Source organism: Diadema antillarum, unplaced genomic scaffold (genome assembly GCF_040938485.1).
Source record: "Diadema antillarum isolate AM-2024a unplaced genomic scaffold, OU_Dant_1.0 seq00000089_RagTag, whole genome shotgun sequence".
NCBI classification, from domain to species: domain Eukaryota; kingdom Metazoa; phylum Echinodermata; class Echinoidea; order Diadematoida; family Diadematidae; genus Diadema; species Diadema antillarum.
Window position 1 is genome coordinate 1,994,109 of NW_027271179.1, and position 72,089 is coordinate 2,066,197.

The following is a 72,089-nucleotide window of genomic DNA, read 5'->3' on the forward strand; positions in this document are numbered from 1 at the left end:
ATAATCGGCTGCGGAGATATCGATGTTTAAAAGAGAGCATGTCGAGACATCTGGAAAATCACTGTTTCGAGAAAAGTACCCTAAAAGTCTTCCTTACGACGCAATCGCAATCAAGGGACACGCAAGTCAGTTTTTACCTCTGGACAATAGAAGGTAAGCCCTAGCAACCCCCGAAGAGTTCATTCAAGCACATCAGCGTCGGCGGTCTCCTCACCAACCAATCAGTGACCAGGATGTGAGAAGCGGCTGAGCATAGCGCACCCCGCCCGCACGCACCAGTCGACTGGGCAGTGTGTGAGCTTCACGCTTCGGTTAGCAGCAAGCAGCAAACTGACCAATGAGATCACTCTGGTCGTTGTTAGGGGCGGAACCTATCTGTGGCGCTCAATCCAAATTTTCGAACCAGTTTCTGCTTCGTTGAAACGCCAAAGAACATGGCTCAGAAAAACGCTATTTTTTGGTCTTTTCTTTGATTATTTTGCTTCAAAGTTTCGACAGATGTTAGAAGACATGTTAGACTCCAATAATATATCAAAATCAGAAAATCGTAAGTTTTGACCAATTTTAATGCTCTGACTTCAAACTCAATTTTCACGGCTTCGACCGTGCGCGACTTTAGGACCTTTTTGTTGTAGCGGGTCACATTTAGTAAACTTGCAGGTCAAACCAGTCAGTGTAGTTTAGCTGGTATTCTGCAATGCAACGAGCCAGTTCGGAGTTAGCTCATGGGCACATTGGTACTAATGACCATTCTTTTTCTCATTCGGTTAGGGGCACTTCACTTGTTTTAAGAACGACATAATAATGCATAAGCTTTACCTAACAATTTATGGGATCATCAATCCTGTTCAAACAAAGAATGAATTAACTTAGACAGACCAGATGACCAAAATGATCTGTCAATTACATAGTGACACTCGGGAAAGCATCCATTTCATTACTTCACTTTGAATGTATTAACAATCTCTGTCTATTGATATTGCCATATACCATGTTCGCTGTCGGGTGGATGCGCTGGCAAGCAGCATTTCTAAGGAATACATGAATAATCATTACCTTAATACAGATGCTTATCCCAGTGAATTTAAAACCAACATGCTAGTTGGTATGAATGTCCTTTTTCTGCTCATGCGCAAAGTGGAACTGCGAACTAGCTTATACAGAATTTGACAGCATCTTACAAAAATAGAAGACTTGAATAAAGACAAAATGTGCATTTCATACACAGTGATCATGAGGGCCTTCAAACGTTCTTTTGAGGATATTGATACTTCCAATAAATGGAGTTCACATGATCTGTGGCTTGGATGACTGCAGTCCCCTCAAAACACAAAGTTCTAAAATAAATGTACACAACTGTTTTCATTGATCAAATAGCATCAATAACATCACATTTAAATAATACATCAGCACAACCGAAGGCATGAACACAGGCCAAACTCAATTATACGGCCATCTCTCGTAGAGAGTTTTCTATCATTTGTACATGTTCATGGAGTGATGACAGAAAAAAAAAAGTTATTTCAAACTCAATCAAATCTCCTAAAAGACTCACAAGATTTACCTAATATTCCCCAAAGAAACATGTTATGAACTTTGCATTATAGGCCTAATGTGTCAATTTCCATTAAAAAAAACAACAACCAACAAACAAAAGAACAGATGATGACTTTAAGGCTAGCAGAGATTACACCACTGTTGCGGTGTCCGCCTCCTACTCAGCTACCACTGGGTCAGCACATGTTCATGTACATACAATTAAACACGGTTTCTTCCATATCAAGTCAAGTTATCTGCATGGGTGTCGATCCTGACATGGTCTGAAAGGAGATGTTGGACTGTACAAAAGAAGTATAAAAAAAAACCAAAAGTCACAATGATACACTGTACATGTACAACAAACCACTTTAAACTAACCTCAACATGGTGAGAAAACATGGTTTCATCCACTCTGTAGCATTCATTGCAGCTCATCAGTTACAACATGTAAAGAGCAAACTTACAAAGTACAAACTAGATTATAGAAACGTTATTCAGTAAACAATTACGAAGAAAGAACTTTTTCACTCCATAGTTCTGAAGAAAAGTTTGTGATATTTGTCCAATTAATTCTCCAAACACATCATTCAATTATCCTTAGTAAGGATCTTCAAAAAATACAAGATTAAATTTTTATCAAAACTGATGCAATGACATTTCTTGGCCAAAGCTCAAGAGTATTTTATTCATTTGTAAGTAAAAGCTTGTTTTTCTGTACTCTCACCTGCTATACTATATAACACAATGTTCATGAGACACTTTTATGAAATCAAATAATTTCATTGTCATAGCCAATATGAAAGATGTTGTTATTTGAAATTGTATGGAAATGTAAGTTTCAAACGAGAATCTTGAGGTTGTAAATCAATGTTCTCCTGACATAAAACTCCATTGTAATTGGTGTGCACTTTGTTGGAAAAGTATTCTTGAAGTCCATGGCTTCATTTTGAACATTTAATGCAAGTCATTATAAGAACCTGAAATTCTAGTATTGTGAAAAAGTTATTTGAGCCGATATAAAGGGATTGGCCCTGGCACTCGCACGCAGAGTGCACAACAGTGGTTTCAGTACAATGCAGCAGCAGTATTCAGTGGGTCCCAATATCGATCCCACTGTCAATCGATATCAATCAGACGAACTTATACATGAAGGGATGTTTTACATATATTTAGTTTTATTTTCATATGAACTTATGAGGTATGAAACATGACAATGCCATGCAGATCATCAGAATATTAGTGGATTGACATTGTGTATACCCCGAGCATAATTTGCTATAAAGTGCTGTATTTGATCATCTCTCTCTTATCTGGCAAAATTGATTATCCAGATGCCCGCTGGTCCAGATGTGGCCGGATAATTGAAGTGCTGCTGTACTCTTTTTGTGTAAGGCTTTATACAGGGAAACCTTGTTATAAGGAGGTTGCAGGGAATGCCAATTTTACCTTGTCAAAGTGGTACCTCCTTGTAAATGAGCTCTTCATAACAGAGTTTTCCTAGACAATGATGGTAAGTCACATTTGAAAATAAAAGAATAATACTGAACTGATTTGCTGTATTGTAGCTGAAGTATTATGCAGTACACGTGTTGTGACATTCAGCAGTGAGGCACAGGTGCAGAAAGCTGTGCCTCCTGCCAGGCGCAGAAAACTGCTACCTTGGGGTTATGCACTCAAGCGCTAAAGCAAGTGTGCCGTTACAATTGATTCTCGTAGTTTCCACAAACAGTTGATTTATTGATACGTGTGTACTATCTGTGCAGCATCCGCCTACCACTGCTTTACCTTGGCTTTACTACATCATTCCACCCAGTCTCCCCCCTGATTCCACCAAACCACTCATGTGCAGTGCACTCTGTATGCAGAACAGTCTGTGACAGGCCTTGAACATCGTTAGTAAAAAGCATGATAGTACATTGTATACTGCATTGTATCATCACCTGCTGCGCATGTCTAAAAAGAAAGCAAACCGTTGGTTATTCAAAAAAAACCTATGCCTAATTATGTATTCCAATCAGAATTACGCCAATTGTCATGGGTTTTTTTCCCCTAGAAATTGATTATTATGCAGGATAAGATACTTGGCTTACCGGTACTACAGGTGAAAAATCAGTAAAGTCTCAAGCTTTAAATTTTTTAACAAAATAAATATTGATTTGCTGTCTTCATCACCAAAATTTTCTCCATGCCCTTTACATTATGAGCATCGCATTGCATGATGGGTATTGTCATGATAATATTCATGATCGCAGAATCCAGTGCTTTTCAACAGGCGCAGAATTCTGTGCCTGTGCCTGACCGTTCAGGAAATGAGAAGCAAAACTCCTTGTGTGAAGAAGTAGGCATCTAATTGGCCAAAAATGTGGCATCACCCACTATGATGTTGTCCTTTATGTGAACATACACATTCAAATATAAGTCAAAATGTAAAATCAATACATGAAAAATACAAGATTGTAAATGTGCAAAACAAACACAAACATTGAACCCTCATAATCCACTAAACACTGCACACATACTCTCCGCTCTCGACACCGCCTGTTCTCTTTGTATAGGCTGCCATTTCCTTCGCTTTCGCTCTCTACACGTTAATTACGGTACCGTAATTGTAACTCAATCTAAATAACATTTTAGCATACCGGTATTTCTTAATTTTTTCAGTGCTTATGAGTATGTTTCATGTGATTTGGAGGGGTTTTCCGGCTGACTGGTGAAGATCTTGTCATCATTAGAAGTTTTTCTGTAAAGTTGGAGAGAGTTGGATAGGCAGTACCGTGTGGATGGGGGAGCCAAGGACAGGCGTGATCACCATTTGTTTGTGTGCAGTGTGCCACCTTGCCGTGTTAGAGATGCATTTTCTTGATTCCCCAACTTCTAACTCAGTGCTTGTGTAGTTAGAATCCAAAATCCAAGCATTTTCAACTGAGTTGCCATCAATGTTCTATTAAGTACTGAACATTTAACAACCACATGTAATCACTATTGATTTATTTACTTCTGCATTCCATGCACATTGCCATAAATCAAATAAGTGCTAACATTAAAATGAGCAAGTTAGTCCTTGTCCATACTGTGTGAGTAAGTGTTTTAACAAGGTGGGACTAAAAGCACAGGCCTACGGATACGGCGATGTGACACGCAGCAACCGCTAAAAAATGTTGTTCAGCGGCTTTCTGTTCCATGTTTCCTCGAATGTCATTTGCTTATACACGTCGAGTGAAACGAAAGGAGCATTGTAACAATTGTGTTAGGACCTAAATTTAATATAAATGGCAACATAACATAGTGTGTCAACTTATGAAAAGTCACGCACCTTTTCTATCCTCTCGTGAGCACACTTTTCATTCTACTAATGCAAAAAGTAGTGTTTTAAGCTCTGACTTTGATCCTTTCTCTCTTCAAGAGAAAAACTCTAACGAACTCATACTCTTGACCTAAGTCATAAAGGCATCAATATTAATCACCATAAAATTTTCTAAAAACTAAAAAATTGATATATATAACTTATTACAGATTTGCCAAAAGCTTGCAAATATTACATATTTTCTGCCACAAATTTGTGAAGATCAAGTTCAAAAGCCAGAAAATTGTATCTTTTGAAATCAATTTTCTGATACCTCCAGACATTTCATAAAAATGCATACAATATAAATATTCATATTTCAATATTCATTAGAATAGGGGTGGTAGGGAATTTCACTGGCTGTAGTAATCTTGACAGACACCAACCATGGAAGAATAAACTAGGAAATTGAAAGAACATGTCTATGCAAATTTTTTTTTTTTTTTTTTGGGGGGGGGGGGGGGGTGCGTACGCAACAAAATGGCCGCGCCCATAAAGAGCCCAGGTTAAAGTACATGTGCAGCAAGGGCCTTTGATAAAATTGAAATCTTATTATACATTGTACTGAGGTTGCATAGATGATAAAACAGAAAGGGGAGAAAGTAACATTTAAAAAAAAAAATCATTACAGAAATGATGGCTGAGAGATCTTCCTCCAAATACCCCAAAATTGATAACTTAGAGTTATGAATTTTCCTTTGTTTGACATGTGGGCTCCAGTTTAGGACTTATATACACGTAGGCATATTTGAAATGTAACCATCAAATTTATAGGGCCTTTAATTAGGGTAAAAAACAGGAAATTGTTGACCAAACATTCAGGATTACAGCCCTTCCGTTAATATGTAAAGTAAGAGTTGCACCTCAGTGTGCTATGACAGGGCTCCCCTGCACACAGTACTCCCATCTTTTGAAGAAGAGCTCCAAATACACGTACATCATGTGAAGTAGTGGGTGATGGCCATTATCCCAGCCATAATGGTACAGGTACTTTTCCATCCTGTTTGGTAAGCTGAATCAATATCTGTTGCTGCTGTGCAGTTGTCCCATTAACTTCTGAAGAAGATGATGGAATGAATATGGCAGGTAGAGAAAAGTAAAAGAACTATGATGTGACCATTGACTCTTAGGAGATATTGGATAGCTTGGTGAGAAGCACTCAATGTCATATTATCAAACACAAGTTTTCTACTAATAAGCAGGGAAAAAGGATAAAAGGTACAGTAGAGCAAGCATCCCATTGTATCAAGCACATAACCAGGGTTCGACAGAAATGGATGCTGGGCCAGCACAGAATATGTGTTGGGGGTCTGATCAAGCCACTAGGCTTCATTGTAGGGCCACCAAAAGAAAAAGTCAGAGCCAAGCCTTGACATAACATTACATACTGAGCAACCTTCAGTGCTACACCAACATTTCCATCTAGCAGCAATAATCATGTTTAATATTTGAAATTGTCAAAGACAGTACACGCATGTATTCATTTTGTAGATATGCTGAAGAATCTGAGCACAAATGTATAAGCCTCAAATGAATGAACGAAGTGAGAAATTTGTTAAATTGTATTTATCCAGAATTTCTGTGTATCTCACTTTTCTCTATCATGAAAAAAATAGAGCACTCAGCTAGGGGACCCATTCGAGCACATGTATCCCCCAAACTAGTCCCTCATACCCCATTTGGATGTCATTTTAGACCAAAATGTTGTACATCAACTGGGGACCATTTTACACTTCAGTCATTTTTCTCTTGTTTTCACAGAATTCACCTTGTGCCACTACAGATTATGAGTAGCAGTCTCCAAATACACTGGGTTGTGATCACTGTAGTAGACAAGAAATATGAAATGGCATCCTATAAAAGTCGGACCAATGAGGCCACTGTTAATGACCACTTTTGTTATCTTGAATAACCCTTATCAACTTTCATAGCAAGTTTGAATAAATTCTGACAGTGGAAATGTGACTGATAGAGCACATACAAGGAATGTGACATGGCATCCAAGTCAGAACACTCAGGACGCTGTCACCACAAACTGTTGTGTCCTACATGTATAGTGGCCACCAATACAGCTCCTTAGCAAGTCTGAGTTTGAGTAACAATCATGTTTACATATCAAATTTGAAAAAAAAAATGGTTGAGAAACACTGCCAGTATCGCACACACAAGCAGACCCTGTAAAATTTACCTTTGTGGGTATTAAGACAGAACAAGCAAGGGTGCCATGACTAAAAACGATAGACGTCTTGTTCTCACAGTAATGCACCTTCATGCCCAACTTGAAAATGATCCAAGAAGGACTGCAGCCTGTAGAGTGCCCACAAGAAAATCTCTGCAGTGAAGTGGCGGTGCGATGAGGCCAATTCCTGGTATTCTCCAAACTCTGTTCGGGGGATACAATGATTGGTGTATTATATCAGTGACTTGCGTAAATGTTGAAATTTCGAATTGATACTTTTAGTAACTAATTTGGTCCCACCCAAGCCCTGCTCCTCAAAGAAAAATACTGTTCAGGTGTGAGTTTCTTCAATTTGTCTCCCTCTACAAATTAAATTTTTTCTAACATGTTTAATCTACAGATCAGCAGTTGCGATCTTAACAAATTCAATTTGTAAGGGAGACAAATTGAAAGAACTCACACCCCTCTGAATAATACCTTTCTTTCATTTAAAATACTGTTGCTGTAAGTTGCAATAAGTACATAACATACAATTTAATGTTTATAGGTGATTGGTTATTGCATTGCTGTTGCCATGGTACCAGCAATTGACTCTGTTGTAAATTTCATCATCTGGGGGAAAGTACATATAATGTCCACTCAGATGATCAAATTTCATCTCAATTTCATTGAAATCAAGCTGTAGCCAAAGAGTTAAGGATGTTCCTCCATTAAAATCAAGTTCAAGTCATTTTCTTCAAACTTCCCATAGTGGAACTTTGACCCATCCGAAGCCCAAATATGCAAATAAAACCACAGGTTCATGTGCTTGTTTATCTTCTGTGGGACTTTGAAGAATATGACAATCTGCCGTCCAGTACAAAAATGATAGCATTATAGGATCAAGACCATGATAGGCAACAAAATATGCAATGGTGAATTTAAATCCCTATAAGTGTTTCAAAATCCACTTTATTTCCTCCAAATTTGCAAGATTTGCTGAAAATGGTACCCAAGATGAGGAAAAGGTTTTAAAGTTGGGGTTTACACTCTTTTTCTTGAGCAAGCAGTGGTCTCATGTGGCAGAAACCACCGAAATCTCTCAAATTCTTGTCAGGGGCGTTTTCTGTTACGGGTGGGCTAAAGGAGAAGGTTCATCAAACTTATGCTGTACCCGTACATTCAAAACCCGTGTCATTTTCATGAATCCTGACCACATTGTAGAAGGCTTACTAAATGCAGAAAAATTGTAAAAATGAGTGGTTTGTGTGCTCGTTTCTTTGCTAGCAGTGTCCCCCATGCAGCAGAAATCACTGTAAGACCCCATCCAGCTCATCACTGACCAATCTGCACACCTAGGATGCGCACAAACATAACCAAGGAACGCTCTTTAATTCCAATCGAGAGTTATTACCTTCATTTGCATATAGAGTGTATCAAAAACAAACCTTATGTATTGGATAAATAATTTTCATGTAAAACCACTTGAATTTAGTTTTTGACCTTGCTAGTTCCTTTATGGAGATGACTGACCCCTACAGCTATATATGATCTCACATGACTTGCAAGTGGTACGACAGGATTAGCTACTTCATTATGCAAATTATACATTTTCCCAATACAAAGTGACCTATAAGAATAGATTTGAGTATCTTTTTAAAATTTTTTTCTGAAGATTTCAAACATTGATCGATCATATCCTAAAAAGTTCCAATTCATTCATTTTAACTCCTGATTAACAATTACCTGTGTTAAGATTTAATTAGACTTTCATCTTTTGTATATGATAGAACTATTACTGAATGTGATTAACACCCAAACCTAAAACGGAGCAACTGGCAATGCATTTTTTAACATTAACAAAAGATGTGTTTTGCACATCTCAACACTATAGTTACAAGTAGCTCAATCCACAATACAGTCAACCTTGCCTATTTTACATAATCGGGATCGAGTAAAACATGTTCCAATTCATTCATTTTAACTCCTGATTAACAATTACCTGTGTTAAGATTTAATTAGTCTTTCATCTTTTGTATATGATAGAACTATTACTGAATGTGATTAACACCCCAACCTAAAACGGAGCAACTGGCAATGCATTTTTTAACATTAACAAAAGATGTGTTTTGCACATCTCAACACTATAGTTACAAGTAGCTCAATCCACAATACAGTCAACCTTGCCTATTTTACATAATCAGGATCAAGTAAAACATGTTGACTTGCGCAAAATGGCAATTCTGCGGTAACGGAATTACAAATCAGAGAATTTTGGCTCATATTCTTTCCCCATGTACACTGGATTGATTACTTAGCCTTCTCTTGATACATTTAAAAGATGCAGAGGTATGCACACTATCACCCCAAATACAAATTTGTTATTATAGTTCTCACTTGGTTGGTTGCAAAGGAGGTCTATGTGTGATGGTTACGGAATTACCAGAAAATTGAGTCACAACTTGAACTCTGACTTTGGGAGTAGTGTCTCTGAAATCTATAACACATACACTATAGGTTGTTGTCTGATTTCATCACTGATTGTGTCAACTTCAATTTAGTTGGACTGTTTTTCAAATATTTCATCACATTTTCTCAGCAGCAGGCTTTTCTTCCTTAAAGTCAGTGGTAACAGAATTACACAAATGGTAACGAAATTATGTCTTCTGAAATACACTGGAAAAAATACAACTTCTTGGTACTCATGTATTCTGAAATGTCTTGATAAAGATTGTTTATGCCTTCAACTACAATATAACCACTAAATAAGTACTCTCTAGCCTTTAACCAAAAGCTGATACAATTGTATTGGTGCCAAATGAGTTTCTATTGTCAAAAAAACAAAATTTTCATGCTATTAAACGACTGTGATTTGAAGTTGTAACTATGTCAATCCAGATCTCGTAACTTTTAAGTACCACATCCATCAAGATTTGTCTACTTTCAAGTTAAGAATTTCTCACTCTGCAGGTAAATGACATCCAAGACACATGGTAACGGAATTACGCTACAATAGCCCTACACAAATACAATTCTATAAATCCAGTTAACGATACTCTAGTTTTCTTTTATTTCTTTTGTTAATATCATGCAAGACACCTTTCTCTGTTTTCTTCTTCCTAAATATGCTAATTATTGATAATATGTGTGAATTACTAACAAGTAACAGTACTAACAAATATAATGTGCACACGCACAGAAAATAACAAAAAACTGTCAGGATTGACACTGAATTTAAATCTAAATCATGAAGTGCCAATTTTCAGTGCAAGAGCTCACTGTGCAGACCCATCATTGAACACAATGTTTGATATCAAGGATGAACACAAAGGATGCTTGAAACGTTTTATTTGTTAAGTGAAAAGATGCAGTTGTGGTTCAATAACAAATATAATTAATTACAATTCAATCATAAATTGAAAAGAAAGTTTTCTTAAATATGATTATTACTGCACCAGTGCTAAATCATTAGTATTATACTCTGTACATTGTGGCTCATATTAATCACTAAAACCTTGTGACATTTTACTAATAGCTGAAGTTGCCCCCTGGTATACAATGTACAATGTAGTGCATAATTTGATGATAACCTTACAATGTAAGTCCTACTTAAGCCTACAAAAATAAAATGAACTGAACTAAAACAAAATAAAATACAGTAAAATAACTTTAACAAACTACAACTTTTTGAACCATTAGAGTGACTCCACCAAATTATGTGAATTCATCTTTAAAGGTTAGAGGGCCTCTTTTATCCATCTGCAGCTCACTGTGTTAGAGCCAGAATATTCAACCTGTGAATACAAGGCAAGTGCCAAATTGTCTCGCCCATTCGCATACAAGAAATTAATATTTTTCTAACTCCAAAAAGTTAATTGACCCGTCTATGACCTTTGACCTTGTGGTGACCTTCAACTCCCAAGGGACATTTACCATCCAAGTTTGGTCACAAACGGATAAAGGGATCAAAAGTTATGAGCCATAATCGAAACGCGCCATAAAAACTTAATGGGCCCTAAAGATTTGTTGACCCCTTTCTGTGACCTTTGACCTTGTGATGACCTTTAATTCCCCAAGGGACATCTACCGTCCAAGTATGGTCACAAACGGACATAGGGATCAAAAGTTAGGAGCCACAATCGAAACATGCCCTACAAACTTAACATTGGGCCCTAAAAGTTTGTTGACGCCTGTCTGTGACCTTTGACCTTGTGATGACGTTCACCTCCCCAAGGGACATCTACCATCCAAGTTTGGTCATAAACAGACAGAGGGATCAAAAGTTATGAGCCATAATCAAAATGCGCCATAAAAACTTAACATTGGGCCCTAAAAGTTCGTTGACCCCAGTCTGTGACCTTTGACATTGTGGTAACCTTCAACTTCCAAAGGGACATCTACCATCTATTAAAGTTTGGTCACAAACAGACAGATACATCAAAAGTTATGAGCCATAAACAAAACGTGCCCTAAAAACTTAACATTGGGCCCTGAAGTTCATTGACCTCTGCCTGTGACCTTTGACCTTGAGGTGCCCTGGTAAAATGTGTAACTTTGTATAACCACTCTTCCCTCCAAGTTTGATTGAAATTGAAATCCTCAGTAGAGAGTTATTCAAGTTTTTGTAGCGTTATGGACAGACGACGGACGACGGACGGACAGACGCCGCAGGTGATCCCTTAGTCTCCCCACACCTCCGGTGGGCTCGACAAAAATTAGTATTTACTTCTGACCACACAAAATTTTCAAATGACCTCTTCAGAAATACGACAGTGATTTGATCATTGACTGTAATCATGACGTGGCCTATAAATTTCCTATAAGTTTCCTGTCTCTGTCTTTCGTCTTGACTTTGACAATTTTCTCACCCTGAGTGTTGCCATACATGTATATTCACTCACAAGAAGTGTGCATCTTCTCTCTGCAGTAAGTGGTATTTTGACTGCCTGAAAGCAAATGATAAAATACACTGTAGTGGCACTATTAAAGGAAACTGGATGGTATGGCAAGTGGTAACATGAAGAGTAAAGGTAGAAGCAGAAGCCCACTGACTTTATATAAAATCTTTTTAGGACGGGAAGTATAGGCCTAAATGTTACAATTTAGAGCTGTATCACAATAACTGACTGGGTAAATGTTCATTACAAATGGTATTTTTGTCTTTATTACTTTTAAAAAGAAAGGATTAAAGAACAAATTTCAAAGGGTAGTGTAACATCTGACCACGGAATCAATCACAAGAGACAATCACTAGTCAGCTCACAATCACAGATCCATTTCACGCAATGGTCACGCGACTGATTAACTCAGGTCGAGTCGGAGGAGTACAGTTTCGATAGACTTTACTTGTCTCCTTGAGTCTGCATAGTTACAGTGACGTGGCTTATAGCATGCAGTGAGCATATAGTGCGTATGTGTTGCTAGTCTCAATTCAAGACACTACAGGTAGCAGATGCTCTGTATCAAAGGGGCATGAAAATCAAAATATGTGTCTCTGTGGATGAAAGATCTAAGAAACAGATGAAAGAAGGTCATAGTCATACACCTACCATTAAAAATAAAGGACTTGAGGATGAAAACAGGACATGTTCAATGGTCTTAATAAAGTCTTTAGCATACGGAAAGATCAAAGGTGCCACATTCAGTGGGCACATTCAGTGGGCATCCCATGTCAAATAATAACTTCTATCACATTGTGTATGATTCTTCTCTAAAATTCTTGATCTTTCCTCACAAAAATTATCCTGTTTATTGCTGTTTGTAGCAGTGCTCTCTTTTCCTTTTAAAGAAATTTTGTGTCCTTCCTCTTCTTTCTAACCTTTGTCCAATTTATGCTGCATCACACCCAATCAATAGTCCCTCAGCACTACAGAATGTATACTTAGATTTTGTATGAAACCATGAGACCTTTTAGCAAGAAAATATACACTAATATCTCAGAATTCAGTAAGATTTTTAACATTTGAGAATGAGTATCCATATAGCAAACCTAAGTTATCAGCACAGTCTCCATGTAGTTCTTGTACATGAGAAAAGGTAAAAGAAGGGAGGAGACTTCTAGCAAAAGTAGTCTTGTCTGGCATGTAGGGCTCACTGTCAGAGGCATCCGGCTATGCTGAGTCATGTCAGTGCATCATACATATATTTCAACTTTCACTCCTTTACTGCCAATCACTAACACTGTTAAGCTCAAGGATAATGCCCTGAAGCGATTTCATGAACAGTTCACATACATATTGGCATGAAGGTAGGTTACGTCATTCTTTTCCATATTAAATGTGCGTGTAATTCCATTACCATGTAATTCCGTTACCACAATTACAGCAGAACTAAAGGAGATATTTCACAAAATGTTTTGTGAGTTTTCAGGGAGTCACATGTAGAGAAAACATTTATAAGGGGAGAAAAAAATCAGTGATTAGTTTGTTCAGGAGAAAACTTTTTTTCAATTTCATAGTAATGGAATTACGTCAATTTGTCAGTAGATTTTGAAACTTTCTCCAAAAAATATCATAATCAGAGTGACTGAATGCTTTATAAAATGTGATTGTTGAAGCGTAAGAAGAAAAATGTGGAAGTATGGATAAAGCAGAGAGATATTTAAGTTGTTTCATTTTAAATTTTCATTTGATATTGTAAAATTTTAGATAACTACAATAAATAGTCTACCAACTTTAAAAGTGTGTACAACAAAAATGAGGAAAGTTATTGAAAAAGAGTTTTTTGTTTCTGTAAATACATCAATCTGTCTGTATGGGGAAACTTAAATCTAGGAGCATTTACTTTACTTTGAATTTTGCTGTTTTTGCCCTTCCCATACGGAATTGCCCAAAAGTCAACTTACGCGGAGGAGGGGGATCTAGTGGGGGCATGCTGCCAGCTTGTACAAATATCTATTCCGACGCTCTACCTGCCAAGTTTGGGGAGAATTTTGACCATGTGTTTTTAAGAATATGAAAATGAGAAAATTGGCCCTCAATCTGATCCACATCCCCCATTCCACAAAGCCTAAATGTGGAGGAGCACCACTGGATCAGCCATGAACAAATTTGAAATTACACTCACCAATGTACTTAATACTCATAGCACACAGTTAGGCTCTATCACTCCTGGGCTCTGTTTTATGGAGAGTTAAAATTCATTACTGTATATAGTTGATTTCTATGGTAAGTCTATGGCAGACTGTGTGGTAAGGAAATTACTTATAAACGATTTGATCTTTTGATGACACAGGGTCCTGGTTCTGGAGAAGTAGGTATCTACACTGTATTACAATTACAGGGCTTTGGGGTACAGGTACTCTGACCCTAAGCCATCCATCCCCCCCCCCCCCCCCCCCCCCCCTCCAGGGGAGACACTGTTGCATGGTGAAAATCCGTCATGGGGTTTTAAAGACGAAGCTGAAAATGTAAAATGCTTATGCACAACGCACAGATGATGAACAACAAATGATGCACGATGGACGATAAATGATTGCAATAGCTCACACACAAACATACAAAACTGCATTGCATCCCACCATTTACCAAGACATACCAGGAGTGAATCAGCAAGATCCTCTGGATGTAGTGATTCAGCATTTCAACTGTTGCTTTCATCTGGGTCATGTTGGCTGAAAGAAAATATGAAACTGAAGACATGGGAATCAAACACTTTACAACAGCAAGCACATATTTTCACAGAGAATATCATTTCACACACAAATTTTGAGTTGTTGTGTCTATAATCATGTTACATGGGAGTCCCATTCACCGATCGAGGTCAGATACAACTATCTGCTGAAACAAACTAAATTGGTGGGTCCCTTCTATCAGAATTCAGTGTTTCTTTTACAGTGGAATCCCACATAGCACGATCATCGGTTCCAGATGATTTTTCTCGTTATATCCTGACTCTTGTTGTATCCGAACAAGTGGGAAAAATACACTGTAGAAATCTATGTAAACAAGCTGTTGTAAAATTAGGTTATATATGCATTGTATAATATGACAATGCCATGCTGATGAACAGAAAAACAGGAAATGCTACGGGAAAATACTAGTTGAGCATTCTCACGATAATTACAGTAATACAGGGGAAACTCGATATAATGAACACTGCTACAATAAGATATCGGGTATTACGAGGAAACTTTCTCAGACCCAACTTCCTTCCACACAAATCTATGTACAAGATGCTACTCTTATCACGAGATGGGCTATTATGAAATAACTGCTATAATAAGATAAATTTTGTAATTTCCAAACAAATAAAAACATAGTTTACCAAACCTGTTATAGCAAGGTAACACAAAATCTTTTGGGCAAAGCTAATACTTTGCCTGTATGATCATGTTCGAAGATTCTACAGCTTAGTGATGAGAGTACAGTGTATGCATCGCAAATTGTGTCTAGTACAATTTCTACAGTGCACTGCACCCAGCACAGCATATTTCATGTACAATGTACATGCACAGAGACTCCAACCCGAAGCACCTTCTGATCTGGAGATTCTCCCGCCTGAAACCCCTAGCAAACGGGAGACTCCAACTTGATGTGTGCGAAGCACGAAATTCCTAGGGTTATAGATGCTCTCTGGTGCTATTTAAGGCTTATTTTTGCAACATACGATAGCAATAAGTAAGAAATCCTTTCCAACGGGAGACATTGAGCCAGGGCGGGAGAAATTAAATCTCAAACGGGAGAAGGGGAGATTTTGCAAAAATGGGTTTTCGGCGGGAGATCTCCCGTCGAAAACGGGAGAGTTGAGGGCTTTTTACACTTGTGTTTCTTAACCCCGGACTTTCTCTGACCCAGGACTATCGTTAGTCCCGTACCAATTTTTTCAGCTTTTTACACTCGCCAATTAGTCCCGTACTATCTCTTGTCCGGGGCTAAGGAGAAAACTGACCTTTTTACACTCATATTTCTTAGCCCCGGACTTTCCAAACCACATGAATATTCATAATTACGCTGTGTACTGTACACGTACACGCACGCACCGGCAGCACTTGATTACCTCGTTTCTGATTGGTCAGTGAGGGTCGGACTTCGTCTCCGTCGCTTAGCCCAGGATTATGTTTTCGTTCTGTTTACACTCACTTGCTTGGCACCGCAATTGCGGTGCTAGCACCGCAATTGCGGTGCTAACCCCTGCTATTTTGCAGGGCCAGATAGTACCGTACTATCGGTGGGGCTAGCCCACTTTGGCAAAAACGAGTGTAAACAGAAAGTGGGCTGAGGATAGTCCCGTACCAACGATGGGGCTAAGGCCCCCCCTTAGCCCCACCGTTGGTCCGGGGCTAAGCAAAATTTTACAAGTGTAAAAAGCCCTTTGGAGTCTCTGCATGCACAGAGTGTGCTACAGAATGTACGGCCCTATGCATACATCTATCATCCTGACGTAGCAGATGCGAGGCAATCTGATGCTGATTGGTTGTCTACTAGGGAATTCCCAATCTTCACACAGACACACTGGCATAATATGCAAAATGTGTCACACACAGCATGCAATACTTATATGTACATGCAGAACATGTTCAACCCCACCCCCATGTTGCCAGAGTTGGCATATAATTATGCTTTCTGGCATAATTTTAGACGCTTTAGCATCTAGCATTATGCAAGGCATAATTTGCCTGTTTTTAGCATAATTCTAGCATAATTGCTACAGACAGGAAATCTGTAAGTGTTTTGTGGTCTGTGGTAGGCCCATACCACTTTTTCGTTTGTTTATGTTAGTTTGTCGGTTGATTTGTGGACTTGGATGAAATTGACAAGAAAAAGTGGTGAGGATTTGCTTTGTGTGTGTGTGTGTGTGTGTGTGTGTGTGTGTGTGTTTGCGATTGGTTGCCACAGTTCAGTTGGAAGCCACAGTTCAGTTGGAAGCATAGAATTGAGGATTTTTTTTCCCCTGCTTGTCAGCTGATTGGGCAGCATAATTTGTATGAAAGAAAATATGAGGCCTTTTTTAGGACAATTGGGCACCACAATGCGATTATTTAAAGCACCATAATGCAACTGGGCACCACAATTCAATTTAATTCTAATTGGTTTTTTTTTTTTTTTTTTGCTTGTCAGCTGATTGGGCACCATAATTCGTAGAAAAAAAATGTGAGGAGCTTTGTTTGATTTTTTGCTCATCAGCTGATGAGGCACAATTGGTTGACATAATGTGACATAATCTCATACCAATTCAATATAATTTTAGGCTGCTTCACGCACAATCCCATTTTTCACGGTGACCACACTGACCCTTCCACACATAACACACAATACAAGCTTACCAGAACCACAAACATCGTACCAGTCCAGAAACAATCATGACAGGATCGCACGCAAACCTTACATTAGTTACAAATTCGAACATTCATTAAGAAACACATTCTTGATATCGTATTACAGAGCTACCACAAGTCTCAAGCATTCTGCGTGAGACTCAAGCATTTAGGGGCCATCTCACGATCTCATGCATGGCACCCATTTTTCTCATGCATCGGGCGAAGTCTGCAACTTGGGCCTATAATAATCAGCATAGCTCAAAAGATTAAAGTGATAGCTGCACTTGAAGGTCCCTTTTGTCTTTCAAAATAAGTAAAAAATAGTCACTTAAGTCTGCACCGATCGCACCATTAAGAGCTAAAAATTGAAAATGCTCCCTACCATGGGAGGCCACAGGGGGGAAAAACCCCTCCCACACCCTCGCTCGCGCGCACATTCGCATGCCGAGATGCAGAGTCATGAAAATCTCACTCATAAAAAAATGTTTTGAATTTGGCATCCCTGGTATTACATTGGTGAAAATGTCTTTTTACACATAAAGGTGAGTAATTCTCTCATACACATTGCCAGGTTATCAGTGTCACTTGAAGCATGATCCGTGGCACCACATGTACAAATTATAGTGTCTTTATGATGTTTGTCATCCCAACTGATATAACGAGATATCGGCCATTAACAAGGACAATAGCTCAGTCCCGACCTCATTATATCAAGTTTCTCCTGTAACAAAGAAATATATATTCTTGATGCTTGTTGTCGATTGTTTTAGATTTGGCAATCTACTTGTATTGTAATAGCATAAGGCGATGCAGTCTGTATTATCCGAGTTCTGAGTGGATAAGAGTATTGTGGACCTGTCTATTGCTTGGAAGATGTCATTGTAAAGTACATGTATGATAGACTTGCAACAGCCCTTGCATGGCACTGTTATTTGAGGGATAAGAAGCATTAAGGATCAAGCAGTAGCATCCTATTCTAAGCCATAGAAACATGTTTCTGTATAACATAACACATTAGGTGATTTCAAGTTCTGTGCTAGTACTATCTCAGCACTAGCATCGGCGACAAAACCGAACCTGAAATCAGTCAGTGTTGGGAGGTTGACTTCAAAATTATGACATATTTCCAGTACTTTGTGCTGGGCTCAGTGTTGAATGTCGTCTGCTGAACCGAGCTCGACCATTTGTGTTAGCAATATATGCTTTTTTCCCATTGGCTAACATGAGCCCCTAGGGATTATCATCTTTGCCATTTCAAGTTCAGCGGTGATGTCAGCATTGCCATGCGAGACCCATATTCACTTTCAAAATAGATGTACGTTTTACGTGCAAAGTCTATGCTAACGCAAAAGTCGCCCACTCAATGTACACGAACACTTCAGACATGGCTACACAAATCTGAGCCTGGGAGCAAAATTAGCCCGCTCCCAACAGGAATCTGGTTACATGTGTATTTAGTTTATGGGGATTTAAGAATTCAGTATGAACGGGTTAAGATTGTTGTATTTCATAAAAGGGATGAAATTTGTGGCATTTCAATCTGTCTTCCTTATTATATGCCTAAAACTATAAGCAGTCATGGCTGCATCTGCTAAAGTGAAAACATAGTTCTGGTAAGAGTTTGAGAACCCGTCTGGCACTATTTCATATTTGCTTACAATATATCAAAAGAGTCCACCAAGAAACTTACCTGGCTGACATGATTTGCTATGATGATCGAGTTGTTTTGGAGTATTTTGAGATCAAAAGTGTAGAATAATGAAAGTTGGTATACCAATTTTTATTCCAGAAGGATCCAGGCTAACTCGGTCTAAGGGACAACTTGGCCCTATTTCAGACAACTTACATGCAGTTTGTGATCGCCATATTTTATACATAGGCACACGTTCATTTTGTATGCGTGCCAAAGAGGTTTTTTGATGCGCGCATTGTATCAACTCGGCCCATAACTACAACCAGCCAAACGCGAAGCACTCCCATAGTACAACACTGTACAATCCAGAGGGACAACTCCGCCCCGCCATCAAAGCGAGGCCGAGTTGTCACCGAGTCTGAGTTAGCCTGACCCCAATCGCATAAGTTCTGTGACTGCAACTTCAGCTAACCTTTTTGGTTAACATTTCGCTTATGTCGTTACCCAACAAATATCTTGTTATAACAGCGTTATTCCACACATTTCTTAGGCATATAACTATACGTGTACATTTTGGAGTGAAATTTGATAGTTTTGCAAGGCGTACTAGAACTACATTTTACCTTTCAATATTTGATTGTAATCACACGCAGTCACTTTTTTCATCGCGCAAAGTCCCGCGGATTTGGCTGTGCTGTGATTCCAACATCTAGCGCTGGGGATCGATAATTGTGATCGAATATCGTTGCATTAATCTGAACGTCAGTGTTGGAGCTCGATTTAAGGCAGTTGAATGGGAGACAGCACTAGCACTAGCACCAAACTTGAGATCACCTATTGAGTGTTATGTTAAACAGATATGGACTGCTTTGAGGGGTATTTTCAGGTGATACTCAATCGTATCACCTACTGTATCTCTACAGAATCTTTCTTTTTTATTATTCCCATTTCGTTCTGCCTGATTTTGTGAATGCAATATCTAAACAATGAATTGATCAATTAACTTGAAATATTCCATCATCTAATCTCATACCAATATCTAGCGACATAAAGAAAATATTTCATGAAGTTAAATTATCTGTGACATCAGTTTGGTGCTATTTGGGGCCCAGGATGATGTCAAATGATAAATCATATCTTCAAAACTAAAAATCATATCTTATCATTTTCAGTGGGCATAGAGTTAAGAATCACCTCATCTTCTTGGACAGTGCTTATCAGTCAGGCTATTACAACGAGTGCGCATGTGTTCGTCAAAATCTTAGAATGCTCAAAAGCACTTCCCAATAAATTTTCTACATGTTTCAGACAATTCTAAGTGTTTAAAAATGTCTGTGCATGCCTGTCCATCTGCGCTTCCTTGTGTGCACAGCAAGTAGGCAACATGAAAACACACTTTTCTCTTGATTTGGATTCCTCATACAACCTGTAGCAATTTCCATTGATTTCCGATCAATCTTGTGGAAACTCCACTCATGTGTCTATGCAAAAATATGCATTGCAGTAATAACACTGTATCCTACATGATGAACTTTCAAATCACAAAATAAGCTCGTAAATTTTGTTTGAAAAAGTATGAATCTGCATGGTGAATATGCTAATGAGCAAGTCTTGGCGAAGAGTCAGACGTCACCGAGGCACAACTCTTCCCGGCCGTGTTCTGCTCATTATCCGTACGCTCCCTAGTTACCCGGATGCATGAAGAAGGCGATGGCTACTAGTATTTGACATTGTTGTGTGTGTGTGTGTGTATATTGTGTATTGTATTGTGTATTGTATATGTTTCATCACTTATAGTTGTTCCTCAATGGATATTTCCTGAATTGGATAAGATGATTTTTGAATTTTTGTGGAATGGTAAAGACCGGGTAAAAAAGAATATTATGTATCAAGATTATGTTAATGGGGGACTGCGAATGATAAATTTTAAGCTGTTCGTCAAAACGCAACGTATTATGTGGTTGAAACGTTTATTGTATGGTGAGAAGAAATCTGGGTGGAAAATGTATTTTGATTTTAGTTTTCGATCAGTAGGAGGAAGGTTTTTATTTTTATGTGATTATGAATGGTCTAGATTGACATTGACAAATCCAGTTCCACCTTTTTATTTAGAAATGGGTAAGGTATGGCAGGAAATGGATAAATGTAGGAATTTTGAAGATGAACTGATGAATCCAGTTATATTTAATAATAGAAAAATATGTATAAAAGGGAAGAGTATTTTCGATTGTGATTTATATGAAAAGGGTATTTATAATGTACATCATATTTTACAAGGAGGTTTTATTAAACCCGTTGGGTATTTTCGAAATTTAGGTATCATGGGAAATGGTATATTTAAGATAAATGATATTTATAATGTTTTTCCAGAAAAGTTGAAAGAGTCCACAGGGAGTGTAAGGTTTCAGCAAATTGATGTATCAAATTATGATATACAGGTGAAGATTTTTGGTAAAATATTAGAATTTCAAAATATTAAGTCAAAAATAGTGTATGAGTATTTTGTTACAGCTTTACAAGAATTGTATACCCTGGAAATAAGATATGGTGAAGTGAAGTATGATTTCAGTGATAAGGAAATTAGAAATTTATTTATTAGACCTAGAAGCACGACTTTACTTAGTAAACATAGGGAATTTCAGTTTAAGTTGTTACACGGGGTGATATATACAAGGGAACATTTGTTTAAGTTTGGTTTTGTGAATGATAATCTTTGTTCTTTTTGTCAATTGGAAAGGGAAACTTATTCACATATATTTTTTGATTGTGTGAAAGTAAAGCCGATATGGCAGTTTCTTATTGAGTTTTATGATTTAGTTGAGTTAGAAGAATTAGAATGGAGAGATATCTTCTTGGGTTTACGAGGTAGTTCAAATCGAATCAAATGCGTGAATGCCTTGATAATTTTGATGAAAATGGTAATATTTCGGTCAAGAGAACAAAATAAGTTACCCAAGAGGGAAAAGATAAAGAAATTTGTTTTGGATTTTATAGAGGAGGAAAAGAACGTTGCGGTTAAAGCAGGTAAGCTTGGTTTTCATTTGCAAAAATGGGAGCAGTTGAAACTTCCATAGAGTCAGATGTATGGTCAGTTTATATAGGTTTTTGCCGTATTGATGTTTAGGAATCGGTATATGTATAAGCATTATGGTGGTCACTTTTTTTCTTCCCCCATGTAAAATGATTAGTTAGCTTCGGTTTTAATTTGGTGTGTGTCTAACTGTCAAAGAAACAGGTAACCAAGATACCACAAGTATGTAGTGTGATTTGGCGTGCAAATGTTGGTGTTTGTGAGTGCGCACTGGTGGGTATGTTGTTGTTGTTTTGGTTGATTTGTAGTGCATATATGGGTGTGTGTGTTGAGGGAAGGCTACGGGGGGGGGGGGGGTATGTTAGTGGGGAAATAGGTGGGGATGGTTAGGGTTATAGGTACAAAAGATGTAGTTAGGTAAGAGTAGAGTAATGGTTAGTGGGGAAATAGGTGGGGACGGTTAGGGTTAGGTAGATGTAGTTAGGCAATAGTAGAATAATGGTTAAGGGGTTAGGCAGGAATAGGCTTTGTTTTGATGATATACACATATGGTTGATAGCTTAGATAGAAAAAAATGATGAGTTTTGTTCGGTTAAGTAAAGAATGCTTTTTTTATGATATGTTTCAGGAAATGCTGTATTCGCATAAAGAGAGTGTAAGAGAATTTATGTAATGAAGTGGATATTGAGCAATCTGATCAAGTTGATCAAGAATTTTTTTTCCCCTTTTAAGAGTTATACCTTATCTGATATATTTATGTATATAGCGTGTGCTCTGCCAAAAAAAAAAAAAAAAAGAAGAGAAGGAAGTTAAGTAAAAAAGTGATTGAGTAGCACACATTTTTTATTCGGTGTGTGAGTGATAAGGCACATTCGGATTGGCTTGATTAGGCTGATCAAAATAGCTTTTTCTGAGAATTATGCAGATTTTTATGTCATTTCTTTTATAAAAACAAGGTATGATTTGGTAAAATTGCAGCGCAATGCAGTTCGCTGTTTATGTTTTCGTAAATAGGCCTACTGTACGTAGAAACGGTTCTACACATTACACTAGAGGGGCGACCGCATTCGGCATCGTCTGGTCGGGCTATGTTTCATCATACCGATGTGTCAAGCAGTATTTTACTCGAATCGTAGAGAAAATTGCCCAGGAGATTCCTTTTTTTCCATCCCAGACCCACGAAAGGATTGTGAAAGGTGCGCTGTAGGGCTGAAAAATCTCGGTACAACGAAGCCGAACATAAACTAAAGCATTCTCGATATCGTGTTGTAGGGCTATGGCTATGAGAGGACCATTTGAGAAACATGTTTTGATGTGGACAGGCAGGCTGTGGCCCTCGGTTATATACCGAGAAAAATCCTGAAGCCAGATGCAATCCCGACCATATATTTGCTTGTATGAGTTATAAAACAGAAACACCTCGAGCATCGACTTCGAAGAGAACCGAGGAAAGGAAGCGTAGAGAGGTAAGGAAAGTAGCTAGCTATGTTTCATTTACGGTACGCGGTGGGGCTGCAGCCGGGGTTGGACTGCAGCACAGTGCCACTGAGCTAGCTGCTGCCAGTGCCGACTGGACGTGCACGGCAAAGTGGAGCGAAATCATATTCCTGCGGCCCCCTGATTTTACCCTGCCCGGTAGAAGTCATATTCGTTTGATATCTGAGTACTTACAGAAATATCGAGATACAAACAATATTTTCTTTGAAGAATTCGACTCTCTAATGCACAGGTAATCTTCAGTTTGAACGCCAAACTCAGCTAGACGGAGTACTGTGTACATAGTATGGTAAGAATTCGCGCGCGAGAGTGGTTTGTACGCAAAGTAGTATGCAACATGGACAGAAGCTAGAAAAGAACCGTGCCTATTTGATATCAAGTACATAGTAGGCCTATATTTGATTTCAAAATATACATAAATTTATGTTTACTATATTAATTTACATGAATTATATATAACTAAGCTTGAAACATTTTGTTTAAAATAATAACATCACATACTTTCACATTTTATGATAAAATTACAACTGATTACTTGAACACTTAAATTGGTTTTTAGAGGCAGTGCTGTCAACTTGGTGATTAGGGCATCAATGACGTAGCATCTTTTTGCAGGTTCTTACACGATCGCTTGCAGGAATTATTTATCAAAAATCGCCTACGGAGACAGTTCTCAATTTAAACGCGTATAAACTGGTGAAAGGTTATATTTTTTACTCTTCTTAATTATCAGTACAGTGAAAATCTCAGGACTGCCTCCCTTTAAAAGGTGTCAATCAGGGGCAACCAATATCTGATCACCCCCTCCCTGCATATTACACGTACTTAACTCATCCTCGAGTGATTCATTTCACGTCTCATTTATATTTTTTGTTACGTTGAGGTGAGCTCCTTGGGGACAATAACATCAACAAAACCTTACATCAAAGTAGTTTGAATCTCTTATTGAATAAAACGAAATGAAGTTTTTCTTGGTAGATTGCCATCGTACTAGCCAGTTTACACATCAGGCGCTGTCAAAGACATTTAACCCGTTCTATTTAAGAAATAGACTTTGTACATTAGTCTAAAAAATTAGACTGATTTTGCTATGAATAGGTGCTCAAGAAATGGGAAAATCAGTCTACAAATAATCAAAATTTTAAATCCCAATCTGAAATCGTGGTGCAAGGTTCAGCATAAACAAAATGGAATCAACAAATTTATCCTTCATTTCTTTCAGAATTGCATCAGTCATAGCTGGATATGTCAATGTTGGTCTTCTGCCAAACCTGCTGAGCTGCCAAGGTTCGGCTTTTGACGGCTTTAGACGAACCTGCCAAGCTGCCCAGGTTCGGCTTTTGACGAACCTGCCGAGCTGCCCAGGTTTGGCTTTTGACGAACCTGCCAAGCTGCCCAGGTTCGGCTTTTGACGAACCTGCCGGGCTGCCAAGGTTCGTTTTTGACGAACCTGCCGAGCTGCCCAGGTTTGGCTTTTGACGAATCTGCTGAGCTGCCAAGGTTGGGCTTTTGACGAACCTGCCGAGCTGCCCAGGTTTGGCTTTTGACGAACCTGCCGAGCTGGCAAGGTTCAGCTTTTTACGAACCTTCCGAGCTGGCAAGGTTCGGCTTTTGACGAACCTGCCGAGCTGCCCAGGTTCGGCTTTTGATGATCCTGCCGAGCTGCCAAGGTTCGGCTTTTGACGAACCTGCCGAGCTGGCAAGGTTCGGCTCTTGACGAACCTGCCAAAGCTGGCAAGGTTCGGCTTTTGACGGCTTTAGACGAACCTGCCGAGCTGCCCAGGTTCAGCTTTTGATGAACCTGCCGAGCTGCCCAGGTTCGGCTTTTGACGAACCTGCCAAGCTGCCCAGGTTCGGCTTTTGACGAACCTGCCGAACAGGTCAATGGGGACCGAGTGCTTTCAAAATAAACCAGTGGGTCATACAGTAGTGCAAGGACATTATAGGAGGGCAGTGAGGAGTGGGGAGAAGTACACAATTTGGGGTCTATCATCTTCCTGCAAATGATTGTCTTTAGAATAACTAGTATCTCAGAATGATAAGTGGAAAAAAGTAGATGAAATGGCAGTTTCAAAGAAAAATACTGAGCTGACGTGATGAATATACCTACTGGCTGGTTATCTACTGGGGATAAGACAGTGGTCAAGGCCAATCACCTTTCTGTGTTTTAAGTGGTCTTTGTCCTTGTAGCAGAACAAGGAGGTAATATATCTCTTTGAGTTGAAGAAGCCTTCAATCATCTTTCTTAATAGTTTATCTACCTACTAACCTTCTAAGAAGCAGTTTGTGCAATAAAAGGATACAGTGCTTTGTGTCAGTGGGTGATTGCATGCTTTCAAAGTATGCACTTTTATAATATGGTGTGTAGGATTAGGGTTTGATAGGAGATCAGTTGGAAGTTTGGAGATAGAAGGGGAGAAAAGATGAAGATTAGATGAAAGAAAGCAAGGAATAACATGACAGGGAGAGGAAAAGTGGGAAAATATAAAAAGATAGAATTCAAAATAATGAGAGACAGAGCGACATATATAAAAGGATGAAAATCAATGATAGTACAGCATACTATGCATAGAGATCTTATGCATTATCTTGCCTGGCTCTACAAGATGAAAATATAGAATAAAATCTTCTCAATTAGATGGAGGACTACTTGTCTAGTATTTTGAATAATTCTGCTAAAAATGGTATCATTGAGGACTATTCACTATTCTGAAAAGAACTAGTGCCATTGAGCTGAAATCAGAATCAGAATCAGATAAGAATGAGAAAGTAACTTGAAAGGAGACATTATAAATTCTTGAGTACAAGAATACAAATAAGAAAAGCAGAATTGTAAAAGAAGAAAAAAGTTAGGAAAAATGGAAATCAATGATGGAACATCAACAAATTAACAAAGAAGGGGCCATACTAAACAAATAGCCCTCAAATTGGCAATTCCTCGAATAAAAGATCTTGTGAAAAGGTTATGGCAACATTGTCAAATGTGTATTGATGACAATCCACATGAAGCAGATAAAAGATATTAATTACAAGCTATATGTGACCCCTACTGTGGACAAATCTGTAATGCTCATAACGCTTGTAATGTAATGTCTATAAAACCACAATTATGGCTCTAGAAGGCATGTTTCATCTGTTTCACTAAATCTTAGAACTGTACATGAGCTGACAAGCTGTACACGTTTAATAATTTTATTCATCATGAAAGAAGCCTATGTGCCTTCTCTTATCTTGAATTCTTCTTTCATGGGAGTTTTATTGTACATTTGAAAGTCGCATGTGATACATTCACCGTGTACACATGTCAAGATAAAATTATTATTGAATTCTACATGTTTCACCATGAAGCTTTCTCCTTCTAAATGTAGTACAGAGATGTTTTTGATTTTCTTAAAGTTAAATAATACTGCCTTTGATCAATGACATCAGAATTGTAAACCTTCAGTTTGTGTTGTTGTTTTTTTATCAAAGGCATAATGATATGTAAGTGATCTGTTGCCTCATTAAAAAGGTATAAAATAAAAGCTATGGTAAATTTGTGCCCTGTCATTTGTAGGATGGAAAGAAAGCTGTACTATAGGAAGCGTAATGATGCAAAGAGGAACCAGAAAAAAAAGTTCCTGAGTCGAATCGTAGACGGCATGGATCAGTCCAAAACCAATCTACCTAAATTTGTGGGAGATAAAGCTATAAAGGTAAGTGTGAATCATTGCTGCGTTGTTTCTATGATTTATACAGTCTTCCAGTGCTTAACATAAAGAGTGTGGAATTGTACCTCCTTTGATAAACCAGGGAGGTGGATCTTCCACCTCCCTGGATAAACAGAAAAAGGAAAAGTAGAAATTACGCGGTGCGGAATATATGTCCCCGCCGGAAGTAGCATTTAGTAGCAAAATGTACAATATAGGCGCGATAGCGGCAACATCTTTTGCGAACGATCGCTGATACTAGTATTCCACTTATATTTCGCGCATTGTTCGTATTTTTCCCCGTTTCTCATATTTTAAAGGGATGAATTGTACTGTACAAATGCTTGTGAGGATTGTATCGAGTTTACATTTTTCATGTCATTGTGACTATGTGCACGTGTGTGCAGTGTCGGAAGGTCGGTGCCAGTGCAGTGGCCGTGCCGGCCGCGTATATTATGCGTGTCTGTAGCTAGCTGCCAGGGTCCCCATCCCCCTGGTCTATCAGCTGTCTGCACGCATGCAAGAACACATTCGAATGTGTAGAGGCTCAAACACTGCTCTGTTAACGTTGCATCTGACGGCGATGTATTGTTCTATTTTGAAGAGAAAATGAATGCGCTTTTCCAGCAAATGTAGAATTATTAAATGGGTGTATCTACAAAATAAATAACTTTTCCACGGATTCTGGTTTGTCTCGTATTTCTGCGGGATACTTTTCTTTACGATGTAAATTCACGGACACGGCCGTGAGTCGTATCACCTGTAGTGTGATACAATCAATTCATCATCCAAATGATGAGTGATTATCAAATGTCTTTTTGGAATATGAAGAAACATCTTTAAATGTTTAATGCTATAATGCCATATCAGTATCATTTTGACATCCATCTGCAATTGTACCAGCCAGTTTCCAGTTGAATGTGCTACAATTGTACTGTGAAGAGATGCAGATACAATATACCAGCTGTGTGGACACAAAAAGTCACAAACACAATGATAAAGCAGTGTTTTGAATATCATGGAATTTATTTAAGTCGTACATTTGTTGATAGAATGTTTTATACCTGTTTCAATTAATAGCACAATACATCAGAATTGCAAGTACACTGGTATCAGAAATGCCATTACAACACTAAATACCAGTATTAAGATGGTCATTTTCCCTTGACATCTGTAGTGGAAAGAAAAAGCAAATGTATTTCTGCATTCATGAAGTTTCATTTCAAGTATGGTATACATAGCGACGATACATGTATATCTATTTGGTTGAAAATGCACAGAGTGCAGGCAAGACATACACTTGGGACCTGGTCTCTCAAAGCACAGCTACCAGAGTGATATTTCATTTCATAAATTGGATATAGAAAATAGTAAAGCCCTCTCTCGTTACCTTTCTCAGAATTACCGGACGAGAAACACATATTACTTTCATTTTGACAATCCTCGAAAAAATAGTAAGATATCAAATAGTAAGGACCTCCCTCATCGCCTTGCTCAAAAAACCCGGACGAGAAACTACTTTCTTTTTTTACTTGGCCTAAAAAGATCAAGGTCAAAGGTCAAAGAAGTCAAAGGTGAAAATTCTGTGTAGAAGTTTTGAAGCCCTCACCTAGTGCCATCACATAAAGCAAACGGAATCGAAATCGGGTTAGAAATGGCGAAGGAGTAGCATTTGGTAGCAAAATGTACAATACAGGTCAAAAATCAAGGTCAAAGGTCAAAGAAGTCAAAGGTCAAAATTCTGTGTAGAAGTTTTGAAGCCCCCACCTAGTGCCATCACATAAAGCAAACGGAATCAAAATCGGGTAAGAAATGGCGAAGGAGTAGCATTTTGTAGCCAATGTACAATATAGGTCAAAAATCAAGGTCAAAGGTCAAAATTCTGTGTAGAAGTTTTGAAGCCCTCACCTAGTACCATCACATAAAGCAAACGGAATCAAAATCGGGTTAGAAATGGCGAAGGAGTAGCATTTTGAAGCAAAATGTACAATATAGGTCAAAGGTCAAGGTCAAAGGTCAAAACTGAAATTCTGTGTAGAAGTTTCAAAGCTCCCATGTAGTGCTATCATATAAAGCAAACAGAATCAAAATCGGGTTAGAAATGGCGAAGGAGTAGCAAAGTGAACATTTTGATCACACACGGACGCACAGACAGACGGACGGACGGACGGACACACAGACACACACATGTACGGAGCCCGTTTCATAGTCCCCTGCTCGAACTCATTCGGCGGGGACAAACAAAAGGTATTCAGAAAGAGCCATCATCTACAGTCTGATTTTCCAAGAAGTTATAAGAGAAGACTCTATCTGGAAGGGGTCCATTTTACTTTGTGAGGCAGAAAGTGCACTAAACAGCATTAAGGAGTACTGTAATCAGAGGTCTTAGAATTAAAACACCAATCAGCCAGCTCCTTTACTTTTAAAGGGACTGTACATACAGTACTGGTTGAGGTGGGGATTCATGTTTTGAACATTCCTAAGTGAGATAATGAGAAACCTCTTAAGAAATATGAAAGAGTAAATAATTTTAAGAAGGATTCAACGTTTATTTGATGAAAATCGGTTTTCAAATGGGTGAGATATCCAAAAAAGTGATAATAATAAAAGGTGACAGGCCACGCTTTTTATTAGGGTATCTTTGTTCTGCTTGTTTTTTGGATATCTCAGCCATTTCAAAACCTATTTTCATCAAATAAACTTTTGATACCCCTTAGAATTGCATGCTCTTTGACATCTCTTAGAGTGGTTTCTGAATATCTCGCAAAACGTTAAAAGCTAAATCCTCACCTCAACCAGAACTGTACACACCCTTCAACAGCACAATTTGTCAATTTGTAATCCCGAAGTAAAAAGCTCCCTAACCTGTATCATGGGGGAGCAAATTCCCGCCTATCGGCCCTTCCTCACCCCTCCTGCTGCAGTTCCACCTTTGTAGGAGAACTCACTCAGAGCCATGCAGTTGAGAAACACTGGCATCTTTGCATGCAGTTGATATATAGTGTATTGGAAGACCATAGTGGGGATATCATGAATGTATGATTGTGGTCAGGGAGCCAGTGAGTTCACAGCCCTGTGATGGTTATGTTGTTTGTTTGCTTGCCTCCCTGTGCCACCTTCCATTGACCACCAGTGAAGGGCACTTGTCCAGGAGAGCATTTTCCACCTCCCTGATCAGTGTGTAAACAGGATGCAGCATGAGACTCCAACCACTGCATTTTCTGGGAAGCTAGTGGCCAGAAGAGTTGGTATCACACCAGATAAGCAGCTTGCAGGTTCCATGCTATTATTTTTGTACAACAACCACAGAACAATAAATCGTAGCTGTTTGGAATGCTACAAATGCTTTGTAGAGAGTCATATGTAATGCTTGTACAAAGTATCGACCCCACATTTATGGAAGAAATTGTTACATTCTTGGAACATGTCACGGGAATCAATCACACAGACATCTGATTATTTCTATTGTTGTCTTCTTCACACCAGGAAATCAAAACCCGCAGACTCCTCTCTTCATGGTGTCAAATCCCAGTCTTCCTCAAAGTGTCTACTTAATATGGTCTTTACAAACACTAATCTTTCTTCACACAATCTTCCAGTGGTCCTGAGCTGCCCTCCATAAAGAGGATCCAAGGTTAATACAATGTTAACAGGGAATTACACATGGAAAGGCTAGGCTACAACAATGGGACATATAATGTAAGAACAGCTGAAGAGGTGACATCACCTTCCTAAACTGCCAGGAAAGGATAAACGAATCTGAATTAAGCAAAAGGCACAATAAAGGTGACAATTATTGCTGTTTCATTGACCAACGTTCAAATTAGGCCTTAAATCAATAAACATCATTGTGTCTTTGATCTTAAAAGACAAGTCTACCTTAATTACATGTGGATTGAGTGATTGCAACAATATTAGTAGAACACATTAAGTGAAAGTTTGGGGAATATCCAACACTCCGTTCAAAAATAATGAACTTTTAAAGTATCTGTGCAATCACTGCTGGATGACAAGACTACTATAGTGTATAATGTCACATGTGTAGGATGATTATAAGCAAAGTGAAAAGAGAATTTCACAAAACTTTACTTTTTGAGTAAAGTGCACATTCTTTGACTTGTCACAGATATGAGGGTAATATCATTCCCCCCTGCCTTCTGAAAGAGAAAATAGTCAAGTGTTCTTTTGTTATGCATGAAAAGTAAAAATATGTTGAATTTTCTTTATACTTTCTTTACATCGTTGTACACATGTGACATCACAAGCTAAAGTAGTCTTTTCATCCAGCTATGACTAAGCAGTAACTTCAAAAATTGATAACTTTTGAACGGATTGTTGGATTTTCCTCAAACTCTCATTGAATTGTTCAACTTCTACTAATATTGCTGCAATCACTCAACCTACATGTCTATGAAGGTGATCCGAACTTGTCCTTTAACAGGTTTAGGCTTTTATACTTCTCAGTGTATATTAGACTGCTTCCAATAGCCAGTTGTTGATAGCAGGACACTGAACTTGACTATCAGCTAGCTAGAGCTGGACAAGTCATTGTTCTATATAACGATGTTATTGATAAAGGTACTTTAATGTGAAAAATTTCATCCAGACTTAAAACAAGTTTTGAAAGTTCATACAGCTGAATATAAATTGTGACTGCGTGACACACATTTAGGACGGAAAGACACCCATTTATGCTGATAAAAGTGGGCGGACAACGCTTATGTAACTAAAATCTGCAAGCTGATCACCCAACAGATATATGATTATAGGATAAAATGCCCTAAAAAACAGCACTCAGCAGTCACATGAAGATTTAAAATACATGCAGCTACAAGAAGCATTTTGAGAAAGTCTGTCACCAGCCTTGTCAACAAACTCTAGACTTTCGCTTCATACAAACTTTTGACTCATACAAACTTTTGAAACCAGGTTCATTTCTTGATATTCATGACATGCATGCTTGCTATAAGTGTCAAACAACTTTATTACAATAATTAGTTAACCAAATTTGCTGACATATACATGGTATATCAAGAATTAGTTCACAAATTGAGAAAACATAATGTTTCTTGCATGAAAAAAGAAATGAATATTTTCCCTTCTATGTGTCTTTTTTTTTAAAACAGGGTATCAATGAGACAGAACTCCTCAAAACACATGTCTCTGGTGTTATCCTTCATGAACAACAAGAGAATTTGACTTTTAGATATTGGGCAACACAGCTATGATTCAAATCTTACCATCAATATCCTGCTGAAAGTACTTACCCAAGTGTTAAAGGTAAGTTTTTCATTTGCATCAAAGCAAAAAGTATTATAGGCATTAGTAAAGTAATTTCTGCTATTCCGCATGATGCATACCGGTCTTAAGACGTCTTGGACTCGGACAGTTCCATTCTTTGTAGTTTTTAGTAGTAATTACATTCAGCAAGTACTTTCAACTATTTCTAAAAAGAATTTTATGTTGAAAGGAAACGCATTTAACCCCTGTCTCCATACGATGACTGATTGCCTACATCACAATGTATAGATTCCTTTTAACAACAGATAACCAATTACTGTCATGGTTATGATATCTCGCATTAAAGGACAAGTTCACCTTCATAGACATGTGGGTTGAGTGAATGCAGCAATATTAGTAGAGCACATCATTGAGAGTTTGAGGAAAATCGGACAATCCATTCAAAAGTTATGAATTTTTGAAGTTTCTGCTCACTCAAGGCTGGATGAGAAGACTACTATAGCTTGTGATGTCAATGATATGAGTACAATGATATAAAGAAAGAATGAAGAAATTTCAACACATTTTCACTTTTCTCACATAACAAAAGAACACTTGACTTCTCTCTTTCAGAAGGCAGGGGGAATAATATTACCCTTAACATATGTCAGTAACAAGTCGAAGAAATGTGCACTTTATTCAAAAAGTTCAGTTTTGTGAAATTCTCTTTTTATTTTCTTTATATAATTGTACGCATATGACATCATACACTGTAGTAATCTTCTCATCTAGCAGTGACTACACAGATACTTTAAAAACTTTTGAACGGATAGTCCAATTTTCCCCAAACTTTCACTGATGTGTTCTACTAATATTGCTGCATTTACTTAATCCACATATGAAGGTGGACTTGTCCTTTAAAAACACAAAGCAATTTCAATTACATTACAATACTGTTCAATTTTGGAAGGAATAATAATCAGTCAGCTCATTTGACATCTCTTTGTCATATGTAAACCTTTATGTACGTGCACTGCCTGCCTCCCATTCTAAAAATGTGATGCAATTCTATTCTGTTGAGATCAAAGGAACCAAAATTGTTGTCGAGCAAAATTTAGGCAGACAATGACACTATTGATACTGCAAAATATGTGTATTATTTCTTCCAAAATGTAACAATGTTAAATTCAATAAGGCAATAAGAAAGAACAATGGACTGGTGTGTGAAAATGAAATATCCCAATTCAATGTCATACAGTATAAAGTAAAAAGATAAACACAGTTGTAGGTACATTAAAACTTACACAACATTTAAAGAAAACTAGAAATGTCGCTATGGTGACTGATGCCTCCGCCATAATGCATGATTCTCCTAATAGGTGTATAGTACAATGTCTTCACAATGTGTGATGACAGTTTCACATAACTGGCAAAATATTGATATGACAGGTTTGTCAGAAATGTCTTGATCTGTTCACTTTCCTCAAACTAGGTTTGCTATAATTGTCTAAGAGTGCAGGTACACATATTTGGGGAATTGAGGATTTTTACTTGACTTCTGACCGACCCTGTTATAAGTTTATGCATTGAGTAATTTTCAAGGTATGAAGAAAGAGTGTAATTACAGTACAAAGTAGATGTTTTTTCATTTAAGCCTGACCTTTGACCCTTAACCTTTGACCTTTGACCTTCTGGCTGGAAATTTCCTGGAGAATCTCCATTAGGTAATACATGTATATATTAAGTTTTAAAACTAATAATGCAAGCACTGCATTATATAATAGTATATGAGGGAAACAGTAAAATTTTGAGGAGTTGACCTTGACCTTTGACCCCTGACTATTGACCCATGACCCCTTAATTCCCTAGATAATCCGTGCCAGTCAGTACATACATATGTACCAAGTTCCATGAAGATACATTGAACCATTTGCGAGAAAAGTGAAATTGCAACATTTTCACCTAACCTTTGACCTTTTGACCTTTGACCTTATGACATGAAACTCTCTGGAGAATCTTTACGCAGTAGTACATGTCTACACTAAGTTTCAATAAAATACCTTTGGGCAGTGCATAGATATGGGGGAAATAGCAACATTTTTAGCATTTGACCATCACCTTTTGACCTTTGACCTCTTGCCAATGTCACTAAAATCTATCAACTAATTGCCCCATCATACATCATCCTTGGACCAAGTTTGGTGAAAGCTGCTTCATCCAGTTTTGAGTGATCATGAATACAGATAAATTTTAGGATTTGACCTTGATCTTTGACCTTTGACCTCTGTCCGATTTCACTAAAAAACTAATCATGTAATTGTCCCATCATACATCATCCTCAGACAAAGTTTGGTGAAATTTGCTCGATCCAGTCTTGAGTTATCGCGTAAACGGATACAATTTCATGATTTGACCTTGACCTTTGCCCTTTGGCCGATTTCACCCAAAATCTAATAAAGTGATTGCCCCATCATACTTTATACTTGGACCAAGTTTGGTAAAATTTCAGTTAATATTTCTCAGTTATCGCGTAAACGAATGCGGAGGGACGGGCGGACGTACGGACGGATGGTCAACCCGAAAACATAATGCCACCGGCACCACTTCGTGGCGGAGGCATAAAAATGTAGTAGAAGACTTGACGGGTCTTTAAATGTACTTTGAAGGGTAACGTTTACAGATAGGCCCTGATCATCATGTAGTAATCACACTGCAGTTTAGAGATAGAAAAGGATACATGTCCTAGTACAATGCACATTGGTGAAGATTCCAGAAAGAAGGTAAAATTTGAAGAGGCCTCATATGAGCAACAAAGAAGATAACTCAAGAGAGGAAGAGAAAGATGAAGGTGTTGAAGTATGTGAAAATCTATCTTTATATCCTTGAAAATGAGAGTACAGATTTATTATGGAAATTTGTCTGAATAGTTCGTACAATGTACATGCTAGGGATGACAGGAATGGTTCATCCTCAATTATTTGAAAATATACTTGGCATTTTATACTATCATAGCTAGCTCAAGTACACTATCGACAATACAATCGGATGAAATAAGTGCTATACTACATGACCGTAATAATGAGCCTTTTACAATCCAGTGTGAGGTCAGACAGTTCACACTACTGGTGTGCTTCCTATGCAATCACAGCAGATCCACTCCCCATATAATAGTCAAGAGGCATTTGATCCTAATTCTGCATAAACTTGGCCCTCTAAAGAGGTGTGGACAATGTAGGCAGTTTAAGAAGTACATGTGTGATCACCAAACTGGAGATTTGAAAAGTCAAACAAAGCTTAAGAAAACAAACACCTCTGTGTGGCTGCTAAACAGGAAACACCTTACTATCTGTGTGTTTTACTTTCCCAAGAGTTTGTGTTTAAGTTTTTAAATCATATTTTTTGTTTATATTCTTCCTTATAGGGTCATGTCACCAGACAGAAGCAACAACAGCATTAAGACTTTGACAGCACTCTGCAGGATTCAGAATGGCATTCATCTCCCTGAAATTCAACATAAATAGGCATATATGCATACAATTACAATTAGTAATGTACTCCTGTGTGCACTGGATGAGATTGCTTCTGCTATTGCCATAGAAGAATGTGCTTGCCTGTACAGCTAGCAAATGGTGCTCTAAATACATTTGAACCAAATGTAATCAATAATATTTGTTTTGTTTTGTTTTGCTTTGTTTTGTTTTGTTTTTTGTTTTGTTTTGTGTGTGTGGTTTTTTTTTTTTTTTTTTGGGGGGGGGGGGGGCAGCCCAAAATTAATATTGCAATGTTTTGTGTATTTTGTTTGTGTGTGTGTGTGTGTTTGTGTGTAACAGGTGTCTAAGATGATTTAGCCTGAAATTTTGGTGGCCAAAAAAGGAAATGAGTACTGGCCCAAAATAAGACCAACAAAACAATCTGTTTTCTATGATAGAGCTTGCCTGCTTTGGGAACAGAACTTTTTTCTTTTAAATTGATGGTCCACAATTAATCAACCTAAAACCAGGCTACTGGGCCACAGTTAATTTTTGACCCTGCATACTGCATATCGACCTGGAAGCAAGAGTATATTATCCTAACTTGGTTAAAAACTTTTGAGTGCCTTTTTCTATTTCAGTGTTGAGTAATGTTATCCACAGAGAATAACTTCACCACTCAAAACTCAAAGCGAAAAAATACAGTCCAAGGCTCTTCTTTTCTTAACAATCATGCACTCAATTTTTTCAGTACTCTTTTTGTACTGGAAATCAATTAAAGTGTGCCTATCGCTTGACACAGTAAATTGGCAGAGTCTATCTATTCAGTGTATGTTGCTCCACATATTAGAAGCTTCAGTTACACTGCATGCTTAATACAGCCATGTAGACTGTGTCTGTGTGTGTGTGAAAGACAATATTATGAGCCCTTTTGTCTCCATCAATAACATTTTTTTTTCAGCAATTAATTAAGACCATTTCTGAAAGACATTGAAGAGCATAGAGCATGTAGTTGGCCTATTCCTTGCTGAATTGAGTAGTCTTTTAATACAATTGATCATACAAATTTGATTCATAAATGAAGTGGGTATAGTATATGTATCACAGGCACGGCTCTTCTCTGATTTGAAAACTATTGAATTACTTGCAATTTCAGGTCTGGAATTCGTTTCAAACAATTAAAAGTGCAGCATATCCCACGTGAAAATGTCTGGACACCCATTACTATTTTTTATGCAAACTACATTACAATTCTTCGCAATAATTTTTGTTTCATTTCCTTTGCTGATGACACTTCTCACACAAAGCTGGGAAGGTTCAGCAAAAGCCAAACCTGTGCAACTAGGCAAGTTTGTCAAAAGCCGAACCTTGGAAGCTCGGCAGGTTCGTCAAAAGCCGAACCTCGGCAGCTCGGCAAGTTCATCAAAAGCCGAACCGCGTCACCTCGGCAGGTTCATCAAAAGCCGAACCTTGCCAGCTCGGCAGGTTTGTCGAAAGCCGAACCTTGCCAGCTCGGCAGGTTCGTTTTCGTTGAAAGCCGAACCTTGGCAGCTCGGCAGGTTTGTCAAAAGCCGAACCTTCGCAGCTCAGTAGGTTCGTCAAAAGCCGAACCTTGCCAGTTCGGCAGGTTCGTCAAAAGCCGAACCATGGCAGCTCGGCAGGTTTGTCGAAAGCCGAACCTTGCCAGCTCGGCAGGTTCATCAAAAGCCGAACCTTGCCAGCTCGGCAGGTTGGTTGAAAGCCGCACCTTGGCAGCTCGGCAGGTTCGTCAAAAGCCGAACCTTCGCAGCTCAGCAGGTTCGTCAAAAGCCGAACCTTGCAAGCTCGGCAGGTTTGTCGAAAACCGAACCTTGCCAGCTCGGCAGGTTCGTTGAAAGCCGAACCTTGCCAGCTCGGCAGGTTCGTCAAAAGCCGAACCTTGCCAGCTCAGTAGGTTCGTCAAAAGCCGAACTTTGTGCAGCTTGGCAGGTTCGTAAAAAGCCGAACCTGGGCAGCTCGGCAGGTTCGTTTTCGTTGAAAGCCAAACCTCGGCAGCTCGGCAGGTTCGTCAAAAGCCGAACCTTGGCAGCTCGGCAGGTTTCGTCAAAAGCCGAACCTGTGCAGCTCGGCATGTTCGTCAAAAGCTGAACCTGTGCAGCTCGGCAGGTTCGTCAAAAGCCGAACCCTGGCAGCTCGGCAGGTTTGTCAAAAGCCGAACCTTGGCAGCTCAGCAGGTTCGTCAAAAGCCGAACCTTGCCAGCTCGGCAGGTTCGTCAAAAGCCGAACCTTGGCAGCTCAGCAGGTTTGGCAGAAGACCAACATACACATATCCAGCTATGACTGATGCAATTTTGAAAAAAATGGAGGATGAATTTGTTGATTCCATTTTGTTTATGCTGAACCCTGCAACACAATTTCAGATTAAGATTTAAAATTTCGATCATTTGTAGACTGATATTCCCATTTTTTGAGCACTTATTTTTAGCAAAATCAGTCTAATTTTTCAGACTAATGTAGAAAGTCTATTTCTTAAATAGAATGGGTTATTTGCATTATGAATGTACCAGACAAGAGTAACCTCTTGTGCTATGCAAGCCAAGTGTTCACAGTATACATGCAAATTAAGTGCAAATGTATCAAAAGAGAGCAGATTACTACAATGGGGCAGTTTAGTACCATGGATCAAATTGGGTACTATGGAGCTGACGGCATTGTTAAGTTATAGGCCCCGATTTCAACCAATCACAATCAAGGATTCATCAAATGAGGTACATAACTGATTACGGTGAGAACTTAACTATGTGATCAGTACATGACATAATAAATCCATATGAATAGTCACATATAGAAAAATTATAAATTTGTTATACCAACCTGCAAAGTGATTCACGCTGTTGTTGATGCCATTCATCAGAGGGTCTAATTAGCAAAATCGCACACATAATCTTGGTACACATCAAACTACTGCTTTAAGAACATAGGCATCTCTCTTTCAAAAGTCATTGCCGAGTTGTGTGGTGCCATTTCCGGGGCTGAAACTTGTGTGATCAGCTGCAACATTGTTCAAAGACACAAGGTACAGAAACATCAAACTATGACATTCACTGCTACAGCTGTATTTTGAACCACTGTGAGGCTCAGTAGATGTGGTGCTGAACAGATCTGTGAGGTTGTTCTTGACCTTGCTGTCCTTGGGGAGGCGGAGGTGGGGTTGGAGTTGGGTTAAGGTGCTGTAGTGGTTGGATAGTCGACATGAAGGGGCTTGCCTGCAGGTGTTGCCCTCCTTGGTTTGATGGTGCGAGGTACTGCCGGGGCTGTGGCAGGGAATGAGTTGCCTGGTGTACCGGCGCCAAGTGTTGGCTAGAGCCTGTGAGGCCATAAGGAGTTTGCAAATGTTGCCCGAGTGGCTGTGGTGGCATCACCCGATGACCAAGCTGAGATGCAAGATAGGAGGCAGCCATGCCTGTCTGTGGAGTGGGCACTGACCCTGTTAGTGTGAGGGCTTGGGAGGTCTGTGTGGATATAAGTGAGTGCTCTATCCCAGACAGAGGTTGTGAAAGTTGAAAGGGTGAGGCAGTGGGCCTTGGCATTAGTTGTGTCACAATGGTCCCAGAGGGTGTCATGCTAGGTTGCCTTGGGATGTACTCTCTCTCCTGCTGATTGGGCTGAGGTGTTGTAGAAGAAACTGTGAGTGTGGGTGGCATACTGGATATCAGCTGTGATGACAAGGAGACCAGGTCAGTCATGTTTGGAGCTGGTACATGGGGAAATACATGATGCTGAGGCCTTTGTTGCAGGGGTGAGGACAGGGGAAGCAGGGCTTCCTGTTGCATGTGGGTGGGTTCCGAAGCACTTACTCCAGCAGAAGTGAATGTAGCTGGTTGCATTGGCTGTATAAGACTTGCGCCAGAATTAATGAGCTGTGGTGGTGATGGCAAGCCAGACTGTGATGGCCCAATGGCTGCAACTCCTCCACTGGACAGAGGCATTGGTGTGCTGCTGCTAGTAGGTATCATGTACACAAGGGTGTTGGTGGATGCCGATGACACAGATGTCACTGATGTAATGACATAGGGGAGAGGATCAGTAACACAAGAGCTGTGTGCATTGACAGGTAATGTCTTGGTGAGCTGATGGTTTACTCCTTGATCAGCATCTACACTTTCTTGCTCAGCATTATTTGCTTGTACAGAGCCATGCTTGGCATGTGACCCCTTCTGTGAAGCAACTCCTCGAAGTTTCATTTGGAGCAGCGGGAGTTGGTTTGTGGCTTTTCGCTTTGGGCGCCGCCTCATATGTTGTACATGTATGTTGAGGGCGTCAGAAGGCATTTGGGATTTGCATTTCATCACGATGCTCGATAGTTCTTTCAGAATGTAGGGTAAGAGATCAGGTTGCACCTTGTCATTCTCGAGAAGAAAAAGTAATTGGTCATTAACATTGTATATCTTCCTCAAGTTAACACCAGATGTTTCATCATCTTCTAGTGGAACTGGGTCTGCATTGAACAAAATCCCAGGATCCCTGATCTCACCATCATTGACACCATCATTTCCAACATTTTCACCACCATCTAGAAGATTGTCAACGTCGTCATCATCATCATCAAAGCCATTGTGTTGGTTGATCTCCACAGTGCCTTGCTTTGGAGATAAGATCTGCTGTGCAGGTGGATGTCTTGGACTTCTCCTCAATCTCGGGGCTGTAAGCAAAGGAGGAGAATGGAGTAGAGGAGGGTGGGCATTTGAATCTGTCTCAACCAACTGCTGTCTGACCCTTTGCAAGAAAGGAATTTGCATTTCCCTGTGAACCCTGTGAATGTGACTGCACAGCCTTGATTCTTCACCGCATGTACAGGTGTACAGGTGTGGACACAACTCAGCACACTGCATATCCAAGCAGTTGGCACCGCACAACGACTCCCTGCAAACTTTTTTCACACGTTTGACATTCACCACAGCTGAGTTGAATTTGACCGTGTACACTTTTGACATCACTTTGATCACTCCATCTTCAGGAATATGCAAGGATTGTTCATGCTTTGAGCAGAGACTGGAGGACTGACATAGCAGAAGAGACTCTCGGCTGGTAGTCTCTTTTTCATCAACAGTTAAGAGAAAATTGACCAGGTCATAAATTTCATTTTCAAGATTCTTGTTTGAAAGGAATGCTCTCAGTGGCTTGTGGAATGTTTCATCATACAGTGATGTGTTGATCTGATCTGAAGAGTAGTTTCCATAGCAACTAGCCCAGACTGGGCATCTGTCTAGGTAAGAATCTTTGAAGTACTTGATGAAGGCTTTGGCTTTTAGGCGATACCTATTCACAAACTTGCTAGTCATGCTGGTAAACTGAGAGATCACAGGCTCTTCCATTAGCAGCACCAACGACACATAGAGTTCACGGCGGAGCTCCTTGTCCATTACAGTAGCATGGATTTGCTGGATCCAATCATTGTGGACATGCCACTTGCAGAGTATATGAGTCAAATCACTACCAAAGACAGCAGATATGATGTTGATGCAGCTGGCCGACTCATCTGTCATTATACCTGTCAAGGAAGATTTGTGGCATACTTCATTGATTGCTTGAAAGAAGTACAACAAAGCATTCTGATCATCTGGGCTACAGATAAGATGTGCCACTGGACAACCTCTGCCATGGTCATCTTGTGTGCAGACATTGACAAGAAGGTAATCTTCATATTGCACCGAATCAACACATAAAAACTTCATTTTTAATGCTTCTAAGATATGAAGTTGTTGCTTTGTCTGCAGGGCAATAACCATGGGACTATCATCGACAGTAAGATCATCACCTGTGAGATTACTGATAATGTACTGCCCACCATCTGGTTTATACATCATAACAGGGTTATGTCCATCAGTTCTATGCTTCTCAAGGAGTATGGCAAGGTTAGAAATACTGTCTAGACCTTCAGGATTCTTCTCTGCCCTCTTGAACATGTTCCTTCTCATCTGCTGTATGTGGTGCTTGGAGATGCTCTGCTGCCTCTTGAAAACTGTCAGATTCTCAATGTTGCTATGGTTCGGACGAGCAAGATCCTTTTGAATATCTTCCACTGTCACCCCGAATGCCAGTTTCAGCTTCAAATCATCACGTAATTTCTGTGGAAGGGGATGGAACTTGATGTCACTTGATAACAGTGGGTGTGAGTGGGATCTGTAATATGTGACCTTAACGTGTCCAGTTTTCAAGCACTTGGCTGTGATGATTCTTGCAGGGCATATCATGTCTGTCTTCACACAACCTTTCGACATCTTACGAGATGTCTTTCTTGCTGGACTTCCTTTGGCCTTGTGACTTCGGGAGCTTCCATTCCTCTGGCAAGCATATGTCTGATGAATGCAAAGGGAAGACTTGATTGCTCCCCTTTCTTTGGAAAAGTAGGCATAGTTTTGACTCTCCTCTCGCTCTTTCCAGGCAAAAAATTTGTCTTCACTTTCAAAGGACAACTCTGACTTCTGGGTGGACATACCATGTTCTTCTTCAAGGTGTTGTATCAATTTTGTTTTGTGGTAGAACTCTTGGTGACATCCAGGATGAATGCAGCATGTTCTGGCATTGCTGGTAGTCTCTACCTTGTGTATTTTGCGTAGGTGCCTCTGGAGGTTGGTCTTTTGTGTGAACAGGTGTTCACACTTATTGCAACAGTACTTGCCATCTTTCTGCAAATGCAACAAGCATACAAATGAAGCATTAAGTGCAGTCTTAATGTAATATTAGCTACCCCCTGCTTGTCCATGGAATACTGGAAATATCTACAGTTTGATGCCATATTCCATGAGGACAAAAGCCAACTTAATGGGTATGGCACCAGACTGCAGATACTTCCTTTACTTTGTATCAACATATAGAGGGCAACCATTATATCTCTCAGTGTAATCTCATTGGTAAATTTTCAATAAATTCATTTTTTCAATCCATTCATATGACAGAAACTTTGGTCTACCCATCACTTGTGCTTTCTTGTCTTTCTTTCAGTTTCATATAAAGTAACTGCTGCTTGCAGTGCTGCTAGCTAGTAGTTAATTGCAACGGTTCAAGTGCGTGCAGATATAATGGGCAAAAATGAACAACATCAATGGATGCAAAACATAAAATACAACAGGAGCAATGCCTCATTCACAAAATATAGGAAATATTCTGTGGGTGATTGACAAATAAGGTTACAGAATTTAAAAGATAAAGAGATTTGAATTACTTTGTGCTCATTTCGTAAATGCCTGCTGTGATTGTGAGGTTGAAAGGTCAATAAGAATTTATAATTTTCTAGTAATAAAACATCTGTTTCTCACCAGAAACTTCCCCAAATCCCTGAGGTAGGTCTACTTGCGTTCATTGATTCTGAAGCTAAATTGAGTCAAAATCTTCATGTATTACGATTCTGGGCTTGTTGCAGCTTTCTCTGTCCAATACATTGTCATGCTCGTGGCCAGTTACAGATGGGCAGCAGGGCAACACGCATCACTGCTTGTGTTGCAGCTGTGCTCTCCTACTGTAGCTGGATTGGCTACATGTAGCTAGAAGATGCTGAGCTTAATCTCATCTCTGTGCTGCAACAGTCATCAATCACTTTCATTGAGTCAGTCACATGACATTGTCTAAGAAAACTTCATCTAGTTCCTGATAATATATGAGAAACTAATTGTTTTTCCAGAGGATATACATGTACCATTTACAGAAGGCACTTTATAAACAAAGTGAAAAATCATAACATGTAAAAGACATGTCATGTAGACACTCTTTCAGCAGGTCTGTAAATGATGTAAGAAAAGAAGTCCATGGGGCAGCCTACTTGACCCAGATTTAAATATTACAAGTTAGTCATATTCAAAAAGAGAGTTATTGGTTATTCTTTTGGAAATTGTTCTCTATTTTGGTTATCCTCTTGTAACTGTGCAAAAGAGTGAATTTACCATATTGAAGTGTAGCCTGCTGGATGACAGAGAAGCCTCATCTGGGTCCATGGCTTGTGGTGTTCTCGTCATACGGTGCATGGCCTTTACAGAATATACACAAAAATATGACAAGATAATCAGTGCAATGACATGAAAATAAACACAGATGTCTCACCACCAGACTTTGTTGCAGAAAACTAAAATCACAAATTGATTCTAGGTACAGAATCACAAGATATTCAAAGTAAACTGGGCACTGCTGCATGTAAGTTGAAATCAAATGTAAGTCTCTGAATACTCAACTCTGATCCACTGTTACCAACTTCTATCAGATTTTCTGGCTTATGTATGATTAAATCCTTTTACGCAACTATGGACACACAATTTTTTTTTCTAACATACTCAAATGATTTCAGTAAGTCTACCATACATGTACCTTTTTAATATCATTTTGTTCTTTCTTTCTTTGCGCCTTTTCCCATTGCAGACCATATTTCCCCCGATTGATTCCTTCCTCTTGTCAGAGAGTCTCTTTTATACAGCCTTTTCCATCTACACATACACACACTTGTTAGGTGATACATGTACGCTGTCAGCGTATCACCTATTGTGATTGTCAAAGTCTGTCTTTTTAGGTGATACGCTATCAGCATATCACCTATTGTGATTGTCAAAATCTGTCTTTTTAGGTGATACGCTATCAGCGTATCACCTATTGTGATTGTCAAAATCTCTCTTTATTTCTTTTTATTAGGTGATACGCTTTTAGCGTATCACCTATTGTGTTTGTCAAAATGTTCCTTTCTTTCTTTTTATTCTTCTTTCTTTCTGGCACATTTTGTGTCGTGAATATCTCAACATTGACATGACGGAATAACATGACATTTTCAGTCAACATGTCTCATGACAATATCTAGCCACAATAAGGTTTTCATGACAGTAACATATCTATGACGTCATCTAGGCGCCATTTTGTGATTTTCGGACCATGTTACATGATCGATAATAACTTCATAACTAAAGGTCATTTCTGTATCATTTTCGTTGGACATAAAGTTCAGGTCACGCTCTATCTTACTTTTTAATGCTAATTACTTAGGACATCATTACGCGCGCATTAGCGCGCGTCAAAGTTTTTAAATGCTTAAAACGACTTCCCAATGGGAAATCTCGAAGTTTCAGACAATTTCGCGCTTTCGCGTCCGTCCGCGCATTTCCGCGCGCCGTGCGCATAAGCAACATGAAAATGCACATTTTTTGACAGATTTGGATTCCTGATACATTAAGTAACAATATCCATTGATTTCCGATCAATTTCGACCTATAACAAAGGAATGCGCTGGCGTCAAAGTTGAAATTTCGTGTGCGCGTCTATGTGGAAATATAGCGAAAAACATGTCTTTGTTTATTTCGCCATAGCTCTTTAAAACGTCAGGTGACCCTATGTTTTTATTGCATATTACAAAAGCATATGAATTGAAAATAACGTTTCAAGTATCAATATTTCCCTAAATACATTATGACGTCATCATATCATCATCTGAAATCAAAAAAGTGGAATTAATTTTTTTGAGGTACTGTTTCTTACATTCATTTGCTCGTATCTCTGTTGTTTAAGCTCAATATTATCCCAAATTCAGATATGTTGTACTTTGAACATTTGCCTTTTAAGTCCAAGTCATGGTTTTGACATTTGATGACGTCATCATACCTTAAATTGTGATTAAAGGCAAAGATGCAAAATCGGACAAGTTTACGTGTTATGTCTATGGGAGGTGATTTTTTTTAAAACCATGCATTGACTTGACAACGTTTAAGCACCTTTATCTCAGCTGATTTTGCTTCATTTCCTCTGAAACTTAAGTATGTTGTAGCTGAGACAATAAGCTTCAGTAATCATGCATTTTATTTTTTCAAATCTCATCGTCAGGTTGACAATTTCGCAGTTTAAAACTGAAAATGAGAATGGAATGTGGACAAAACGATTCCCGATTCATCTTTCACATACATAAGTTTACATTCCTCATATTTTCTCGCCGAGACGTATGGCCGAGTGGTTAAAGGCGACGTCTCAGAGACGTGAGGTTGCGGGTTCGAACCCCACAAGATCACGAAACAAAATACTCAGCTATTTTACTTTTTTTCTTCAATTTTGTATTACATATTCGTCCATGTAGAAATCACGTTCGTATATAAACGCACCTATACACACACACAGACACACAGACACACCGTATCCCTCTTTTTTGTGTTGGAGACCACATTGCTTCGACTGCTGCAAAATTTTGCAGGCTGACTTTGTCAAACCGATCATAGTATGTAATGACGACGACGGAGGTGTTGTACTTTGAACAATTGTCTTTCAAGACGATGTCATTGTTTTGTACTTTGATGACGTCATCACACTGAAAATTGTCATTAAAGGCAAGGTATCAAAACCAGCCGATTATAGGCTTTATGTCTACGGCGCGTATTTTTCCCAAGTTGCCAGATATGGCATAGCGACATCAGTCGTTACAAGGCCGCATTTCCGTCTAGCAATGCAATACATGTTCACGCGGCCACGATTGTTGAGTGGGCATTGACTTTTTCCCCCTGTAATATCTATACATTTCTTTTTTGCCTTACCATTTCCGGGGATGTCCCGTGGCCGAGTGGTTAGAGAAACGGTTTTGCATGCACGCTCAATATAACTTCAAGGTGCCTATATCACATTCTTTTCTTTGTCGATCACAGATGACCGACATCTGATGACCCCAAGCGTATCACCTAACTCGTCAGCGTGACGAGTTTCATATCTCGTTCTTCTTTCTTTCTGGACAATTTTGTGTCGTCAATATCTCAAGAATGACATTACGGAATAACATGACATTTTCAGGGAACATGTCTCATGACAATATCTAGCCACAATAAGGTTTTCATGACAGTAACATATCTATGACGTCATCTAGGCGCCATTTTGTGATTTTCGGACCATGTTACATGATCGATCATTAACTTCAGAACTAAAGGTCATTTCTGTATCATTTTCGGTGGACATAAAGTTCAGGTCACGCTCTATCTTACTTTGTAATGCTAATTACCTAGCACATCATTACGCGCGCGTACGCGCGCGTCAAACTTTTAAAAGGCTCAAAACAACTTTCCAATGGGAAATCTCGAAGTTTCAGACAATTTTAAGCGTTCCGCGCGTTCGCGTCCGTCCGCACATTTTCGCGCGTAGTGCACATAAGCAAAATGAAAATGCACATTTGTTGACAGATTTGGATTCCTGATACATTCAGTAACACTATCCATTGATTTCCGATCAATTTTGACCGGAGGAATGCGCTGGCGTCAAAGGAACGCTTAACAAAGGAATGCGCTGGCGTCAAAGTTGAAATTTCGTGTGCGCGTCTATGTGGAAATAAAGCGAAAAACATATCTTTGTTTATTTCGCCATAGCTCTTTAAAACGTCTGGTGACCCTATGTTTTTATTGCATATTACAAAAACATATGAATTGGAAATAACGTTTCAAGTATCAATATCTCCATAAATACATTATGACGTCATCATATCATCATCTGAAATCAAAAAAGTGGAATTAATTTTTTTAAGGTACTGTTTCTGACATTCATTTGCTCGTATCTCTGTTGATTAAGCTCAATATTATCCCAAATTCAGATATGTTGTACTTTGAACATTTGCCTGTTAAGTCCATGTCATAGTTTTGAAATTTGATGACATCATCATACTTTAAATTGTGATTAAAAGTAAAGACACAAAATCGGACATGTTTACGTGTTATGTCTATGGGAGGTGATTTTTTTTAGACCATGCATTGACTTGACAACGTTTAAGCACCTTTATCTCAGCTGATTTTGCTCCATTTCCTCTGAAACTTAAGTATGTTGTAGCTCAGACAATAAGCTGCAGTCATCATGCATTTTATATTTTCAAATCTCCTCATCAGGTCGACAATTTTGTAGTTAAAAACTGAAAATGAGAATGCAATCTGTACGGAACGATTGCCGATTGTTCTTTGCAACTGTATATTGGTCGAATCCACGCGGCCACTTGTGGGAAGTTGAATAGCGCCATCTCAGTCAACACTGTCACGACAGTATTATTATACATTTAAGTTTCGCATACGATCTCCAGGACAGCCATGTGGCGAAATCGCTTAGTGCGCTGGGTGTTCATAATGCCATACCGGAAGGCTAGAAGTTCGACTCCCGCAGGACTTTTCTCTTTCTTTCTTTTCTTTTCTTTTTTTTCGGCAGTTCACCTTTACTCCGATGTCATTTATCGTATCATTTTATCAAGTATACATAACCCATGAACACGGCTGCTCTATTTCCCTTGTTTTGTATTGGAGTTTGGAGATTGGGTTTGCTTCATTAATTTTGTCACACTTAATGTTGTAAATTGCCCCTTGTTACAGTGTCCCGCTTGCCACCTTCGTTTGCTCTTTCCTTTTCTCTTCATTGGTTCTTGTTATATTGTAACAGGATAGGTAGGAACATGTACGTTTAGATAACTGGCAGGAATGGGAGCTGAATTGATTAATTCTAGTCCAGGTGTATGGCGTCTCGCTCATCTCTTTGAAATTCCAGGTTGTTATTGTTTGACCCAATAACGCAGTTGTAGACAGGTTTTATGTTGCTATAGAGGTATCTTGTGCCACATGAATGGAAGGCATCACTGTTTAGAAGTAGTAATGAACTTTTTCATGTCCCTCCATGTCAATTATAGTGTGTTTAAAGGGGTTGTGTGTCTATCTGCCAAAGAAAAGGAAAAACTTATTTTCGTCATGGCTGTTTCTCTATACGTAGCCGGAGGTGATGAGTGTTGTTGGTATCTGAGCAGTGAATAACAGAGCATCAGGCTAAAATCCCCCTTAGTTATACGCGCTAAGCGTTCAATTTGATATATCTTTATTTATGTAGTCAATCACTGCTAATGGAGTTACAGAATTATGTTATGACACATTTCACTGAAAGTTTGTAAAGCAAAGTTTATGGACAAGGCAAGCAATTGTACATGAATAATACCATTGATTTCAGAGGGAAATTATGGTATACCTAAATGTAAGGGTATCATTGCTTTGGAATTGCTGAGACAATATCTTGGCACGAGGGCTTCCACTTCTAACAACTGATCCCTTTGAAGATGTGTCGGTCATGGGTGATCGTCATGATTCATCTTTCACGTAGAAGCTTATGTTCCACACTCTTAGTTCGAGAAGACTTACCATCATACTTCAAATTGTGATTAAACATGTTAAAGGTAAAGACTCAAAATCAGACAAGTTGACGTGTTATGTCTATGGGAGGTGTTTTTTTTTTTAACCATGCATTGACTTGACAACGTTTAAGCACCTTTATCTCAGCTGATTTTGCTCCATTTCCTCTGAAACTTATGTATGTGGTAGCTGAGACAATAAGCTGCAGTAATCATGCATTTTATTTTTTTCAAATCTCCTCATCAGGTTGATAATTTTGCAGCTAAAAACTGAAAATGAGAATGGAATGTGGACCAAACGATTCCTGAATCATCTTTCACATATAAGCTTACGTTCCTCATATTTTCTCGTCAAGACGTACATGGCCGAGAGGATATTTTTTTTTTTTCCTTTTACGGAGTATTCACCTTCGTCCATGTAGAAATCACGTTTTCATGTAAACGTACACACACACAGGCACACACACACACACACACACAATATCCTTTTGTTTGTGTTGGAGACCACATTGCTTTGACTGGCAACTTGGACTTGAAATTACAAATGTCAAAGTGAAGATGACTCTTAAAAGACAGCATGGCCATGTTTGATATTTTTTTACAATATAAAGACCTATTGGTAAATATTCATTCAAATATCCTTTCCAATCAACTTACTTGGACACGCCGACATCACACGAAATTTTCAATTGGTTGCATGACAGAAACAATTTCATCTGAATTATGTAGGACTGTATAAAGAATTGGACTTCACGAATATTTCTCAATATTACTTCAAGTCGCTACTTAACATTATTTTCGTTGTCGATCACTGAAAATGAGAATGGAATCTGGTCGAAACGATTCCCGATTTATCTTTGCAACTGTATATTGATCGAATCCACGCGGCCACTCGTGGGAAGTTGAATAGCGCTATCAGTCACTTGACGTATATCGCCAAAAAACTGAATATCAATGTAAATTTGTGTTGTGTATAGCATACATAGATAGATTTAAGTTTCGCACAGGATCTTCGGATCTTCCGTGTGGTAGAATCGCTAAACACGCTGCGTGTTTATAATGCCCGACCTGAAGGAGAGAAGTTAATCGAGTCCCGCAGGACTTGATCCTTTTATTTCTTTTTTCTTTTTTTTTCAGCAGTTAAGCTTCACTCTGAAGTCATGAACACAGCTACTCTATTTCCCTTGTTTTGTATTGGAGTTTGGAGGTTGGGTTTGCTTCATTAATTTTGTCACACGTAATGTTGTAAATTGCCCCTTGAAACAGTACCCCGCTTGCCACCATTCGTTTTCTCTTTCCTTTTCTCTTCATTTGTTCTTGTTATACTGTAGCAGGATATTTAGGAACGTGTACATTTACATAACTAACAGGAATGGGAACTGAATTAATTAACTCTAGTCCAGGTGCACGGCATCTCGCTTATCTCTTTGGAATTCCAGGTTGTTATTGTTTGACCAAATAACGGAGTTAAAGACAGGCAGGGAAGGAAGTGACTTGATATTGCTTCATAATGAGGAATTTCGGGCAACACCTTTCCAAGCGTAGTGATTATGACGGGGTTCTCTGTCGTTTATTTTCGTCATGGTTGTTTCACTAGTTTAGCCATAGGTGACATATGTTGTTGGCATCTGGGAGAATAGAACAGATCAGTACTAAACTGGAATAGCCCTATAAGCAATGTGGTAAGCGTTCAATTTTTTGCATTATCGTTCTTCTTTAAAGTCAGTCACTACTGATCGAAATACACAATATAATATGACACGTTCCACTGGTAGTTTAGGAAAAGGGAGTTAATGCACGATGCAATGATAAATGTGTTACCATCGATTTTAGAGACGTCGTTGTGGTGTGGTACTGGTGATGATAAGGGAACCATAGGCGTACCTAGGATTTTTTAAAGGGGGGTGTTCAGTGGCGTACCGTGGGTCAAAACATTGGGGGGGGGCACTTCATGGAAGCAACATCAGAATTGCATAACTGTACAATTAAATGCGAGCGAGCGGAGCGAGCGAGCTTGAAAATTTTGACATTTTACAGTCCCCAAACTGCCGTTTGTAGCTATATATAATAATATATGTATATTTATATATATATATATATATTTGCTTTGGAAATTAAGGGGGTTGCACCGGGTGCAACTGCTGGCAGTTGCTGGCAGTAACATCAGGAGAATTGCATAACGATTGAATGCGAGCGAGCGAAGCGAGCGAGCTTGATAATTTTGACATTATACAGTCCCCAAATTGCCGTTTGTAGCTATATTTTTTCGCTTTGGAAATTAAGGGGAGGGGGCGCACCGGGCGCAACTGCTGGCAATTATTGACAGCAACATCAGGAGAATTGCATAACGATTAAATGCGAGCGAGCGAAGCGAGCGAGCTTGAAAATTTTGACATTTTACAGTCCCCAAACTGCCGTTTGTAGCTATATTTTTTCGCATTGGAAATTAAGGGGAGGGGCGCACCGGGCGCAACTGCTGGCAATTACTGACAGCAACATCAGGAGAATTGCATAACGATTAAATGCGAGCGAGCGAAGCGAGCGAGCTTGAAAATTTTGACATTTTACAGTCCCCAAACTGCCGTTTCTAGCTATATTTTTTCGCTTTGGAAATTAAGGGGAGGGGGCGCACCGGCGCAACTGCTGGCAATTATTGACAGCAACATCAGAAGAATTGCATAACGATTAAATGCGAGCGAACGAAGCGAGCGAGCTTGAAAATTTTGACATTTTACAGTCCCAAAACTGCCGTTTGTAGCTATATTTTTTCGCTTTGGAAATTAAGGGAGGGGCGCACCGGCGTAATTACTGCTGGCAATTACTGACAGCAACATCTGGAGAATTGCATAACGATTAAATGCGAGCGAGCGAAGCGAGTGAGCTTGAAAATTTTGATATTTTACAGTCCCAAACTGCCGTTTGTAGCTATATTTTTTCGCTTTGGAAATTCGGGGGGGGGGGGGGGGGGGGCGCACCGGGCGCAACTGCTGGCAATTACTGGCAGTAACATCAGGGGAATGGCATATAACGGTTAAATGCGAGCGAGCTTAAAAATTTTGACATTTTACCGTACAAAAACTGTCGTTTGTAGCTACATGTATATTTTTTCGCATTGGAGGGAGGGGGCGCCCGGTGCGCCCCTTGGATCCGCCACTGGTAGTCAAGGGTGTCGGTTTATGTTCATGATTGGGGGAGGTATGACCAGCGAGGGGGCGTCGAAGTGACCAAGCGGGAGAAGGATGTCCAAGATCTGTACTTTATATAGAGCATCCCCTAATTTGTTTGTGTTTGTGAGTGTGTGTGTTTCATATAGATGGAAAAGTTAGGAAATAGCCAAGGTCAAGTCTTATTATTGGCAATGCAAGGCATTTTAATATAGACTAGTATGTATAGCAACACTGCATAATCAATGATCAAGCGTTGATAGCAAATGTGTACACCTATCAAACATCACATTGCGCAACATGCAGCGACTCTTTTTGCCATTCCGATATTCTGAGTCACTGCGCACATCCTGCTTGTATTCAAAATGCCAACCAGGAATCACGCTGAATCACAATCTTTTGTCGACTCCGGGCTTTTTGAACAATGTTATACCTCTTTATTATGGTTAAAAGAAATCTTAGAAAAATATCTTTTTTTCTTGATCATTCTTTCATGTCGATTTCAAAAGCAGTTTACTAACCCTTGAATTACCATTTTCGTAGGTTTTTTTTCTTTTTTCCCCTTGTTTTTTCTTTTTTTTCTTTTTTTTTTCTTTTTTTTTTACCAGCGGATTGGGGGAGGGGGGGCACGTGCCCCCCCCCCCATGCCCCCCGTAGTTACGCCACTGTTCCTAGACCTAGATATCTAGTGAATTTTAGGCGCAATAAAGTCATCCAACTACAATTTGTAGACTCACACTCAGTTATCTTTCAGTTTTAACTTTCAGTCATTGAAAAAATTCATATCTACTATTACTAAAGATTACCAAGTCCATGTGCTATTACTAATTACATTGAGCAGCAAGTAACTTGCTACTCCCAGAGCTTCCAGAGCTTGCTGCTTCCAGTAGGCTACTATACTGACTGTACTTGGTAGTCAGTGGCGTATCTAGGGAAAACGGCGCCCGGGGCAAGCGCGAAAATTGCGCCCCTAATTTCTGAAAAAGTGTTCAACCCCAACCCCATCCCGGTAGGGACTTAAATGCTCATGATATGCTTTTTGAAGCACTTAAGAGGGGTCTTTTGAGGGTGATTTAAATGTAATAGGCAACCCTAAATTTTGTTATATTTTGGCGAGCGAGCGCAGCAAGCTAGCCGAAAATTTTTATATTTCAGGTTTATACATAACATGGAATTCTTGTCATTTTTGGTTATTAAATCTTCGAATTACAATTCTAACTATAGTGACGGCCTTATAGATAACGATTTATACCAACAGTGTCCAACCCCATCCAGGTAGGGACTTAACAAAAGTCCACATGATATGCTTTTTCAAGCACTTAGAAGGGGTCTTTTGAGGGTGATTTAAATGTAATAGATATTGAAGAATTTTGGCGAGCGAGTGCAGCGAGCGAGCCGAAAATTTTTGTATTTCAGCTTACAAAACATGGAATTCTTGTCATTTTTGGTTATTAAATCTTCGAATGACAATTCTAATCAAGATATAGTGACGGTCTTATAGATAACGATTTATACCAGCAGTGTTCAACCCCAATCCCATCCCGGTAGGGACTTAAAAAAAGTCCACTTGATATGCTTTTCGAGCACTTAAAAGGGTTTTTTTGAAGGTGATATAAAATCTGATAAATTTTGATAAATTTTGGCGAGCGAGCACAGCCAGCGAGCCGACAATTTTTGTATTTCACCTTGCAAAACATGGAATTCTTGTCATTTTCTGGTTATTAAATCTTACAATTTTAATCAAGATATAGTGACGGCTTCATAGATAACGATTTATGCCAACAAACTAAGGACTTGGAAAAATACTCTAAATTACTACAAGTGAGTGAGCCGAAATTTTTATATTTCCACATCATCATTACGTTTTGTTCTTCTTATTTTTTTTAAAATAAATTTTGGCGAGCGGGCGCAGCGAGCGAGCCGAAAATGTTTATATTTCAGCGTTTTTTTGTTTTTGTTTTTGTTTTTTTTTTAATATTTCAGCGAGGGTTTTTTTTTTCTTCTTCTTCTTCTTTTTCTTCGTCGTTTTTTTTTTCTTCTTCTTTTTCTCGTTTTTTTTTTTCACGTGCCCCCCTTGCCCCCCCCCCCCCCTAGATACGCCACCATGGCCACTGTTGGTAGTTGATACTACTAACTTAGCATGCAATGTGCCTAAATAGGTTGCAGCGCAGCATGCATTTTACACACATAATATTATGCATCATATACAATTTACGGTACCGCGTACGGTACAATACCGGTAAACGCTGATCATTATGCGCAATGTAATGTACGTGTATCTCCGCGATTCGGTCAGAAAGCAAAGCAGGGATCGGGAATGTCTACTGTTTGCGCGTCAGCTTCGCGCGCGGTGCGGTAACGTAGTATTAACACGTACTGTACACGAGTTCTTTAGTGTGTATATTATGTAACTCCATAATGTGTCATCGTCCACACAAACATTAAGGTAAAACAAGGAAGAGAGAGAGAGAGAGAGAGAGAGAGAAAATTAACGCAAAAGAAAGAAAAGGCGGAATTCAAAACGGAAATAAAAGCGGTAAAGACAGCTTTTGTTTCATTTGTCAACATCTAAACATTGCTGAAGAGGGGTGTTGAACAGCTCAAACACCTCCCTCTTGTCCAAGGGGGGTGTTTGAACACCTCAAACACCCCCCTTTTGGCAAAGGGGGGTGTTTGAACACCCAAAACACCCCCCCCCCCCCTCGGTACGCCCTTGAAGGGAACCATAGATTGCTTTTAAAGTAATGAGACAATCATTGGACCTTTGCATCAAGACCGTATTCCCATCTAGAATATAATGCATGTTCGTGCGGCATTTTTTTTTTAAATCCTGACGTGGACATTTTCTTTTTCTTGTTTTTAATTTAAGAATGTTATATCATCTAAATTTGTTTCTTTCCCCTAACATTTGTTTTTTTTTTGTTGGATATAAAGTTGGACGTTCCGTGACCGAGTAGAAGAGCAGCGATTTAGTTACAGTTTCAATGCATCTTGTTTACCATCTTCTCTGACATTAAATTGATGGTTTTTAAATTTGACATTGTCTGTCTATTTGCCTGTTTATGCTCATAAAACACTGCTATAACAACTAATACATTTGCTTCACTTGTCACACGCAATGATATGGATTGCAGTTGTGCATGCAGTTTTCCTTTTGCCAACTCTCGTTTTTCTCTCCCCTTTTCCCTCACTTTGGTTTTGTTATACTGCAGATGGGAATGATTACAATGACATAACCCAACTTGAAGTAGGAACGAGAACTGAATAAATTAACTCTAGGCCAGGTGTATATAGCGTCTCGCTCATCTCTTTGAAATTTCAGGTTGTCATTGTTCGATCAACGGAGTTGAAGACAGGCTTTATGTTGCTATAGAGGTATCTCACGCCACATGAATGGAATGCATACGCTGTTTAGTATTAGTAATGAACTTTTTCGTGTCCCTCCCTGCCAATTATGGTGTGTTTGAAGGGGTTGTAAGTCATTCTACCTATGAGAAAGCAAAGTTTTATTTTCGCCATGGCTGTTTCTCTATGCGTAGCCGTGTTTGATGGGCGTTGTTGGCATCTGGGCAGTAAAGAACCGAGTATCATGCTATAATACCCCCCCCCCTCCCCGTCAGGTTCTAAGCATTCAATGTGATATATCTTTCTTCTTTATTATGTCAATCACTGCTGATGGAATTACAGAATTATGCTATGACACGTTTCACTCAAAGCTTAAAAAGCAAAGTTTATGCACTATACAAGTAATGGTGCATGAGTCCTATACCATTGATTTTAGATGAGAAATTATGGTATGCCTATATGTAGGGGTGTCATTGATTACGAATTGATGAGACGATTAAGCACTCCTTCCACTTCTGACTGTCCCCTTTGAATGTGTGTCCATCACGTGTGATCGTCATAAATTATCATCCATGTATAAGCTTACGTTCAAAGTGTACTCTTGGTTGGAGGAAACCTATAGTGACATGGTTAAAGGCGATGTCTCTTTCGCTGGAGCCGTACGTTTGGCCCGTGAAATTTCAAATAATTAACCTCATAGGATGAGAAGGAAGAATAGTTTTTCTTTTACCCTTTTCTCTTTAATTGGGGTTTCACTTTCGTCCTGGTATAAATCACATTCTCATGTAAACAGACACACTTGCTCTATATCCCTTTGTTTTGTATCGGAGGCTTCATTGGTTTTACTGCTAGTAAATCTCACAGGCTTGTATATAGCTGTTAGAGCTCTCTGAACTGATCATATCAATTATAACAAGAGACCCGCGGGTCTAGCGCTCACCTGAGTATCGCAAGTTCACCTTTCACGCAGTCACTAATCTAAATTATTTACAGCTCCACCAAAATTTGACCAGGCATTCTCAAGTAGAAGATGAAAATGTACAATAAAGGCCCAATTTTTTTAAGATTCCTTAATTTGGGGGGATTGGGGCCCCCTGGGGCCCTCTGGGTGGGGCATGGTGCCCATTTTGATAAATTGAGATCCTGACCCCCTAGGGATGCTACGTGCCAAGTTTGACAAAAATCCATCATGAGGTTTTCAGGAAGAAGATGAAAATGTACAATTCAGGCCCCCATTTGGACCCTTCCAACCACCCCCCCCCCCCCCACCCAAGAGGGGCACCCCTGGATCTCCTATGAACAAACTTGAAACTACAGTCATTAATGTACTCACTCATAGTATTATCTCAGCTCTATAACTTCTGATTCTAGAGAAGATTTATAAAGATTCCTTCATTTGGGGGGTTTGGGACCCCTGGGGGCCCCCTGGGTGGGGCATGGTGCCCATTTTAACAAATTGAGATCCTAACCCCCTAGGGATGCTACCTGCCAAGTTTGGTGAAAATGGGTCATGGGGTTCTCAAGACGACGATAAAAATGTACAATTTAGGCCCCATTAGGACCCCTCCTCACCCCCTCCCCTGGGTCCCAAGGGGGGCACCCCTGATTCTGCCATGAACAAACTTGAAACTACAGTCATCAATGTACTAACTCATAGTATTAACTAAGCACTATCACTTCTGGTTCTAGAGAAGAAGATTTTTGCAGAATCCTTAATTTTGGGGGGCTTGGGCCCCCTGAGGGCCCCCTGGGTGGGGCATGGTGCCCATTTTAACAAATTGAGTTCCTAACCCCCTAGGGATGCTACCTGCCAAGTTTGGTGAAAATGGGTCATGTGGTTCTCAAGAAGAAGATGAAAATGTACAATTTAGGCCCCATTAGAACCCTTCCCCACCCCCCTCCCCTGGGTCCCAAGGGGGGCACCCCTGATTCTGCCATGAACAAACTTGAAACTACAGTCATCAATGTACTAACTCATAGTATTAACTTAGCTCTATCACTTCTGGTTCTAGAGAAGAAGATTTTTACAGATTCCTTAATTTTGGGGGGTTTGGGCCCCCCTGGGGGCCCCCTGGGCGGGGCATGGTGCCCATTTTAACAAATTGAGTTCCTAACCCCCTGGGATGCTACCTGCCAAGTTTGATGAAAATCGGTCTTGGGGTTTTCAAGAAGAAGATGAAAATGTAAAAAGTTTACGCACGACGCACGACGGACGACGGACGACGGACGACGGACGACGGACGACGCACGACGCACGACGGACGCCGGACGAAGGGCGATCGCAATAGCTCACTTGAGCCTTTGGCTCAGGTGAGCTAAAAAGATTAGAGGGAGTCATATTGGTTATGTAAATAAGGGTCAAAGGTCATGTTTTAAAAGGCCACTGTTAAAGCCAGGATTATTTATTAAAACACTTAATTGTCATGCTTCATTTGTTCGTGTCGAGGATCACTTGGTTAAAGCACTGTACGTACTCAAAAAGCCCGTAAATCGACTTAGTCGCACACGCACAGAATTTCCAATTAGTTTGTGTGACAGAAAAACAAATGTGATCTCAATAATGTAGGTCCAAAAAAGTTCAACTAAGTATCTCATTATATCTTCAAGGTGCTATATCACAGTCGTTTCTTTGTCGATCACGGATGACCGACATCTGATGACCACAAGCGTATCACCTAACTCGTCTTCAGTGTGACGAGTTTCATATCTTTTCTTCTTCTTTCTTTCTGCCACATTTTGTGTGGTGAATATCTCAAGAATGACATCAAGGAATGACATGAAATTTTCAGTCAACATATCTCATGACAATATCTAGCCACAATAAGCTTTTCATGACAATAACATATCTCTGACATCATCTAGGCGCCACTTTGTGATTTTCGGACCATGTCACATGATCCAACATAACTTCATAACTAAATGTCATTTCTGTATCATTTTCGGTGGACATGAAGTTCAGGTCACGCTTGATCTTAGTTTTTAATGTTAATAACCAAGGTCATCATTACGCGCGCGTCAAAATTTTTAAATGCTTTAAACAAATTCCCAATTGGAAATCTCGAAGTTTCAGACAATTCTAAGCGTTCCGTGCATATGCGTCCGTCCGCGCATTTTCGCGCGCACAGCGCGTAAGCAACATGAAAATGCACATTTTTTGACTGATTTGGATTCCTGATACATTACGTAACAATATCAATTGATTTTCGATCGATTTTGACCTATAACAAAGGAATGCACTGACGTCAAAGCTGAAATTCCACTTGCGCATCTATGTGCAAATATAGTGAAAAACATGTCTTCGTTTATTTCGCCATAGCTCTTTTATACCCCTTTCAGTAACTCCCCTGGCTAGCGCCAGGCCCGAGCTAAGTCGTAAAATTTTGAGTTTATGAATGGGTCGGGCCAAAGTGGCCCGCACCAGGAGCGGGAGCGGGCTATTTTGGCGCCTTTCACGGTCAAAGGTCACAGCTTACGCTGCTCAGCTCATAAGCATGCGGCATGCACATCAAATATCGCGCAAAAATGCACTTCCACTCTGTCCATGACGTGTTCAGTTACCATGGCAGTTATCCCTTCGTGGCCGAGTTCGTGAATGGGTCATCGTAAAAGTAGCTCGGCTCTGCTGTAGTTACTGAACGCAATTTTTACTCCTTGGCACGGGCCAAATTAGCTCGGGCCAGGAGCTGGCCAGAAATGCATGAGTTAATTACTGAAAGGGGTATAAAACGCCCGGTGACCCTATGTTTTTATTGCATATTACAAAAGCATACGAATTGCAAATATCATTTCAAGTATCGATATTTCCATGAATACATTATGACGTCATCATATCGTCATCTGAAATAAAAAAAGTGGAATTAATTCTTTTAAGGTACTGTTTCCGACATTCATTTGCTCGTATCTCTGTTGTTTTAGCTCAATATTATCCCAAATTCAGATATGTTGTATTTTGAACATTGCCTTTCAGGTCCGTGTCAAGGTTTTGAAATTTGATGACGTCATCATACTGGAAATTGTGATTAAAGGTAAAGACTCAAAATCAGACAAGTTTACGTGTATTGTCTATGGGAGGTGATTTTTTTTTTTTTAAACCATGCATTCACTTGACAACGTTTAAGCACCTTTACCTCAGCTGATTTTGCTCCATTTCCTCTGAAACTTTAATAAGTATGTTGTAGCTGAGACAATAAGCTGCAGTAATCATGCATTTAATTTTTTCAAATCTCCTCATCAGGTTGACAATTTTGCAGCTTAAAACTGACTAGAAATGTCGCTATGGCGACTGGTATGCCTCCGCCATAATGCATGATTCTCCTAATAGGTCTATAGTACATGTGGACAATGTGTGATTACATTTTCACAAAATTGGCAAAATATTAAAATGACATGTTTGTCACAAATGTATTGAATGTTTACCTTCCTTGACCTATGTTTAATTGGATGAATAGGAGAGCATGTATTTGGGGATTTAAGAACTTTAACTTGACTTTGACCATTTCATAAGTTTATGCACTGAGTAATTTTCAAGGTATGGAGAAAAAGCGCAATTTCTGTATTGAACAGTAAATTGTTATCATTTTCATCTGGCCTTTGATTTATAAGAGAAGCACTGTCACGCAGAACATACATAAATTCAGCATGTACTAAGTTTCAAGATAACTTGAGCCACTTCCGAGATATGGAGAAAAAAGTAAGTTCAGCACGTTCACTTGATCTTTGACCTTTTGACCTTTGACCTTCTTGGCAAAAAAAAAAAAATCCCAGAGAATCTCTATTGGATTAGACATGCATACATCAAGTTTTAAAAAAAAAATATCCTGCTGGCATTGCATAAATATAAGGAAAATAGTACGATTTTGAAGTATTGCCCTTGACCTTTGACCCCTGACCTTTGACCCCATGAACCCTAAATTCCCTAGATAACCACTGCCAGTCAGTAGATGCATATACACTATGTTCCATGAAGATACCTTGAACAATTTCCAAGATACAGAGAAACAAGAGACCCGCGGGTCTAGCGCTCACCTGAGTATCGCAAGTTCACCTTTCACGCAGTCACTAATCTAAATTAAAATTTGACCAGGCATTCTACCGAAGTAGAAGATGAAAATGTACAATAAGGGCCCAATTTTTTTAAGATTCCTTAATTTGGGGGGATTGGGGCCCCCTGGGGCCCTCTGGGTGGGGCATGGTGCCCATTTTGATAAATTGAGATCCTGACCCCCTAGGGATGCTACCTGCCAAGTTTGACAAAAATCCATCATGAGGTTTTCAGGAAGAAGATGAAAATGTACAATTCAGGCCCCCATTTGGACCCTTCCAACCACCCCCCCCCCCCCCCCCACCCAAGAGGGGCACCCCTGGATCTCCTATGAACAAACTTGAAACTACAGTCATTAATGTACTCACTCATGATATTATCTCAGCTCTATAACTTCTGATTCTAGAGATTTATAAAGATTCCTTCATTTGGGGGGTTTGGGACCCCTGGGGGCCCCCTGGGTTGGGCATGGTGCCCATTTTAACAAATTGAGATCCTAACCCCCTAGGGATGCTACCTGCCAAGTTTGGTGAAAATGAGTCATGGGGTTTTCAAGAAGAAGATAAAAATGTACAATTTAGGCCCCATTAGGACCCCTCCTCACCCCCTCCCCTGGGTCCCAAGGGGGGCACCCCTGATTCTGCCATGAACAAACTTGAAACTACAGTCATCAATGTACTAACTCATAGTATTAACTTAGCTCTATCACTTCTGGTTCTAGAGAAGAAGATTTTTGCGGATTCCTTAATTTTGGGGGGTTTGGGCCCCCTGGGGGCCCCCTAGGTGGGGCATGGTGCCCATTTTAACAAATTGAGTTCCTAACCCCCTAGGGATGCTACCTGCCAAGTTTGGTGAAAATGGGTCATGGGGTTCTCAAGAAGAAGATGAAAATGTACAATTTAGGCCCCATTAGAACCCTTCCCCACCCCCCTCCCCTGGGTCCCAAGGGGGGCACCCCTGATTCTGCCATGAACAAACTTGAAACTACAGTCATCAATGTACTAACTCATAGTATTAACTTAGCTCTATCACTTCTGGTTCTAGAGAAGAAGATTTTTACAGATTCCTTAATTTTGGGGGGTTTGGGCCCCCCTGGGGGCCCCCTGGGTGGGGCATGGTGCCCATTTTAACAAATTGAGTTCCTAACCCCCTAGGGATGCTACCTGCCAAGTTTGATGAAAATCGGTCTTGGGGTTTTCAAGAAGAAGATGAAAATGTAAAAAGTTTACGCACGACGCACGACAGACGACGGACGACGGACGACGGACGACGCACGACGGACGCCGGACGAAGGGCGATCGCAATAGCTCACTTGAGCCTTTGGCTCAGGTGAGCTAAAAAGTGAAATTTTAACATTTTACTTGACCTTTTGACCTTTGACCTTTTGACCTCATGACCCCAAACTTTCACCAGAGAATCTTAATTGGGTAGTACATGTATACACTAAGTTTCAAGAAAATATCTTCAGGCATTGCATAGATATGGGGGAAATAGTAAAATTTTAAGCATTTGACCTTGACCTTTTGACCTTTGACCTTGAGCATGTGCACCCAAAAGTTGATAGGCACAACTTCACCCCCTAATACACATACATGCCAAGTTTCATTAGGATACCTCAAAAGGTTTTGGTAGTTACCCTGTCCACAAAATTCATTACGGACGGACGGAAGGACGGACGGACGGAAGGACGGACGGACGGAAGGACGGACGGACGGAAGGACGGACGGACGGACGGACGGACGGAAGGACGGACGGACGGACGGACGGACAACCCGAAAACATAATGCCTCCGGCACCACTTCGTGGCGGAGGCATAAAAATGAGAATGGAATGTGGATGAAACGATTCCTGATTCATCTTTTACATTATATGGTGATAAGCACAATCAGGGTATGCAATCATGACTTTCTCACTATAAAAAATTGTAACTTCTAAAAGAATGCACCAACTGACTTAAAAATTCACATGCAGCATGCTAAGACATCAGTAATCACATGTGGTAAGACAATAGCTAATTTCTTCTCATTTCCTGTTAATTATTAAAGATTAATTACCAAAAAGTCCCCCAAAACCCACGTAATGCGTCAAAAAAAGCGTTTTACAACTTACGTAAAATCAAGATTTGAGGTCCATATTTTAAGTCTACCCCTATGTGTTTGGTATCAAATTAATGGATTTTTTCCTGGCATTGCTTACATGCAATAAAAAAACAGTGGTTCTTTCAGCTGGAGAAAGTTATGAGGTCTGAAGTCCCGTCCTGGTAGGAGTGTAATGCTGGCTTATTTTTGTGACATTGTGACCTTTTAACCCATGCTGTACAGCTATACATGGAGAAACAGCTTATTTTTCTGCTTTTCCTGAAAGTACTGAAGACACACTACAATATGGTGCGCTGTTTGCCAATAAATGTTCATCCAGTTTTGAGTTTTGAGCCATTTTCAAATGCTGAGGAAAATAAGTGCAGCCGTTTTTCAGTATTTTCAGTGAGGTATATCCTAATTTGACTACTTAAAAGAATCTTTTCCCCTTATTGAATATCCTTGCTTTTTGACCATGAATTGTACATAGGGGCAATTCCACGTTACTCACGTTACACTTTTTAGGCGTCTCTGCATATTGTATTTGTCATATTTTTTATACTGGAAGGTTTGACATACTCTCTGTTGTATAATAGATGTACAAGTCCTTAGTCTACCATGCAATATTACTAGAATTTTAATAACCACAACCATATCGGAAATGAAGACAAAATACTTTCGTTACTCATGTTACATTTTTTGGGACGACATAAAAAGCCAACATGCCTTTATTCAAAAAGTGTCCTCATACTGGGCAGTATTTCAAACAACTGTTGTATGATTTATATAACTCATGTTGTGGTACTCAAATATAGGGGGTCAAAATTTTGAGAGCATTTGAAATATTTGACAGCAATAGCAAAATTGTTGTTACTCACGTTACACGTTACTCACGTTACATATTAGCTCATAATCACTACCACATAACTGACCATGAGAAATAGCTGGAAACTAATTGCTTTTGATGTATTTAACCTCTACAGATATTTTGTCCCTAAAATAAAACAATATTGGCACTCTTTCATACTTTTTCCACTACAGCTGTATCACACCGTCATATATTCCACATACCTACATTACTTTTCAGAATCCGAGTAACCACTATAAACCGAAAGCAAGAAAATATAAAGTAGCACTAGTAGATACTAGTTCATGCAGTGAATTGAAATATTCTCCTTCTATTCCCTTTCACAGAAACTTAAATGTAAGTAGTTTTAATCATGAGTGACACACTTGATTTCATAAATTGTAAACTACTTTAGAAATAACATACAGTACATATGTCTACAAATTACATCCAGTTAACTTTACTAGTGTGGACTTTCCACTCTATGTCAGGGCTGCCAACTCTCGCGCAATTAGCATGAGACTCACGCAATTCATCAAATTTTAACTAACTCTAATAAAAGAATTCTCACACTTAACCCCCAAAACAGCCTGTTAAAAAAAAAAACAGTAATGTCCCTAAAATTCCTGATTATCCAAACATGCAATATGCCCAATCCTAAACTTTCGAGATTTTCCCACAGGCAAACTTTCTCTATGATATGTGATGAAATCTTTACTAGAGTATGCACCAAATCCACCATTTAAAATGCAAAATTGATGTAGTTCACTCCAGTGGAAAGGGGGAGGGGAAACAACCCCCTTCCACACCATCCCCAACCCCCTCCCCACCACTGTCACTTCGATTAGTTGCTTGCTTACTCACACTTCACTCCAAATTCTCACTCTAGTTTGGCAGCCCTGCTATGTACAGTCTTTAACTGATCTACCTCTTAACCCCAAAATATTCTTGTATCTTGTGGAAGTGGTGAATTCTAACTTTGAGTAAGTTATTGTAGTTATTCAAAGCAATTGTCATTATTTTGGGTTGATAATCCCAGAGAATAATGTATAAAAAGCTGTAACACTGACAATTCTTGTAAATGTCTTAAACACACATGTATGTGTATTTTACCAGCTGCCAGAAAATGATTATTGTTACCCCCTGCTCAAAAAAAAAAAAAAAAAAAAAAAAAAAATTGGCATAGTAAAAGAGACAATGCCAACTCTTGCTCAAAGTTACATCAGATATACAGATTTTTGTTAATCTATTATGCCTACAATTCATTTGTAAATTGCATCGAGATGCAACATTAATTCCCATTTGTCTTATGATTGCTCCACTTACCAAATTACCAAAATTGTACAAATTACAACCTTAAGCATAAAAAAAAGATCAAGCTGGCTCTAAAAGGGATTTAAAGTTATCCATAGCTGATATCTGAAAAAGTATAATGTAAGGCGTATAACTTTAATAACCAAAAAAAAAAAAAATTATAATGTCCACGATTATTAGCCACATCTGGTTCGTCTCGTTTGCCAATCAAGATTTTCTTTGGATAGCAAGTGTGTTTAGCCTATTAGATAACAACCAATTCAAGCAAGGTCATGTAAGGTTATTTACAAGACCATACTCTCTTTATGCTCCCTCCGCTTAATACTCAAGTCACACAAAAAATATTTGTTGTCATTGGTGTAGAAATATATTTGTATTTCGTGATTCTTTTGTCGTTACTCACGTTACACACTTGTTACTCACGTTACATTGTTACTCACGTTACAATTTTTGAACCTCTCTCATTATAATACAACTGCATGTACACAACTCTTTCACCATTTTTCATATTAGGTAGAGGCAGTATGAAGAGAATTTCCATTGGCACATTTTAAATCCAAGGGAATATTAAGATATGAAACTATTTCAGTATTTTTGTTACTCACGTTACATTAGTTTTAGCAGTTTGGCAGTATGCATTCTACCATTTCATGGGAATACGGATCATTTTTTCCTCACTGACAACTACAGTAAACCTCGCATGAGTCGAAGCTCTCGGGACTGACAAAAATGCGTCGACTTAAGTGAACTTCGACTCTCGCGAGAGTCGATTTTTTTTCGACTCAGTTATGTACATGTATTATAGTACATTTGCATGCATGTGTGTGTGTGTGTGTGCGTGCGTGTGTGTGTGTGTTTACATTCAAATTTGTCTGTTCTTGAAGATAATGTTCTTATTTTGTTCTAAATTGAACATGGAATTTGTATCAATACTAGTGTAGTTAAACGTAGTTCTGAGAATGTCTGCGCTAATGTGGCAATGTGCATGTGCTATGTCTATGGTGCAACATAGGTAGCCATCTCTGTCAACCTACCATGAGACAAACACTCTCCCAGGCCCATCCCATCTCCATTGAACAAAACTATACAGCCAGCCGGGCACGCACAAACAAGCTCCGCCCACTTGGCCTGTCACTAAAATATTAAAGCAGCGATTGGTTGACCAAGGAGTTCTGGCTTGACATGGATAAAGTATGGATGTGCTGTGTGTATGGATAAAGTATGGATCGATGTGCTGTGTGTATACATGTATACATGACATGTGTATGTATTCGACATGCGTGCGGAGCGGTACGGTGAGTGTGCATGCTTACCTGCAGCAGGTCAGGGACGGGGTTCTGCGACATGCCGATTTTTTATTCTCCTCTAAATGTAATGAGAATGCCAGAGAAATCTTCTTCGGCTCAAGTGATGTAAACTACGTGTATTTTGTACAAAAGGGACTGAATGTTTGACTTCGACACAGCCGAAATTCGACTCTCGTACTTCGGCTTATCCAAATAATTCTTAGAGAAAATACATAGGGAAAAACTGGGACTTTTTATTTTGCTTCGAGTTAAGTGATTTTCGACTCACTCAACGTCGACTTATCCGAGGTTTACTGAAGTAACTGATACCCAATACATCATAAAAATCAACATATCAATTACATACCATTCTTTTATATTCTATGGATTCAACTCAAACATTCAAGTACATTTTCAATGTAATTCTCAATGAAAATGTAATTTGACTTTAAAGTGTAATATCTGCCATTCTGGAGGTATATTATTGTAAAAAATGGCTGTTCCACATGCCCTGACGTATACTGAACAAAATGAAATAGGTGGCAAGTTTCAACGTTACAATTTATTTTTTCACCCCATGATACCAATCTTATGGAATTGCCCATATGTAGAAATCTATTGTGTGAAAATTTTAGCAAATTTGAGCAATAGGAACTTATTTTTTTATATTTTCACAAATTGCTGAGGATAAAAAAGACCGATACACGCCCATGTTATACTGCATGAAGGTCATATGATAAGTGTTCAGCGTTCATATTTCAATGCTTGTTCAATTTCTAAAGATATCATCAGCAAAAACATAGTATTTTGGCTTAATATGTCATTGTTTGAGTGTCACAGCTTGGATATCAACTCAAGTCATCATAAATCTCACATTCATTCTTCTATCTGTGTTTACAAATATGAGAATTGATCCAAACACTGTGCGCATATTCAAGGTCAAACTGTACAGATAATTTTTTGATGAAAAATATCATATCTTCCAAAGTACCAGCCCTAATTTCATAAAAATTTGTAATAATGGCCACTTTGTATGTCTGTTACCTATTCCTGAAAGTTTCGCCTCTTCACTCATTGGCAAAAGTGAAATATGATAAAATATGTAAAAGTGGTTTTATTTGAATTCAAAATAATGCCTACAAAATTGATCATCCATTTCGAGAAGTGAAAATATGAAATTTATTCATATTTTGTGATATGTCATGGCTATGTGCTATGGTGAATGAAAGGGATATTTATCAAGAATATCTAACAGCAATATCAGATGAAAAAAACATTCTCCTTTTTTTAATGAATTTTTCCAATATATTAGTCATTTCAATGTAATTCGACACCCCTAATTAAAATGCTAATTTCTGCGCAGTTTAATGCAAAATTTTGACTCTTTCTTTACATGAAATGAAAATTTGAACACTCAGCTACAACAAACAACAAAAAAAGCATTTTCACCAAGTTTTTTCATTTTTACCCTGTTACACAATTGCATACCCTGATTGTGCTATTGACCATATGAGCTTACATTCCTCATATTTTCTTGTCGAGACGTATGGCCGAGAGATTAAAAGTGACGTCTCAGAGACGTGAGGTTGCACACGTGCGGGTTTGAACCCCACAAGAGCACAAAACAAAATACTTCTATCTTTTACGTTTTTTCTTCAATGGAGTATTACACCTTCGTCCATGTATAATCACGCTCGCATGTAGACGCACCTATACACACACACACACACAATATCCCTTTGTTTTGCGTTAGAGACTACATTGCTTCCACTGGAAACTTCGACTTGAAAATACAAATGTTAAAGTGAAGGTGACTCTTAAAAGACCTTATCGCCATGTTTGATTTCTGGTGGTTTTTTTTACAATATAAAGACCTATTGATATTATATTCATTTACATATCCTGTCTAATCGACTTATACTTGCCCACGCCGACACACGCATGAAATTTTATCTTGGTTGCATGACAGAAACAATTTCATCTGAATTATGTGGGACTGTATAAAGAACTTGACTTCAGGAATGTTTGTCAATATTACTTCATGTCGCTATTTAACATCATTTTCGTTGTCGATCACTGAAGATAAATCGGGAATCTGGACGAAACGATTCCCGATTTATCTTTGCAACTGTGTATTGATCGAATCCACTGCGGCCAGTTGTGGGAAGTTGAATAGCGCCATCACATTCACTTGAAGACGTATCCTGCCATAAATTTCAATGTCAAAGTAAATTTGTGTTGTGTATAGTATATGGATTTAAGTTTCGCACACGATCTTCAGGAGAGCCGTGTGGCATAATCGCTTAGTGCACTGCATGTTCATAATGCCATACCGGAAGGCGAGAAGTTCGAGTCCCGCACTTTTTCCTTTTCTTTCTTTTTATTCTTTTTTTCCGGCAGTTCAGCTTCACTCCGATGTCATTTATCGTATTATTTCATCAAGTATACACAACCCCCTGAACACAGCTACTCTATTTCCCTTGTTTTGTATTGCAGTTTGGAGGTTGGATTTGCTTCATTAATTTTGTCACACATAATGTCGTAAATTGCCCCTTTAAACATTGCCCCGCTTGCCACCTTTTGTTTTCTCTTTCATTTTCTCTACGTTTGTTCCTGTTACACTGTCACAGGACAGGTCGGAAAATAATTTACACAACTCAACTCCAGCAGGAATGGCAACTGAATGGATTAACTCTAGTCCAGGTGTACGGCGTCTCGCTCATCGCTTTGAAATTCCAGGTTGTTATTGTTTGACCCAATAATGGAGTTATAGACAGGCAGGAAAGGAATGGCTTGATATTGCTTTATATTGAGGTATTTCGTATTACTGCCAAGTGTGGTGCGTATATGATGGGGTTCTCTGTCATTTTTCGTCATGGCTGTTTCACTAGTAGCCATATAGGTAATATATGTATTGTGGGCATCTGGGACAATAGAACAGATCAGTATCAGACTGGAATCACCCTGAGCACTGTGGTAAGTGTTCAACTTGATGCATTTTCTTTCTTCTTCAATGTCTTCAAAGTCAATCTTTCTTCTTCAAAGTCAATCACTGCTGATCGAATTACACAATATAATGGCATGTTCCACTGGTAATTTAGGAAAAGGGAAGTTAATGCACGATGCAACCACATGTGCATGAGTGCTACCATTGATTTCAGAGACGTCATTGTAATATGGTAATGGTGGTGGTGAAGGAATCATTGCTTTTGAATTAATAAGACAATCATCTGCATCAAGACCGTATTCCTGTCAACCAATACAGTACATGTTTCATGCGGGCACGTTTGTTATCCTGATGTGGACATTTCCTTTGTTTGTGTGTGTGTTTCTTTTTATCAAGAATATTACATAGAAAGGTGTTTCTTTCCCCTAACATTTTTTTGTTTGTGTGTGTGTGTGTGTGTGTGTGTGTGTGGATGTTCCGTGGCCGAGTAGTAGAGCAGCGATTTAAGTTACGGTTTTAAAGGGGATGGCTAGTAACCGATCAGTGGTAATCAGTGGGAATGCTGAGGGATGATTGTTCCAATCCTTGTGGGATTCATTTAAGAGTACATTATATATCTACTGTTGTGTGAAAATTATTTGCTTCAGAACAGTCTCATATTCAAGTAATGTGCAGATTAACTCTTAACGTGCCATGGTCGCCGAACGGCGACCTTAGTCCTGACGCGCCATGGTCGCCGATCGGCGACTAAGAAGAGCGAGAAAAGCATTGATCATTTAAGTTCTTCTGGTACCGTAATGTGTTACACCAAGAAACTGCCAATGATATGTAGTAGTAGCTGATTAGCATAGCCATCGTTTCCACTGAAAATGTGAGCATGCTTACATTAGAAAATTTTGAGTAATTACATGATTTTTCAGCTAGATGTATTTTTTTCGCGTCGGGAAAATCCGCAGCGAGCGCACCCTCTGCGAGATGTGTATGGATCAAAAGTCTCATTGGTAAACCACACGTGTGTATGCTATTGAATCTGCGTGTATTGTCTATGCGGTTCCATTGCATTGTTCCGCTTGGATGCTGTCCTGCGGGAAGCTCTTTTGATTTTGTCCCTCAAAGAGGGTCAGCTTTCGTTCGTCGGTCAAGTCTTTCATCCTTTTGTTTTGGTGAACGTCACTAATCGTCCCCACGCTAGCATAGGAATTGCGCGCGGACAAAGACATGCCGATTTCCAAAAGAGTACCCCCGCCCGTGGTCCGCTTAGACAAAAGAAGGATTAGTAGGCTCTTCCTTCTCAAGTGGACAAAAGACACTCTTCCAGGGCCCGGGACAATCACTTCAGTTTCAAGTACAGGATCTGGGACTAAAGGACTCAGATTTGGGAATGAATTACTGAGACAGAAAGAGAAATTGCTAAGACAAAATAAACTGCTAGTATCTTTGGAATCATACAATTCTAGAACGCAATTTTGTTATAATTTGAAAGAGGATATGTTGCTCTAAAAATTTCTCACAGAGTCAAGGGAGCGTTCTATTGAAGAAAAAACACGACTGACTCTTTTATTCCATACTACACAAAGATTTCTAATAATTTTTCTGATGTATCAATTATTTCTGCAATATTTCAGGTTCAGAGAGATATTATGGCAAACTGACTACATGACACGAAAGAACAAACATTTCTTGATAATTGTTGTGTAGAACTCAATTCAAAACAGTCAATAGTTTCAGAGATATGGCGGTTTTAAATTTCATTGTCTGTGCAGTTTCGAAACGTTCTGGCGTTAGGTAAAAACCTCTGGCACGTTAGGGGTTTTGGGCCTGGCACATTAAGAGTTAATGCCCCATCACTGACCAGGCACGCTAACCTGGAAACATTAAAATGCACATTACTTGAATATGAGACCATTCTGAAGCAAATAATTTTCACACAACAATAGATATATAATGTACTCTTAAATGAATCCCACAAGGATTGGAACAATCATCCCCCAGCATTCCCACTGATTCCCACTGATCGGTTACTAGCCATCCCCTTTAATGCATCTTGTCTAGCTTCTCTAACATTAAGAAGTTGATGGTTTTTAAATTTGACATTGTCTGTCTATTTGTCTGTTTATGCTCATAAAACACTGCTATAACATCTAATACATTTGCTTCACTTGTCACACGCAAGGTTAGGAATTGCAGTTGTGCAGTTTTCCTTTTGCCACCTCTCGTTTTCTCTTCCCTTTTCGCTCAGTTTGTTTTTGTTTTAAATACTGCAGGTGGGAATGATTACAATTACATAACCCAACTTGAAGTAGGAATGATAACTGAATTAATTTACTCTAGGCCAGGTGTATAGCGTCTCGCTCATCTCTTTGAAATTTCAGGTTGTCGTTGTTCGACCAACGGAGTTGTAGACAGGCTTTATGTTGCTATAGAGGTATCTCGCCCTATATGAGTGGAATGCCTATATATGCTGTTTAGTATTAGCAAGGAGGTTCGAGAGATGGAGTTACAACTGACTATAAATATTCAATCAGCTGTCAGTCTTCTATGGATGGACAAAAGAATTCCACAGGTGCATTTGTGCCTGTGATGTTCGATGCTTGAAGCCGCCATCTTTCTGAGTAATCTGAAGATTCATTTTTAACGCTAACATAATATCGGGTATATGCTGCTCATTTATATATCAAATGCAATGAAATTTCACTTAATGATAAAGCATATAAAACAAAAGTCAATTCCAATCGAAAATATGTGCAAAAGTGTAAAGCTGAGCTGTATTTTGTGAAAGTGTTTGAAATTTTGCCCTCATGGAAAGCCGGGTTTATCACTTTTCTCCTTATTTCCGCCAAATGAAACTAATATGGTATCATCTTCAAGTATAGTTCTTTATAAATTGATATGTCAGATTAGCGTACAGACACGTACAGTCGAGTAATTTTGATATCTATTTCAGTATTATTTGAGCAATTTCTATTCGCACACCCCCGTGCCTTTACCATTGTCTACCGCCCATCATTTGTAAGTAGGGATAGCAAAAAGTAATTACCATCATAAAGACATATCTTCCATTGAGAGTGATGAGTCATGATGCAATGCCACATGAATCAATTGT

At 39.1% G+C, this 72,089-nt stretch overlaps 1 protein-coding gene across 2 annotated transcripts; it reads right to left on the reverse strand.

Annotated features, from left to right (window-relative positions):
- Positions 1-5,446: 5,446 nt before the first annotated feature.
- LOC139726555 (uncharacterized) lies at positions 5,447-44,338 on the reverse strand. 2 transcript variants are annotated; one of them, XR_011710709.1, is made up of 5 exons: positions 43,758-44,338; positions 38,692-42,506; positions 14,577-14,652; positions 7,071-7,265; positions 5,447-5,938 (listed from the first exon to the last, which is right to left on the reverse strand). XR_011710709.1 is itself a non-coding variant. In XM_071637547.1 (2 exons), exons 1-2 carry the CDS (start codon positions 43,836-43,838, stop codon positions 38,955-38,957), a joined length of 3,633 nt encoding a protein of 1,210 aa, XP_071493648.1. In that variant the 5' UTR covers positions 43,839-44,338; the 3' UTR covers positions 38,283-38,954. The 2 variants fall into 2 exon arrangements, 1 of the variants encoding a protein (XP_071493648.1); XM_071637547.1 differs by lacking the exons at positions 5,447-5,938; positions 7,071-7,265; positions 14,577-14,652 and having other exon boundaries at positions 38,283-42,506.
- Positions 44,339-72,089: the final 27,751 nt, after the last annotated feature.

Coding starts and splice junctions, on each gene's coding strand:
- LOC139726555 (XM_071637547.1), bottom strand. CDS start 43,838: ATGCACCGTATGACGAGAACACCACAAGCCATGGACCCAGATGAGGCT. Junction 42,507..43,757: donor GCAGGCTACACTTCAATATG/GTAAATTCACTC, acceptor TTGCATTTGCAG/AAAGATGGCAAGTACTGTTG.